The sequence below is a fragment of the Dermacentor andersoni genome, chromosome 4 (assembly GCF_023375885.2).
Source record: "Dermacentor andersoni chromosome 4, qqDerAnde1_hic_scaffold, whole genome shotgun sequence".
Lineage (NCBI taxonomy): Eukaryota > Metazoa > Arthropoda > Arachnida > Ixodida > Ixodidae > Dermacentor > Dermacentor andersoni.
In genome coordinates, this window is record NC_092817.1 from 57,832,601 (window position 1) to 57,904,689 (window position 72,089).

The window sequence follows — 72,089 nt, forward strand, 5'->3', positions numbered from 1 at the left end:
CCTCCCATATAGTTGCACACTTTGATCTATCTGCACCGACCGAAGTCCACACTGCAGACGCAAGCGGCCATGGCATCGGCGCTGTTCTCGTCCAACAATTAACAGAATGGTACCGAGTGCGTGATAGCTTACGCCAACAACCTGCTGTCACCTGCCGAGAGAAATTACTCCATCACCGAGCGGGAGTGCTTGGCTTTAGTTTGGGCTGTCGTCAAGTTCCGGCCATACTTGTACGGCTGCACGTTTTCGGTCGTTACAGATCACCACGCACTCTGCTGGCCGTGTTACGTTTCGCCTCCGACGTGCGGTATAGCCGGCGCGGATGCAACGGCTGCCGGGGCTTCGTTCACAGCGGCGGACATTTTGGCCAGTTCAGCGCTGTCCCAACGCCTCCTGCTAAGCTCGTCCAGGCATGTTTCAATGCCGCGTGTCTTCGTGTGTGTGTGTGTGTGTGTGTGTGTGTGTGTGTGTGTGTGTGTGTGTGTGTGTGTGCGTGCGTGCGTGCGTGCGTGCGTGCGCGCGCGTGTGTGTGTGTGTGTGTGTGTGTGTGTGTGTGTGTGTGTGTGTGTGTGTGTGTGTGTGTGTGTGTGTGTGTGCATGTTGGTGCCCACGCTTGTCAAAGCGCGACAGCCGGGGAGAGGAGCTCCCCAACTGTGAAGCGAGGAGGTCTGACCGGCGCCGGCCCGGCGGATACTTGTCACAACGTGTCCGTGCGCCGCCGTCACGTGCGCCTCTTCCGAGCCGTTCCTTCTTGCCCTCGACTCCGAGAGTATAAAAGCAACTGCCCCCGGACGCCAAAAGGAGAAGCTTCGATTTATTCAGTCGAGTAACGTGGTCTCCCGTTTCTCCACTTCGGTCGGCCTGACCGGCCGCTCTTTTGCGATGCTAGAATAAACAAGTTGTTCTGCTAGCAGTCGACTCGTCCTTTGTCAGAACCTTCGGATGCTTCCAGCAGTGCCCCAGGCCGCCAGGCCAACGCTACCCTTAGGGCTTGCGACCCATTTGCAACAGCCGTATTCCCTTCGGGACCCGACTGGACGGCTTGGTCAGGGCTTTGCGACTCCAGGAATTTTCGTTTATTGTCATTTACAAGACTGCCTCCACAAGGACGCTGACTGCCCCTCTCGTCACCCCGTGGATCCCCCTGATCTTGCTGCGCATGGTCCGGTGAACTGCGTGATGGCTTTTACTGATATGACCGACATGCGCGCTGAACAACAATGCGACGAATGCTTACAGTCCATCATCGCCGGAGTGCAATTTGGCAGTACTGACGGCACGTGTTGCATGTTCGTGCTGCCCGATGGCATCCTCTACCGGCGCAATATCAACCCTGACGGCCCTAAGTCGCTCCTTGTCCTTCCTTGTCATCTGTGATCCGTCGCTCTCGAACAACTTCACGAAGCACCGACGGCGGGACACCTTGGCGTTTTGCGTACATACGACCGCGTACGACGCCGGTTCTTTTGGCAGGGTCTCTACCGCTCTGTACGTCGTTATGTCAACTTGCAAATTGTGTCAGCGCCGGAACAAACCTCCCCTGCCACCTGTCGGACGACTCCATCCAGTTGAAGTTCCCTCTGAACCGTTCTTTCGCGTAGGCCTAGACCTACTTGGCCCGTTTCCGACAACTAGAGGGAATAAGTGGATCGCCGTCGCTACTGATTACGCGACACGCTACGCGATAACAAAGGCGTTGCCGATTAGTTGCGCAACAGACGTCGCCGATTTTCTCCTCCACGAAGTCATTCTCCAGCACGGTGCACCTCGACAGTTACAGTCTGCGGCCGCTCGTTCTTATCTCGAGTTGTCGACGACCTCCTCCACTCTTGTGCCACTGAGCACAAGCTGTCCACCGCCTACCACCCACAAACAAACGGTCTTACGGAACGTCTCAACCGAACAATCACAGAGATGCTGTCGATATACGTCTCCAACGATCACCGCGACTGGGACGCCACGCTGGCCTACGTGACGTTCGCGTATAACTCGTCCCGACATGACACCGCAGGATATTCACCCTTTTATATCTTGTATGGTCGCGACCCCACATTGCCGTTTGACACCATCCTCCCTTCTGTGCCACGTGTTGCAACTGAGTACGCTCGCGAGGCGGAAGCCTAAAAACAGTGAAGAAGAAACTAGGAATTGGCAAGAATCAGATGTATGCGTTAAGAGACAAAGCCGGCAATATCATTACTAATATGGATGAGATAGTTCAAGTGGCTGAGGAGTTCTATAGAGATTTATACAGTACCAGTGGCACCCACGACGATAATGGAAGAGAAAATAGTCTAGAGGAATTGGAAGTCCCAAAGGTAACGCCGGAAGAAGTAAAGAAAGCCTTGGGAGAAATGCAAAGGGGGAAGGCAGCTGGGGAGGATCAGGTAACAGCAGATTTGTTGAAGGATGGTGGGCAGATTGTTCTAGAGAAACTGGCCACCCTGTATACGCAATGCCTCATGACGTCGAGCGTACCGGAATCTTGGAAGAACGCTAACATAATCCTAATCCATAAGAAAGGGGACGCCAAAGACTTGAAAAATTATAGACCGATCAGCTTACTGTCCGTTGCCTACAAAATATTTACTAAGGTAATCGCAAATAGAATCAGGAACACCTTAGACTTCTGTCAAGCAAAGGACCAGGCAGGATTCCGTAAAGGCTACTCAACAATAGATCATATTCACACTATCAATCAGGTGATAGAGAAATGTGCGGAATATAACCAACCCTTATATATAGCTTTCATTGATTATGAGAAAGCGTTTGATTCTGTCGAAACCTCAGCAGTCATGGAGGCATTAAGGAATCAGGGTGTAGACGAGCCGTATGTAAAAATACTGAAAAATATCTATAGCGGCTCCACAGCCACCGTAGTCCTCCATAAAGAAAGCAACAAAATCCCAATAAAGAAAGGCGTCAGACAGGGAGATACGATCTCTCCAATGCTATTCACAGCGTGTTTACAGGAGGTATTCAGAGACCTGGATTGGGAAGAATTGGGGATAAAAATTAATGGAGAATACCTTAGTAACCTGCGATTCGCTGATGATATTGCCTTGCTTAGTAACTCAGGGGACCAATTGCAATGCATGCTCACTGACCTGGACAGGCAAAGCAGAAGAGTGGGTCTAAAAATTAATCTGCAGAAAACTAAAGTAATGTTTAACAGTCTCGGAAGAGAACAGCAATTTACAATAGGCAGCGATGCACTGGAAGTCGTAAGGGAATACATCTACTTAGGGCAGGTAGTGACGGCGGATCCGGATCATGAGACGGAAATAATCAGAAGAATAAGAATGGGCTGGGGTGCGTTTGGCAGGCATTCTCAGATCATGAACAGCAGGTTGCCATTATCCCTCAAGAGAAAAGTGTATAATAGCTGTGTCTTACCAGTACTGACCTACGGGGCAGAAACCTGGAGGCTTACGAAAAGGGTTCTACTCAAATTGAGGACGACGCAACGAGCTATGGAAAGAAGAATGATAGGAGTAACGTTAAGGGATAAGAAAAGAGCAGATTGGGTGAGGGAACAAACGCGAGTTAATGACATCTTAGTTGAAATCAAGAAAAAGAAATGGGCATGGGCAGGACATGTAATGAGGAGGGAAGATAACCGATGGTCATTAAGGGTTACGGACTGGATCCCAAGGGAAGGGAAGCGTAGCAGGGGGCGGCAGAAAGTTAGGTGGGCGGATGAGATTAAGAAGTTTGCAGGGACGGCATGGCCGCAATTAGTACATGACCGGGGTTGTTGGAGAAGTATGGGAGAGGCCTTTGCCCTGCAGTGGGCGTAACCAGGCTGATGATGATGATGATGACGCTCGTGAAGTCATCGATCGCGCTCACATGGCACGTCAAATCGCCCGATCTCGTTTATTAGCCTCGCAGGATACACAAAAAGAGCGTTATGAGCGGTGCCATCGCGATGTTAAGTTCGCGCCTGGTGCTTAGGTGCTCCTTTGGTCACCATGTCGTCGGGTTGGCCTCTCCCAGAAGCTACACAGGGCCTTATATGAAGTCCTACGTCAAGTTAACGACGTAAATTACGAGATTTCGCCGCTATACAGTTTGATGCATCCGCAAGTCAGGTGCCTGTTGACGTCGTGCATGTTTCGCGACTGAAGCCACACTTCGCTCTCAATTCTTCGCATACCATGCGCCGAGATGGCGCCTCACCACCGGGGGTCCTGTTACGGAAGGATGAAAGAGAGGAAGAAGAAGATCGCGGGACGCTGGCTGCTGCGTGTTGTTGGTGGTCAGCCATCTTTACTCTGAGTCATTTTGTATATATTTATTGTAAATACAATCTTCTATACTCCCAACATCCCCGTAACAATATCTTGTCTTACCTTCTGATTGCAGGTGCCAAATCTGAGGTCAAGCAACATTAGGAACAAGCTACATTGTTTGCGGGTGCATCAGGCTGCCGAACTGTCTAAGCCCGCTCCCTGAATCATGAAGTGATCAATGTGTGATAAAAGTCAGAAAGCAAATCTCTCTCTAGAAGTTGCATTAGAAACATTTTGCTTATGTAGTGGTGTTCAGTGGCGTAGCCAGATATTTCTTTCGGGGGGGGGGGGGGGGGGGTGCTCACGTTGGAACTTGGCCTCCTCACAGAATTTGTCGAGGGATCAAATACATGAATAATAACTGCGTTGCAATTGCCAAAGATGCTGCAAAGAAATTCTTGAACGCTACGCACTGTCAAGACAAGTAAAATAAGTATTTTTTCATAAAAGAATATATTCTTATGTCCTAAAAGTTGTGCCAAAAATAACTGATATCAATGCTTCCATGTTGTTTGTCTATATATTAAGAAAGAAAATATCACACGAACTTTGGAACTATATCAGCGCGAAACCAGCAAAACAGTGCATGCCGCTGATATGATAATTGTAAAGGCCGTGAAATGAACAAGTTGAGGACAAATATGTTAACGATACTTTGTCAATCGAAAGCCTAGTTTACATTTTTCTACATATGCAACGGCCAGGGAAAAATCTCAGTGACGCTGTCCTTCATTCCAATGTACTGCGCAGGAGCAACTGTCACCAGTTGCGTATTTTAATTGCACCGAAATCGTAGTCGCAACAGAGATCACATATAAAAAGCAGCAGTTCTGCAAAATATGCATTAGAAATTCGAAGTACAATGGAATACATAAACGCCAAGATAAAGATTGTTAAAAAGCAAAAAAAAATGTCTGTGGAAACAAAGTTCACTGCATGTATCCACAAAACCTTGCAACAAGATATTTAAATATACGTATAAGTAACCAATAAATCTACGTATCTAAGCAAAAGTCACTTTATACAGGGTGTTTCAGCTAATTTTAGCCAGAGTTTAAAAATATGCCGATACACTCTAAGACGACGCGACCAAGTGCATGTTGCTCACTTTTGTACGTAGTTTGTCACGCTACAGGCACGTACCCAGGGGGGGGGGGGGGGGGCGGGGGGGGGCCCGCCCCCCCCCCCCCCCCGATATCAAGTGGCATACCCCCCCCCCCCTCCCCACCCACGCCACCACTCCTCACACATTCCTAAAGCGCCGCCAGATCAATGTTGAGGCTTGGCAGCTGTTCATCGGTCAGCATTATGCTGCCTTTTTCACTCCTTTTAGATGGCGGTAGTTATCGGCATCTCTTGTAATGTGAAGGACAGTTTTCTCATAGATTCCGCACCCGCGTGATTACCTCGAGATGCGTTCAGTTGTCACCATCTATTCAACCGTCACGCGCATAGCTGTTGCTTTTGTTAGTTCAACCTTCTTTGTTTAGGCTGATCCTGGGACCAGGAGAGGGATGCGGCTGTTACTCAGCTGGTCTGTACTCTCGTGGAACGAGTTGCGGCCGGAGAAAACGCCAATTGCGTTTAACTTTTCCCTTTGCTTCATTATTTCCTTGAGTTACGGCTCGCCGCGACGCTGGCAGATGCCCGGAACCATATACACGTGATATGGGTTAGATAAGGTGGGAAATAATATAATGTGAAAGAGTGTCCATCACGAAACCCTGCAATAACCCTTAAACCCATACGCAAGATGACTGTCGGCCGTTACCTCGTCTGTTTTTCCCTAATTGTATAGCACTTTTCGTTCAAAATTGGCACTGGAAACAAAAATCGCAAGGAGTTCAGAAACTAAGCGATCTACTAAGGGAGAGAGCCAAGGAAACAACCAAACTGCAAGCAAAAGTGAATAATAAAATAGTTAACCGTTGTTTATGAGAATATTTATGGATCAACATCTTTTTATTTAAAAAGGAAGTAGAGAAAACGCCGCCGGAAGTGGAGAACAATTACTTGTTTTGAATGATGCTTCTAGAGTTATCTGTCGAACCGCCTCACGTAGCCACTTCTCTGCTGTGCTTATGTGGGTGTTTTTCTAACCTTTCGCGGTGAGCGCAGTACGTCTAGAATCGCAGAGTCCTGCGCTCTACGCGGTTGTATGGGACTGGCGGCCGCACAGCGTTACGCAATTCGCGGAACTGTCAAAACTGATCAACAAGGCGAAAATAACTGATATTCGGAACTATAACATGAGAAAGACTGAAGAAGCCGTAAAAAATAAACGCAGCCTGAAATCAGTACAAACGAAACCTGGCATAGGACAAACCATGATGTATGCACTAAAAGATAAGAAGGATGATATCATCAGCAATCTCGAAGATGTAGTAAACGTAGCGGAAAAATTCTAAGCTGACCTGTATACAGTACCCAGAGGAGTCACGATACCTCACTTAGAAACAGTAATGAAAAGGATACAGAAACTCTCCTATAACTAGTGATGAGGCTAGAAGGGCCCTGCAAGACATGAAACGATGAAGAGCGGGAGGAGAAGGTGGAATAACAGTCGATTTAATCAAAGATGGAGGCGACACAATGCTTGGAAAACTGGCGGCTCTTTATACAAAGTGTCTATGGACTGCAAGGGTCCCAGAAAACTGTAAGAATGCAAACATTATACTAATCCACAAAAAAGGAGACGTTAAAGAATTGAAAAATTATAGGACCATTAGCTTGCTCCCAGTATTATATAAAATATTTACCAAAATAATCTCCAATAGAATAAGGGCAACACTCGATTTTGTCAACCAAGGGAAGAGGCTGGAAGAGATACCTTACAGAGATCAGGAAGAGATACTTTACAATGGATCACATCCATGGATCACATCCAATGGATCACACCCAATGGATCACATCCAGGTTATCGCGAAATCTGCAGAGTACAATCAGCCTCTCTATATGGCTTATATAGATTAAGAAAATGCATTTGATTCAGTAGAGATACCAGCAGTCATAGAGGCACTACGTAATCAAGGAGTACAGAATGCTTAGGTAAAAAACTTGGAAAACATTGCTACATGCGTGTGGTATTTGTTTGTTTGAACGAGGCGCGTGGGTGCCATCACTCCAGAAAAGAGGAGGAAGAACGAACTGGGCTCGCGCTGTGAATCTGACCGGTCAGCGCTGCAACCGTTGTAAATATAATCTATAAATAGTTTGTCGTCTTACTGACTCGTCCTTCGCGTAAGAATATCTCCAGAGGTTCTACAGCTACCTTAATTCTACACAAGAAAAGCAGGGAGATACCTATAGAGAAAGGGGTCAAACAGGGAGACACAATTTCTCCAAAGCTATTCACTGCGTGCTTAGAAGAATTCAAGCTATTAAACTTGGAAGGCTTAGGAGTAAAGATCGACGGCAAATATCTCAGGAACCTTCGGTTTGCCGATGATATTGTTCTATTCAACAACAATGCAGACGAGTTAGAACAAATGATTGGAGACCTTAACAGAGAGAGTGTAAGAGTGGAGTTGAATATTAATAAGCAGAAGATGAAGATAATGATAAATAGCCGGGCAAAGGAACAAGAGATCAGGATCGCCAGTCGGGAAATAGAGACCGTGAAGGAGTACGTTTACCTAGGTCAATTAATCACAGCGAACCCTGATCATGAGAAGGAAATTGACAGAAGAATAAAAATAGGTTAGATCGCATACGGCAGACATTGCCAGCTCCTGACTGGAAGCTTACCATTATTATTGAAAAGTAAGGTGTGCAATCAGTGCATTTTGCCAGTGCTGACATATGGGGCAGAGACTTGAGAGCAAGTTAAGGACCGCGCAAAGAGCGATCGAACGAAGATTGCTAGGCATAACGTTAAGAGAGAGAAAGAGAGCGGTTTGGATCAGAGAGCGAACGGGTATAGACGATATTCTAATTGACATCAAGCGGAAAAAATGTAGCTGGGCAGGTCATGTAATGCGCCGGTTAGATGACCGTTGGACCATTAGGGTTACAGAATGAGTACCAAGAGAAGGAAAACGCAATCGAGGACGACAAAACACTAGGTGGAGCGATGAAATTAGGAAATTCGCGGGCGCTAGTTGGAATCGGTTGGGGCAGGACAGGGGTAATTGGAGATCGCAGGGAGAGGCCTTCGTCCTGCAGTGGACATAAAACACGACGATGATGATGATGATGATGATGATGATGATGATGATGATGATGGAGGTGGTGGGCCCCCCCCCCCCGAAAAAAAATCCTGGGTACGTGCCTGTCACGCTATGTTTTGTATTTTGCTTAATTAGATTTTTAGCCAAGATTAATAAACCAACTTCTGAAGTAACGAAGTTAGGAAAAAAAATTCCATTTAGAAAATTGCAGAGCGGTTTGAGAAGCGTCCGAATAAACAGTTTCTGTCTTTACAGATATTAGGTATTAGTGTATTTAAACTTACTGATGATGCCCGCGAACTACAAAACTAGTGACCTGCCCGTTTGCTCGTCGTGATTGCACTGCTCCCCAACGTTCATCGCACAAACAGCGTGAAAAGTGTGAAAAAGTGCTTGAGAAAGCACGGAAGGCTAGAATTAATTCCTGTGACCTAGGATTTGACAAGCGGCAAGCAATATATGTAAACGAGCATCTTTGTCCGCAACTAAAGAAGCTTCTGGGCATGGCCACCGCTAAGAAACGGGAACTGAACTGGCGATTTGTTTGGGTGAAGGGCGGTAAAATTTTAGCTCGGAAAACGGAAACATCTAATGTTATTCGAATTGGTAGCGAGGCAGATGTGCAAAAGGTGTGCGAGTAGACGCGCCTACATAGATTTCATTGATCTGTTTCATATCTTATTTGCACCATGGGAACAGTTTTACCAAGAGACGTCATAAAGCCGAATTCGCGCGATTGCCTTTCATTTCTTCACTGTAACGCACAATCAGCTAGGCACAAGCATGACGAGTTGATCGCGCTTCTCGGTGACTTCCCGTTTCAATTTGACAATGTAATGATAACGGAAACATGGTATAGATCAGAGGAAGAAGTGTTTCGAATGCCTGGTTTCCAAACCTTTTATTTGAACCGTTCTGATAGGTGTGGCGGGGGTGTATTACAGCTAGTATCTGATCAAATTTCATGTAGCGTGCTTCCAGCTTACTCTGCATCGACAACAGATTACGAAGTGTTAAGTCTAGAATCACACAAGTGTGTTTTCACTGTTGTGTATCGTCCCCCTAGCGGCGACATTGACAATTTTTTTGTGTTTCTTGAAAGGTTGTTGTTCTACATCAGCACAAATCACCTGCAACTTGTCATTGGCGGGGATTTTAATATTAATCTTCTAGTAAATACGCCGAAGTCTCGAAGATTGCAGATTATTCTTGATTCTTTCTGCTGCAGAAACGTAATTACGGCACCCACACGAATTTGTACCAATTAATTCCGAAAGCTTGCTTGATTTGTTCATCACAAATAGCTTGGAAGGATATGTACAGTCTGGTGTAATTGAAGGAAACATAGGAGATCACTCGCCCGTGTACATGATATATAAGGTTAATCGCGCATTTTGGAAGTATCATCGTTCTGAGCCACTTCAGATTCAAGCAATTAATAAGAAAACTCTAGAAACTTTTAGAACGGAAATAAAAAAAATTAATTTCAGCTCTGTACTTGACTGCACAGACGCAAATGAAGCGTATATTTATCCATACACTTTTAAACGTTTACGAAGTTTCTTTCCCGTACAAAAAACTAAAAAAATCGAGAAAGATTAGGAAACCGTGGCTTACTGATGAATGCCTCAGAATGATCCGAGAAAAAAATTCTTTGTATGCAAAGTTTTTTAAGACTCGGGATCCTGCGGACTTCACTTCCTTTAAAAAATACAGAAACAGTTTAAATAAATTCTTGAGAAATGCCAAGAACAGGCATTTTGAAAACGTTTTTAATAGAGCGGGAACTAGAAGTGATGTCGTTTGGCGTGAAGTAAATAAACTTCTACTGTCGGAATCGCATAATAAGCTGGAATTTAGCTGACAATTGACAACAAAGCAATTAGTGTTGAAGAATTAGCTAACAAATTTAACGAACACTTTACGTCTTTAACCCCAAGCACGCATAACATAAATGCAACTTCCTTTCTGGGTAGTCCCAATGCTTACACAGCTTTTTTTGAACCTGCTACACCAGAAGAAGTATACGCGACCTTTATGTCCTTAAAAAACAGCACATCGCGCGATATAGATGGATCGCAGATTAAACCCATTAAATTTGTGCTCGATCTTTTGTTACATGTGTTTACTTACATTTTTAACATTTCCTTATTAAACGGCGTCTTCCCTGAGAAAATGCAACATGCCAAAGTGATTGTTATATTTAAGTCCGGAAACAAAAACGAGCTAACAAATTATAGACCAATATCTATACTTCCTGTAATTTCGAAGGGTCTCGAAAAGATCATTTGCGCAAGAATTAGATTATTTTGTGATAAACATAGTATTCTAACAGATATGCAGTTCGGTTTCCGGCAGGGAATGTCTACAGAGCTTGCCTTGCTGACGCAAGAAGAAATAATTTTAAACAACTTTGAGAACAAAATGTTAACTCTAGGTGTATTCGTTGACTTTTCCAAGGCTTTCGATTCGGTTAACTATAATACTCTATCTTCAAAATTAAACCATTATGGCTTTCGCGGGACTCCCCTTCAACTTTTGAAATCATATCTTGAGCACAGAAGGCAGTGCGTCGCAATAGGATCAAAACTTTCTTCAGCAAGAAAATTAACACAAGGCGTTCCACAAGGAAGTGTACTTGGACCGAGTTTATTTAACATTTATATTAATGACATAACGAATATTAGTCAACATGCACAGTTCTTAGTCTATGCGGATGATACTAGCCTTTTTTTCAGGTCACTCGATATTGTGCAACTTACAAATATGGCAAATAAAACTTTAAACTTATTGCAAAAGTGGAGCAATCTAAACTCATTAGCAATTAATGCAAATAAAACTAAGGCTGTGTTGTTTACGCCACCACAAAAACAAGTAAACTGCAATACTGTTCTTTACCTCGGCACAGAAAGGATAGAAATAGTTGATACTGTCAAAACTTTAGGTGTAATTTTTCACAAACATTTAGTTTGGGATGCACACGTTGAGCGTATTATGTCCACTTTGGCGAGAGCATGTGGAATAATCTGTCGATTACGGCACATACTGCCCTCTAAGGTAAAACTAATGTTATATAACAGTCTCTTCCTTTCACATGTTAGCTATTGCAATTTAGTGTGGGGTACGACATCGCAAGCAAACATACGAAGCTTAAAAACATTACAAAAGAAAACTGTCCGACATGTTGTTAACGCACCGTTTGATGCACATACATTCGAGATATTTCGTGCTCTTAATGTGGTGGTGGTGGTGGTGGTGGTGGTGATGTTAAAGCAGGCGGGGTTAGCCTGGCATACATAGCCGGCAATTACCGGCTCTTAATGTGCTCCCTATTGAATATTTCTATGATTATAACCTAGTCTTAAAAATTAAAAAATATTTTCGCTGTAACAAGAACGTTTTCACAAACTTGTGCAACTTAGTCAAATCAAGGGAAGCGTTATATGATTTCCGAAAACAGAGCCAGCGGGCGTTACCTTTCACAAGAACAAATTATGGTTTCAGGCGATTGCAGTACCAGGTGCCGAGAATACTAAATGTGATGCAGGCTTCCCATACCGAACTAAATGCTATTATGAGAAAGGCACTGAAATTTAATTTAATTAATAATGGTCAAATTTTGTAAATACCATTTGCCATTTTTATGTTTATTTTTTTATTCATTTTATTTTTTAGCATGTTCCACACGTCGCTTTTCCATCGTTCCGCATTTTTTTTTTGTTCCGCTGAACATTGCCGTTACATTGAGTTGAATTTTTGGTATATTAAAGCGTTTTTGTTCAGGTGTTCCTTGTCATTTGTGCATGATCTTTTTTTTTCCTCCACTTTTTTCTGTATACAGATGTATGCCTACATGTACAGATGCAAATATGTACAGATGCTGGGTTGGTGTAGATGCGCATGCGAATATATGTATACAGATGTCATAAATGTTCTGCTGTGAATATCAGTATCTGTATAATATGAAATTGTTTTTGCACATATGTAACTGATTTTCTTTGTGAATATTCTGCAACTGTTTTTCAAAGACAGGGGACAGGAACCTCGTCAAGCTGCGATTGTGCAGCTTTTTGTTCCTGCCCTTGCATTTTCTTTTTCTGTGCAAAGGAAAATGCGAAATAAAGTTTGAAGTTTGAAAGTTTAGGCGCGCTACCACTTAAAAGGCGTCAGGGCAACCACGTAGGCGTCGGCTGTGCCGTTTACGCCAGTGATGTGCTCCCTTCGCAAAAGTTCGTTATAGCGATAAACAGACGCAGCGGTTATCGCTTGTGCAACAGGTCCGTCATTTCGCGATAGCTGTAAGCAAATTGAACATCCCTAAATAAAAAAAAAAGCTCAGTTTTCAGAAGGCTGAAAATGGTGGAATAAGAGTATCATTAATGACCAGACGAAGTCTTTGACTGAATTTACGTTTATTTTTCATGCGCTTTCACAGCAAGCGCTCTAAGAGGTCACCTTCTGCAGCGATACAACACTGGGACCTTCTGAGAACGCTTGTTGTCGCTGCTTTAAGCACCGTCGGTGAAATGCTGTGGCAGACTTCAATTATCTTCTCCTGGCTTCTGGAGTCGTCGTTTCCGTCGTGTATACGTGATCCTTAATATAGCATTAGAAGAAAAAGTCAAGAGTGTTGAGGTCGGATGACATTGCCGGCCATCCATTGCCCGGGGAGAGTAACATCAAGGCTTGCTCGTGCTTGACTGTCGTGCTTGACTGGCCCCGTCGTGCCCAGCGTCAAGTTGGGCTAGTGGCATGTTGCAGCAGAAGTCTTCAACCTGATCTTTGAGGAACTGACACCTCTTGCCGGTCAGAGTGTTGTTAAAAACATTGGGCCAATGATTGTGCTGTCATATATTCCGCACCAAATGTTAAAAGACCACTGATATTGGTGTCGGGATATTCCTATTCCTAGCCAGTGGTGATTTTCCAATTTCAGGAAAAGTTCATCTCGTCAGTCCGGATACCTTGGTGAGTAAGTCAGAATCCTGCTCCTCCTGAATCAAAATCCAATTCGCAAAGTTGAGTCTCTTTTGAAGATCCCTTGACTCCAGGCATTGATGCAACTGCAGGTGATAAGGGTGCAGTCCAGCTGTTCTCAACATCATCCAGGCACTTGTGTTGGACACACCGAGCGGTGCGCTCACGCTGCGCGTGCTAGCGTGTGGATTAGCTGCCATGAAAGACAAAACGTTAGAGCGAACCTCATTATTTATGACTCAAGCTCTTTGCCTCTTTCTTGTGAAGCTGCCGGTTCGCTTCAGCGACTCGTAGGTGTTGAATATTGTCATCGGGCTCAGTCGCGTACCCGGGTGCCAGCTTCGAAATATTCTTGCAGCCTGCCGTCTCTGTCTGCTTGCAGCTACTAGGGCAAGGATCATGTTTGCTTTTTCCTCGTTGGAAAAAGGCTTGACGAAATTGCTCGCGCTTTAGCGGCCGATGCACGATAGTCTGTTTATCGCTGTCTGGAATTACCACCTACCACTACAACCACGTCCATCAGTCGCTTTACACAGCACAGGGGATAACGATTGCTAGCTTAAACCGAACAGCCAACGCTTGCGTCGCTGCTCTGTCGCTTTTTAAGTGGCAGCTAATGCAGCTATGGCTGTTTGTGCGCGCAAAGCTTGGGAGCAGTGCAATCACGACACGCAAGCCGGCATGTCAAGTTGTGTTTTTGTATTTCGCGGGAATCCGCAGTGAGCTGAAAAACACTAATACCAGAGTCCTTCCATGTTAAACTAAAGCGACGGTTGAGGAAGTTGAGAAAGCTAGAATACCGAGGCTGCCCCACACACAACCACAGCGGTAGCGGCGTTCGCATGCCCTCTCATGGACGGTTGCGCCTCTAGCGGCGGGCGCTGGCTCTATATGAAACTGAGGCGGCAGTTTCGTGACCAGAAAAAAAATGGAAGGACTCTGCTAATACTTAATAGATAGAAAGACAGAAACTGTTTATTCGAACGCTTTGCAAAGCGCTCTGAAAGTTAGTAATCGGAATTTTTTTCCTAGCTTCGTTGCTTCAGAAGTTGCTTCATCGCCCTTGGACTTCATACGGAACATGACGGCGACGACAGGCATGCGCCTTGAGTGTTCCCCTAATTGGTATTGCAATGATATAGTAAGAGTATCCGGCAAGTGAAGAGTCCCATGGCCCATTACTTTTCGCAAAAGTAGTAACAAAATGGAACTTTCAGCATGCGACAATTCGCTGCGCGGCAACAATGTCTTTTTGTGTCTTGGGGGGGGGGGGGGGGGGACCGAAATAAAGAAACGCGAAGGAAAGCATCTTGGCCACAATCGAATGCCTACTTGAGGCACCTAATGTAGCTACCTAAAGAATATCGAAGAAAAGGTGAGACGCTTGGTCCACAGATAACCATATGCATGCTGCTCGTTATCCTACACTGGCGAGATAAGACTTTCCGTAGTCGTTGCGATAACATCGAAACGATGGTAATGCCCTCAAGCGAACGCGTTGCAATCTCTCCAGTCCCTACAATGGTGACGGCGAGCGACCATTGTTTCTTTTTCTCGTCTGCTAGCCAGAAAGCGTCCAAAACTTTCCGAGTCCAAAACCCGCTCGATCAGAGAAAAACGAACGCGCACCGCAGTGCGCCGCGCGGTTGTCAGGGCAACACATGAAAAACGCATGACCTTTGGCTGGCTCTGGTAGCCCGCGGGCAGCGAGAACAAAAAATTGGAGAGGCTCAATGTGTCCTCGCAAATAAAATTCAAAGTAAAAAATAAATACATAAGAACGCAGTTACCTTTGCTGGCTTTAGTGTCTTGACATGCATGGATGCATTGGCGCAGGTGAAAAAGATGTTGTTATTGTTTTCTGTGACATGATGGCAAATATGAACCATCACAACGCTTCGTCTCATCGGACCTTGCCAACTTGTCTGATAGTGTATTGATTTGGCTTGTTTCGTTGTATGGTCCGATGTACGACTATAGAAAATAAATGCAGCTTTGGCATCAAATGTTAATAAGAACAATAAACCCACAAAGATCCGGAAATGAAAACGTAAAGCATGACTTTGGAAAGGTCAATGCACCTTTCGCATCAGAACATTATGTGATCTTTATACCTCTAAAGTTTCTTAATGGAAACCCATGCGCTCCGTAGATTCTGCGGCCTCTGCGAGATGCCGCGGCGGGCCCGCTCGCCATCAAAACGCCCTTGAAACTTTGTGCTCGGATGGGGATCTTTGCGTTATGTGACTCCAGGTGCATGGGCGTCACCACGAAATCCAGCCCGAGTTCACAATCTTCGCGCCGAAATGTTTTTTTTTGGGGCGCAAAAGATACATTCTAGAGAAAATCCAGAATGATTTCCGGCGCCGTGGGTTGTTTTGGTTGGCGGTGCATCACAGCACGAAAAAATTTCGGGGGGGAGGGGGCTGAAGCCCCATAAGCCCCCCCCCCCCCCTGGCTACGCCCCTGGTGGTGTTGATTTATCAAAAATGTTTTGAAAACTTTGGCCACTTTAGCGCTTCATTTGCGTGATCAATCATGCTTTATGTTAAACATGGCTTTAACATGTGTTATCACTTTTGTGGCCTTGCCAATATTTCAGTGGTGCTATGGTGGGTTGTAAGAAATGGGCCATAGGCATTGGTGCTGTGGGTACAGCCAAACTTTTTTTTCAATGTTGCGAGAATTAGGAACATTCCCATCAATTTGTCCATCTAGCAAGTATCAGGAGACATTCAATTCTTTTATAATTAATGCTACTGTGGAAGGGTGTATCGTGTTCCTAAATTCATGTGTGCCAGACATCCATGTAAGAAAAGCTTCCGTGGTAGTTTTTCTGAAGTCCTTGATATTCCATCCGCAAATCTCGAACAATGTTAACTAGGTAAGGAAAATGATCTTGGGTCTTCCCAGACTATCCCATGTGTGTAGTGTATGCCGTTTCTAGCCAGATCACTGAAGCTCAGCAACATTTCATTGGACAGTTGATCTGGAAGGAGACACTCTGGATTGCAATGTTATGACTGAATTTTAGCATCTAGACTCTACTTCAATGTTATCTTTGTGCTAATGCTTCTTCTGGCACTAGTGTTCCCGCTGTAATTCGGCAGGTTTGGACATCTTGCTGTAATTTTTGCAACTAATCCCTAGCCCAATGAACAAGTGCATTTCGATAGTTTTAAGATGACGCTTACAATGAGTGTTCCTGCCTAGGAGTGCCGTCACTTTTTAAAGAGCTTTGGATGGTTTGTACGCACGTCACCTTGGGCCATAAATGACCTGTTACTGAACAAATTGCTTTACTAAATTATAGGGCTACATTACACAAATATTGACTAGGAGGTGTCGCACCTTTCTAATAAAAAATCTGTTTATTCAGGAAAGCATTTTTTAAATGGCCACACAATGACTCAAAAAATTTCTTACAGCCGTTTTTAAAACGGCTATATGACGTTTTGAAAGACATAACCGTTTCTAAAACGGCTACAAAATGTCTCGCAAAACGTTTTACAGTCGTTTTTAAAACGGCTACAAGATGTCCTGCAAAACTTCTATCCCTTATTTGGCGGTGCATTACACGGTCTTCACGACGGCTACAAGACGTTCTAAGACATTCTACAAAGTTTGGTAAGACATCTTCAAGATGTCTTTAATATCTTGTCAAGACGTCTTGAAGATGTCTTATAAACGTTTATAATGATTTTCAGGACTTGTCTTGGTGATCTTGCCAAGACATATTGTAGACGGCTAACAGACCAATGTGTGTTCGGTGGGGTGGTTTCCTCGCTTGCCTAATCATGTTATCACAAATATTCGGCCGAGTGACCTAGCTGTAGCCATGAACCCTTGACCACATGCCTTAAATGATTTTGGGCCGAGAAAGAGAGAGAGAATAAACATTTTTATTGGGCCGAACCATTCATATGGTGGCGGATTAGCCAGCGAAGCTGTCGATCGCAGGTCGAGCAATTATGGCCAAACTCCACGTCCAGAAACATTCTCTTGAATTTGGAATTCGCCCCGGTGAAACTCGAAGGAGGTGGCAACTCGCACTTTTGCCGCTTGGGCGCAGACTCGAACGACCTAGCTTGACGGTTACGAACGGCCTCCAGTGCGCGATCTTCATCGGTAGCTAATGGCGCTCGACGCCGACGATTAGACTCTCGCATCTGCTCTCGCCGACGTTATTCGCAGGCAAATTCACTGGCCGCATTATCCGCTTTCGCACGGGTACGTTGTTGGTTGTAGTCGCGTCTCTGCTGTCGACGCCTCTCCTCGAATTCGGCTTGTTCGGCCGTGCACACAATATGTGGTCTTCCCACATTTCCCATTTTAGTTGGGAGTTGTGTAACTGTTGCTGTGGTCAACTTCTGCAATGCACAATCCGGTTCTTACACAGCGCGGCGGCTACCGTGGCGCACATCCCCGTGTTTTCCCGCCACAACTACCGCGCCGTTGTATTGAGGGAAGACAACAGACGCAGCGGGGAGGCAACGGCGGCCAGCGAGGGTGCACGCCCGCCCACTCCGCAGGTGCGGCACGTGGTGAAATTGTGTCCTTTCTTCTCGGCTGCACTATCGTTCGTTCCCTATTCGGCACTCGCGCCGCTTTCTGGTTCACTTCCCGGACGTTAGCCAGCTCAGATACACCCCCTACAAGACCATGCTGTGCTGCCATCTTTTTTGTTCACTTTACGTATGTTTAGCCAGCCCAGACAGCCCCCGCTACGGGACCGCGCATACGACTCATTCATACAGGTCCGTCAACTAAACAGTTTTTCTGTAAAAACAAGATGGCGTTTACGAAAGATTAATTGCACTGGATGAAACATGGGCTCAACATTATGACCCAGAAACTAAATCTGAGTCTAGACAATGATATCACTACAACTCACCACCCTAAAAGACACATGCAAACCTCAGCTAGCATTGTGATGCTGACCGTTTTTGGGACCAGTAATGAGTGGCAATGACAGATTTCCTATTGCAAGGTGCCACCGTAATGGAGACCTATTACGCCAACTTGCTGACAAAATTAGGAAATTCCAACAAAATCAGCAGATGCACTGGCATGCTGTCAAAGGCAACCTGCTTCTATTTCAATACAATGCTCCTGCTCACAACTCGCATGTTGCACAAAAGGAAGCAAGCTTCTGTAAATACTAAATTCTTCGCCGTACCCCATGCTTATACCCCGACTTTGTGACTTAAGATTTCCACTTCTTTCCATCTATGAAGTTATTTCTTTTAAAGCTGGTAGTTTTCTGATGATGACACGTTCATCGCCGAAATCAAGTCATGGCTCCAAGGCTAATCCACAAGGTTGATATCTGCAGCTGCGTGAAATAATGACAGAAGTGTGAGGCTCTCAGTGGTGCAGCTACATAGCAAATAATAAATATGCCCCAACTTTCGTGCTCCTCAGCCCAGCGGAAGTGGTTCAGGGGAAATCTTCATTGAACACCATTCACAAGTGGAATAGCTCAGCGCCAACTTCGATTTGCCTAATCAAATGAATGTAAAGCGCAGAAATGCTCAACACAATCGTTGGACCGACTTGAATTTGTTGCATTTGAGAGAGACAGTTCAATTCTAGAAACGGTAGGAAACAGAATTTTTATTTAGGACCACATACTTCTTACAATTGGCAAAATAGGTAAGCTTTGAAAAATTCACTGGCAATTTACATAGCACCACTTTCAGCTCCCGTTGCAAAGTGTTGTTTAGGAGCTCACAGGACACACGTCCTCTTCCAGGAGCGAAGCACCCAGTTGCACCAGACACACACACACACATACGCACACACATTTCTGCTTTGACACCCCCAACACTAATGCATTAAAAAATGAAGCACAATGTTTACAAATTTGTAACTCTACACCAAAGGCAGATATGGCAGTTCTGTACACTGCATCTGTTGGAGCATCTAAAGTGGACCAATTCAATATACAACTTTACAGAAATTGTTACGATGCTTATGAGGGTTTTATGAAAGCTGTACTCACAATTAAGAGGTACATTTGAGAGCAGAGTACATATATATATCTATTACATTACATCAGTTTTGTAAAAAAAAAACAGCATAAATAAAAATTTGCTTCCTAAAATCACAAGACTTTTTCTTTTCAAGTGCAACAAACCTCTCCAAATTCAGTGCCGTGGATGCCGAGCAAAATGGTTTCCCCATTCCCACGTATGTATATATATGTATAGGAGTTCCTGAGGTAAAGCTTCATTCTACTACTCAGCACAGAGCTGGCTGACCTCTCGCTCCGGCAAAAGCTGGTGGTATAAACTATGGCAGTGCCAGCGATGATCTGAATTCACGCAGGGATGATACCACGGAAGCATAGAAGAGGTCCTCCACAATGCATTTGCAGGCCAATGTTGCAATTACAACACTGCCCAGGATCTGCATGAACAAGTGGTCCTCATAAATGATGTCAGCAGACCATGTCCCAAATACTCTGGTGCATTATTGCACAAGGGCACTGGACATTGTTACAGTCAATATTTTATACTTAGTTGCATCTAGGCATTGCACTTTTCTGTGATGACATCTGTAACTCTTTCATGCACAGTTTATTTTGTGAGTAAAACTGAACTTTATTTAGAAAATGGTAAACATCTGGTAAGAAAATGCTGTTTTCACAACAGATTTTTCTTTTTTTTTTACTTTTCAGTCAGAGAGTGGAGTGCCCACCATGCACTAAGGGTCTAACAGTCACTTTTGATGGAGGCCAGCAAAACAGACCCAGTTTTTTAGCATAGCGCAAGGGTACATAGCATGTCTTGCATGTTCATGTCATCCTTGAAGGTTGGGGTTCTGTACTGTAAACAGCACACCTCCACAGAATCCACCTTTTGGCTGGTTCTTGCAGTAAAGTGTGTGTATTATAGTGCGTACATAAGGATCTGATTTTATCTGGGGCTACCTTGATGATGAAGCATCAGAAAAGAACACACTGCACAAACGTAGTTGGCATGTGCAATTTGCACCTTTGCCGAATGTAGGCATTTGTTAAGGACAGCTTTAAGAAAAAGTTGAATTAGATGTCACTTGGACTTGTCTCTTTGTTCTGATTGGTAAATGACACTACTGTACAATAAATGGTTCGACAGTGGTGAATATTGTAGAATGGACTCCATATATAAGGCACCTTCGCAATCATGAGAGGAACATAATCTCCATCAGCCCCTGCAGGACGCTCGCACAAAGTGTGAAGGGCTGTAGTAACTATATAGTAACCACATAAAAAAAATTCATGTTACAATCACGCAAATACAATTTTTTGTTGTGCATTTGTACTGGAATCAACCTTTTAAGCTTGCACGAGTAAAAATAATGACATAAATTCCGGTAGAAGCCACTGATAATGATTTTTAGACAGCGCTGGCTTCTTCAAAATAACCTGGAATTCTGGCGTGTTGCGACTACAGCATGCAACTTCTCAATCTCGGCAGACCAGAAGCGTCCTAGGTGGTGGCGTGTGTATGCGTGTGTGTATATATATATATAGTGTTTAAGTGAGTGCACAGGTTTGGCACTCAGCCTCTTTAGATCAGTATGTACAGTCCTTCGCCAAGAAGCTGCTTAGCAAGTTCCACAGGCCACTTACGCAGCCTTTTATATAAACTATCTAAAGGACAAAACAAAGACAAGTGGGTAACACATACAGGAAGATAGTCGCATGATACACAGTGACTTGCATGTCAAAGCAAGAGGAATTGAGTTAGTGCCGTAGGTCCCCGCTGACTGTGCAAAAGAGTTTGGCACGATATGAAGTGACGCGCACCAACTGATGCACTGCCCTGTCAAGTGCGCATCTCTTCCTTATGTTATGTAGTCGACGTCCATTAATTTGACCCCAACAGGACCGACGAAATTGATTGAATTATCCGGCAGGTTTGAAATAAAACAAGATTCAGAAAAATATGCCAACACACATTGCAGATTCATTTGGCAGTATGTGTACTATTCTAATACACCTTTAAATGAAACGCATGCCCACTTACTACGGGTACAAATGAGAAAACAAACATAGAAATTACATTAATACTCTTAAACAAAGTAAATAATGTAATGCACATCCGATGTTTCAGCAACAAAATGGGCAAAGATCTAATATGTGTTGAACATTGGCGGCCAGTTTAATAAAGTCAGCTTCACCGCACAGTTTTGCCATGTTATGTCAACATCCGTGTTATGTGGTAAAGCATAAGAACGCCGCGAAGATGGTTTTGTGTCAGATTGCGCCGTGCAGGCAATTTCCGGCCCATCTTCCAGAAAAAATGCAGGCGCACCTTAAAACCTGGTACACATCCTGATCAGACGTTGTGAACTGTGTGTATTCTTCGAAAAGCTTCCTAGGGCGTGCCTAAAATAGGAGTTTTCTTTTTTTGGGACATAATACATGGCAAACGCATGCATTCGGGTGTCTACCAAGTTGACATTTCCAAATTCCCAGAGTTTTCCAGATTTTCCCAGAGTGCCTCTGCAAAATGCCCTGGGTGTCGCAGGACTATGTTTTATGTCAAGACGGGCTGAAACCATGTCGCCCGATGCTGTCACTCTCTAGTAAGCATGTGAAAAAGAAAGACTTAATCCAGTCTGATTACAGTTTGAATACTAAGGAGTTGTGTTTATGTTATTCAAAAAGAGAACAGAAGGGAGGGGTTAGTAAAATGCAGAGCAAATAAAATGTCTTCGAAAAAAAGTCGGACATTCTCAAATACGAATAAAAAGGAGATACATACAGAAGCAAATACTTTCGAATATGAGCTATTTCTATCAACTTATAGCAAGCTCAGTGGTATGAGGCCCGAACTTTGTCACAATTGACATTCTCTCTCAACAGCTCGCAAGTCAACCTGAACTATCCCAACTTACTCCCAGCCCATGCACAACGCCTCACTGTGTTTCACTGCTTTAAAGAGTTTATTTTGGTTTGGATGAGGTACACCTGCATCTCAGCATCAGCCAACACATTGTTTTTTGAGTGCAAGCTCCTTCAAAACAGCGGCAGCATGCTTCCTTCCTTATTCATTCCTCAACGTGTAGGTCCTTTCTGTTCTTGTCCTTCTTCCGTCGCTCGTTCGCCCCATGGACCATTTGAAGCATCTTCTTGGTCAGTTGCACAGTCAACGTCCCAATTTTTCAAACTCCCTAGGGGCCGCGAAAATGTCCGAAAAATCAGCCAGTCGGGAAAAATGAATGAGTCTTTTACTGCCCTTGAGGGCTCAAACTGCCACAGGCACATTAGAAAACGCTCTGAAGGCCTGTCGGTACACATATTAGGCATATCGGTGCTCGTACTGCGACAGCAGATACCGGGTACACGAGTGTATAATTAAGGAATACATACCGTGTCCCGTGGCAATAGTCCCTTCCCATGCTCATTATGCTTCACCGCAATACTTTTATACTCTTATTCTTGGCGAGTGAACGTTTTTTGGCACCAATATGTTTTCTCACCAGACGAGTTTTTGTCAAACACTTGACTATTTTGCATATGCTTCACTAAGTAACATTTCTGCACAGAAGCAAAGCTGACTTTCAGGAACTGGAATTATGCAACGCACCGAGCTTCGAAGCCAATAGCGAGGACCACAAAGGTGGGATCAGTGCCATTGCTGACAGCGACAAATTCTTTCAATGAAAAACCCACCACCCAATGGCAAGAAGCTTAATAATGAATGTAGAAGGAGCTAGGCCGAGGGTTGTCGCAGTGGTGGCTACGGCTGCCAGTGGATCTGCGTGCGAGAGCGCTGGTTCGAGACGGTGCGGTAATCAAAACAGCGGTGGTGGATGGCTTTGACTAATGCCGTTTTGGACCTGCAGTCGCGGCAAAAGGTCTGGAAAATCGGACGGCGAAGGGTTCTTGCGTCCGAAATTTCAGACATTCCGATACATTGACTATGGGGTACGTGATGGTGCCGCGAAGCCACCCGAATTATCGGGCATCCGGAAAGCCGGTCGTTGACTGTACACTGGCAACTCCTCCAGCCGACAACAGGGCGTCAAAGACTATTCGTTACGATTCCTGTCCATTACTCGAGCCAGCATTACAGAGACTTCAGTTCCCTTTCAATAAAATTACAGGTAATTTTCCTTGATAGGAGCACAATTTCCCCGAGTTTTCCCAGACTACTCAAGATCCCCGAGAATTCCCGGTTGGTAGACACCCTGGCATTGTCCCCCAAGCTACACCGAGGCACACACTGCCACTAAAGGGGTCACCATAGGGGTCAGGCGTGTGCGTGCCGACTGGTCAAGTTTCAATTATCCGGCAAAAGCTAATTTTAGGATTGATACAAAAAATGTTTGGTCCTATAGAAATGCACGAGCAAGAGCCGCGATCTAATTAACCAGTCAAATTAACGAAAGCCTACTGTTACGGCTCCACTAGTGGCAAGCGCAACTGGAGGCGCTAAATTTTCCCCTCTCGCTTCTCTCCGACATGCATGCTGCTGTTCCACCCTTGCACTGCTACAGACCTGACCATGTGCTGAACAATTGGATAGCCGATACAAAGCTAATGCTTAAACCTTTTCTCCGACTTGCCTCGTTTGCTATGGGACTGGTACCTACAATTTAGCTCCAGATGTTATGTGCACCAAAAAGTATTCAAACTATTTTTTGTGTGACGCAAAGCAAATGCCGAATGCTAGAAATGCAGCGGAAAAAAATTTATCTAGCCATTATGAAGACAAAAAGATTTGGGAAACGGATTTCCATTTTATTAATGTATCAAATAAATGCAAACAAAGCACAATCTTCGTGCTTAACAAAGAATTGCTTTGTAAAAATAAGTTGTGGTAACTGGACCACACAAAAATGCATAAAAAGGCAACCACAAAGGTTGCAGAGAGCAAAATGCACAAGGAAAATAAAACAGGGACATGAACACCTTCATGAAAGAAGAGACAACGCAAAAGACTTGCATTTACCACAACTTCAAAAAAAAAAAGAAAGAAATGCACGTGGAGAACAGGCTTGATGCCTCAACAGTGGCTTCACAATTCAACAAGTGCCACTGGAAAAGCATGGTGTAACATTTCATAGGCTGTTGTATGTTGCAATACAAGTACGCTGTAACTGCTGTAAGCTGGACATTGCAAGGCACATCGCTTATGTAAATGGCGCTCCCATTATATTCAGGAGCTTACAAAATTCTTGAATGATGCCAAAGAAGTAGAAGAAATCCAAGAACTCTCATGAAAGACTAGAAAATCGCAGAAATACAAGCGCAAAAAAGTGCTGAGGCAGAGTAGGCGTAAGTACACTTGATGTTTCAAGCAATGAGAAGTGTGACTTGCAAGTTGTCGCCTGCTGCACTCAAACGTAATATGATACCAAATAAGCGCATTAAATTTAAATTATGTACAATCTACGTGCAAATATAGCACAAGTTATGAAAAAATATATCATGAGAAGCCCCTTTCTTCTCGTTCTTAAATTATGAGAAAAAGTATGTTTTGAAATGTCAGATTCCATGTCACGTCACAAATTTCAAGAGCTGTAGCAGATTATAGTTACATGATGATATGCATAAAGTGGAGATTCAAATTTCAGGCAATGCAAAATTGCCTGATGTAATATGACACCAAATAAGCACTTTAAATTCAAATTATTTAGAATCTACATGTAAATATAGCACAAATTAAGACAAAAAGGATGTTTTGAAATGTAAGATTGAAGGTCCTGTCACAAATGTCAAGAGCTGTTGCAAAGATAGTTGCATGATAATAAGCATAAAGCGGAGATTCAAATTCGAGTCAATGCAACACTGCCTAAACAATTTCCCAAATAAAAAAAAAAGGCTAAAACAAGTAACAAAGTGATCCCCTCAACCCAAGAGGCTAAAATAAAAGGAAAACCAAAACACTGTCAGGGGCCAAACCTGAACTTGTACTCTGTGCAGTGGGAAATATATGCTCTGCTATACAGTGCAGCAACAAATTTGAATGGACCCAGTTTACGATTCTCTGGAATGCGCAAGTTTGGTTCAACCTGTTTGCAAATTGCACATTCTTATTTTTTTCACCGAGTGAGCGGCAGAACGAGTACCATACACTTCTTTCTTACGCTGAGAAAAGAGTTTTCAAATATAGTTACATTATTGCAGCTTTCACTGGAATTCGTGAAGAAAGTCGTTGGCTACCCAAAATTTTCCTGCATCCACCGCTCGAACAACTTCAACAGCTTCCAAACCAGACTAGAAGTGAATGAAGACGCACCGGATATACACCGAGTGAGGTCAAAACAAAGAAAAAAATAATAACCAATGGCAACAAAAACTGCCTTTGGAAAGTGCAGCAGGTACAACTTCAGCACTGCAGAAAAAATGTCTGCAAGCAGTCACATGGCCACACAGCAGCTAGCTGTGCAGGCTTGCAGCTGGCACTACAACAACCAGTAAATCACTGCCACTGTTTGAAGTTGCCCTTTTACACCATGCCCATCTTGCCATCAGGTGCAGATGGTTGGTACTGTGGCTGGTACTGTGGCTGGTACTGTGGTGGGGCGTCAGGGTATCCTGGCTGTGCCACATAACCACTGGGAACCAAAACAGCACCTGGGGTCATCATACCCCCCTGTCCTGGGTTCTGGCTGAGAAAGGCCAACTGCTTGTAGAACGACAGCACCACCATGAAAAAGTAGATCTGTAAAAATAAGGACGCAAATGTATAGGTAAATGATTTGGCATGGAAAAGATTGCCGTCCTTAGGGGGGCCCCTCCACTTTAAAACAATATATTTTATTTATGGGCTCATTTTGATCAAATGCACCACCTGTATATTTTGACATGATTTCACTTAAGCAACTGATTTTTCTGTCTAAAACATCGCTTTTAAACTATTTACGTAAATTCTGTGGGCTAGCTTACAGGTGAGCTCAGTATCAAATTCTCGTTGTTATGAAGAAGGCTGGCATTTCAAAAGGATATTAAATGATCAGACTTTGAAGTACTGCAAGAATAAATGTTCTAGATGATTTGGGCCAAAGTTATATTAAGTCAAACCTTTTAAAAGTAAGAACCCATAGTAACACCCAGGACAAATTATTACTTCTTCAAAATTTCTGTGATACAGTCTACGCTCGTTACAACGGACCTGCGTACAACATACTTTCGGATCTAACGGACCATATTTCAGCACTAGATTGTTCTACCTATTAATGCAACAATGTTCACTTTTAATGGACCACCCTACAACGGACTATCGGCTACAGCATTCGAAATTAGTGGCAATTTGTTTCAAGATCTGGTGCATAAAATGTACTTTTGCTGTGTTGACACAAGCCGACAACTGACTTGCGAGGGTCAGCTGACGATCGCAGCTCAGTATCACGCGTGAGGGAGGACTGCGGGGCAAAATGCACTGCCTTTAAGGATCGATACAATGGGGGGGGGAGGCAAGAGAGAGGAGGTTATACTCTGGCGGCTGCTGCTTACAGAGCAGCTACTGTATCTCGAAAGCGATCTGTGATGTGGACAAAGTGCGCCCAGTGCCGCATCGCTTCGTATGCACTGTGCTTTCGACGTTCGCATTGGAGCGAGAGACAGCACGAAGGTTAATTTGTTCTTTGCTGCCATGGCGCTTATTTTGCTTAATTAGCTATTGTAATCGATGCTTCGCCTTTCGGGCGAAACTGTGTGGGGATGCGAGACTTTCACACGTCCCCTGATATGTTGTTTTCCCGCATAGCTCCCGTCTCCTGTAATCTGGCTTCGCCGCGTGGCCTGGGGCCCGCGGTGGTCGGTGTGGTTGAAGCACAGTACAAGAGATGGCGCGAGTGTTGCGCTGCTAATGCCGCCTCACGGCGAGGTTACTTGGGCGCGGAAAGAAAAAGGCGCTTCCTCTTTGGCTTGGAGTCGGCAAGTGGCGCGGACGTTCTGCGCGTGCGCCGATCCATGCTTCTGCGAGACCGTCTTGCGAGGCCTCGTTCGAACGCGCCACCGTTCGCGTGACCGTATGCAGGAACGACCAGGCGCTGGTGTCCAGCATGGGGCGAACATATTCGCTCGTTATCTGGTCACAGTGAGTCAGACTTTCAGATTTGGCGCGCCCATCGGCATGTTTTGTGGATAGCAACTCGGCTAGCACGCATTGATCTATGAAAGGTGCAATAAATGCCCTTGTGATTGTTTGCACTACTGTGTTGTCGTTCCTTTGTCCCAAGAGCACGGGTGAGAATCCCAAAACTGCGACTTTCTTTTGTTCTTGTTTTTTACTTTGGACGTTCGCCACTTTTCGCCACGTTTGCAATAAAGTTGTTAGACATCGTGACGAAAGTTTGGGAAGCAAGGGGTTTCGGATATTACGGACTTCGGATAAAACGGACTTTTGTCGGATTATCCGGGTCCGTTGTAACGAGAGTTGGCTTTCTATTTTAGGCCTACTTTGTAACTTTATCTACCTTTCTAACAAAAATGAATTGTTGCGATAGTGTAATCAGAACGAGAGAAATCGCCACTCCAAAACAGCAACATCAGCAATGATCTTTTGAGAAAATTAGGAAAAGTATTCAACATGTCATGGTGACTATGGCAAGGGCTAAATTGGGCAATGCATACAAGGCTCTTCACTGTGTTACGCTTATTACTTAAGCAGAATAGTGTTAAAAATGCAACTAATAGGACAAAAACATGCTCCAGCATGTGTAAATATAGAACTTTATGGCCCCTTTCCCTTTTAAACTAGGAACACAAAGTAAATGCGTGCCGACTGCAGTATGCTAGTATCAATGTATCCTGTTGTCCCCTTTAAGCTACCGCAACATGGCACTTGGTTGTCTTAACACTGCTGTCTTGTAAGGCAAGAATGAAACATTAAGGGAGAAAGAATTAGGTTCCTAATTTATTTTTCATTGCTTCCAGACACCATGCAAAATGTTTTGCTCCAATGGGTGAGCAGGCCTCGAGCAACTACACTTTGCACAATTTGTTCAGCAAGCTGAATGCTTGCTGAACAAAAGCATGACTCTTTCTCCCTGCATAACTGTGACTGAAAAAGCCCCCAAACATGTACTTGAATGGCACTGTGCTTAGTGTTAAAAAACATGGAAGGAAAGGGAGACAGATATGCACACTTTGCATATGCTGCAAACCAGCCTTACCTGCAAGGCCAGGGAAAGCATGAGTGCGCAGAGGAGTACAAGGAACTGAGTGGCACCCTGAAAAAGAAGCCAAGGACAAAAGGAAGGTCACCCCAATATCATGAGCATCTGTACCAAAAATACAGTGTTAGGCGCAAGGTGCCAAGAAAGCATACAGTGCTTGTGTATCATCAAATTTCATAGCAATCAATCAATCATCAAAGCAGATGTCAGCAAACAGCGAGTTACACTATGACATAAGTGTTGGCTCTTTAGAGTGCCAGAACTATACAAGGGCCGTTACAAGCTTCTGTATATGCATTCCTGAAAGTTGGTAATGCAATAATGGGTGCCTGGTTTCTAGCAACAGTAACTACTCATTAGTTATTAGATAATGCTTGTGAAGTCTACATTGGGCTCTGATTAGCAGTGACACTTGTACCATTTCAAGGCTACTAGAAAAAATGTAATTTTAAGTACTGGATACTTCAGTGACAACTAGTCTAATTAACAAAAATACTTTATTCAAGACAAGGCAACTGTTGCTGACCAAGCACTACCGACAAGCCGTTGCATAGTGCCAGGTATTATTTAAAAAAATTTAGTCATCTTATTGGCAAAAGTAACACAAATTCTGATACCCATTAGTGGTGAAATCTTGGCCAGAAAACATTATCTTTTTGCCTCAAATGGCATTTTCAATGATGGGAATCAGTCACTGCTGAAACGCAGTGACTGACCCTGACACACCCCTATGCAAGAAAAATGGCAGTACTTTGTGCAAGAGACTTGGCGAGCCAGAAACAATCCATAAACAAGACACGGCAAGCAAAGGCGCCTCGCACTAGCATCTCATGATGTCCTATATTTGACAGTATCTGCTCAGGACTAGCTAACAGTTTATAGACAAACAACAATTACATTGCATTCTTAATAAGGCGAAGGACTGAACCAACAGTTTTTTCAGAGATTTCTTCATAAAAAAATAACTAAAACACTTGAAAATACAGCCGAACTCCCTTTCCGAACGATTGTGATGGTTTCGTGGAAGGTGGTCATATAAATAATTTGATATATGTGGACTTGCCCTTTGGAACGTGAAAAAATGAACACCAAAATTGATGTCAGCAGCTACAGTAAGATATATCGTATTTACTTGCATAATGATCACACTTGCGTAATGATCGCACAACTGAATTTGTCGTCAAAATTAGATTTTTGTTCTTTCCCGTGTAATGATCGCCCCTCGAGCTTGCCGCAGCGATATGTTGTGTGCCAAGTCTAGCTAATGGTGATCGTGCTTACCATATGTAGAATGCTGTCAAATGCTACGTGAACGACTCTTCCATGACATACCAAGCAGTCTGTACGCACCAAACATTCTAAGCAGATGCCCCATTTCATTCCTTTCATCACTTTCCGCACTTCCATGAAAAAAAAAAAGAAAGCTACACCCAAACTTGCCTTGGCTTTGTTATTTGTAGGCTTTATAATGCTTGTGCTCAACGACAACAACAACAAAAAAGGCACCTTTAGATTCTTCTCGTCTGCACTCATGGGCACGCAACAAATTGAGAGCGGCAACGATAGTAGTCACATTTACACTGACATGTTAGAAGTGTACCCTATTCACACGCCGACGCTTGTTACACAGCTAAGATATTTGCCCACCCTTAGCGGAAACATGCCATATCAGGATAGTAATGAAGACAAATGCCACAGTTTTCGCAGCATGCCCGCAATGTGCTTATGTCACTGGCAGCCGAGCGCGCCCATCTCCGTTTCTTTCCCCTCAAAGTGGACATGGCTATGCCATTGCCGCAAACTTCCCGATATTATTTATTACTGATACGGAAGAAACTGTTTCAATGCACATAATGTACTCACGAGAAGAAAAAAAATCGCGTTCAGCACGTTCGGCTTGCTCCACTGGCCGCCATTTTTATTTTGGTGCCCCACACTGTTACAGCGGCAGCTGCCTGTTTGTTGACTTGTTGTCATCCCGCAGCAAATGCAGGATGAAAAATTTTTTTTCTTTACGCGGAATATTTATCCCGCATAATGATAGCACCCCTGAATTCGCATCAGTTCTGACAAAGAAAGTGCAATCATCATGCAAGTAAATACGGTATGTAGTGCAATAACATAAGTTCCACAATTTTGTGGAATTTCTGTCACTGTGCTACATACTGTACATGGGGGATTTTTCCCATGTCCTCTAATGGCGGCTTGTGGGGGCACCTCAGTGTCATCTATACCTCATGGGGCAGACTGCTCAACTGTGGCTTTTTTGGAATGGCGCAATGTTATGCACATTAATTTTTGGTGGAAAACATAGTTACCGTATATATTGCAAGAACATTTATGCCCATACATAACAAACTTCTGGCAACATTACAGTGTCAAATACAGTAATACCATTTCAGCATGAAATAATACCATTTCAGCATGAAAGGCAAAATGAACTGAAGATCGACACAGTTTCACACCCATTATTGTTCACAGATAGAAGCAAACAGAGCGTGACCAAAATTTTCCATGTTCTAGATTCATTGTGTGTACATACAACAATATTGCCGTGAGTGGTACAATGGATGTACAATTTTCATGAACTTGTGTTTTGCCCGCGAGATGTAGCTGCACTGCATTCGCACGTAAGAACTCTATGGCAATAGCAATCAGTTCCAGCACGTATTTTGGCCTCACCTTCATGACCAGTGTGAATAGTCCTTTGGTTACAATTTGACACCACTTCAGTTTGAAAATTGGATTTTCAGTGTCTTCATTTTTGTTTAAGGCACCTTCCTGCACCTGGTTCCAAACAACTTAAAAAGTTTTTTTTAATGCCCAATTTATACGCAATGCCAATCTAAAGAACGTAATCCGGCATTGTAGCTGTTTAAAATTGGCACCCGGTTCCAATCACCTGTCATGTCGAACCTGTGGGGGCAGCTGCTGCCATTTCTTTTCTTCAAGAGCTTGTACAAAGCCTGTCCCAAAAGTATGTGCGTTATGTTAAATAAAAAGTTCATTTCAAAATCTTTCAGATGTATATCAATGCGGTCACGATCAAAATACTCCCCCTTAATCAATACACTGGTTCCACCTCTTATTCCATTGCTTGAAGCACCCTCTGAAGTGCTCTCCTGTTAAGCACTTTAGCAGTGATGTTTCCTTTTGAATTATCTTCACGTCTTGAAATGTTTCCAAGTTTATATGGCCAATAAAACTACTATTCTTGCTTCGTATAGCTGTCTACTAATTTGCTATCACAAGCAATGCTTCGCCTTTCGCGTAAAACTGCCAACTTTTTCCAATCAATCCAACTTTCACAACTTTTGCTCAGGAGTCAGCGCTTCCAGCACCATCTTGGCATTAACTTTTTTCATTTCCAAACTAATAAAGTTTATTCCTCCTCCTCCTCCTCCAAATTTTCAGTGAAAATTCAGTGAGTGAACAAGTTTCTCAAACCAAGTGCTTAAAACATCATTTTGACAGTCCTTTAGCGGTAACTGAGCATCAGAGTGCATACGATTAATATTTTCATCTTTACACTAGGTGGAGGGGCTTGCCGACCTTGGGGCCTTCACAGCCTTCCCGAAAACGCAGTATCCACTTTAATGCAGTTTCTTTTCTTTAGGGCGTCCCTTTGATAGGCATTTTGAATTAATTTCTGCCCCATTCTTGCCCAATTTCACGAGAAATTTGATATTTATCCTTTGGTTCATCTGTTTCTTGATCTCCATTTAAACAAATAAAAATGGGTTGCACAAAATATGCACAAACAAAATTCTGCCTGGTCACATAGCAGCCCGGCTCGTAGAGAGGTAAAACGGGTCCTTCTGAGTGGAGCAAGCAAAAAAGCGGTGCCGCTGTACTCTCTTCCACATTTCTGCTGACTCACTGCACGAACTTTCCGGACAGACCTTACATGTTCTACCATATATTACAATCAGTGGGACTTGAGTGGATTCTGAATACGAGTGAAGCATTCTAGTCAGTAGGAAGTGCAAAGTACTACTGTACTGCAGCATATCACCACTTCGCAAAGGTCTGCCTGTTATGGCTGCGCACATCAGCCACGTGACACAGAGCACGCTGACAGTTGAGAAGCTACGTTTTCTGTGTCACTTGGCCGAAAAAGTTTGAAAGGTAGAATACCGTCGTGACTAATATTAGCAACACTGTACATTAAAAGTGACGACGAACCGTGATTTCCCAATAACAGCGTAGTTAACTCTCAACATTTTGCACATTTGTGTAGTAGTGAAGCAGGGCGAACCAAGCTAGAGAAGCTTCCATGTAGTGCCGGATGGGGAGCTGCACAAAAGTAAGCCACCTTCTTCTATGCCTTCCTCATGGTCTCCAAAATTGGGCAGACCATAAGCAACCCAATTTCAGAGGGTATGACTACTTAATGGCTTCTCAAATCCGAGCGCAAGACTCGCTCACTCATCCTGGAGGTCATATCTTCATTGCGGTTGGACTGGAGCTGGGTGCATGCCTCTATACACCCAGTTCAGTCGCGTTCTTGTGCTTTGTCAAGTCTATTACAATACCTTTCTCACTTTGTGGGCACCCTCTCTTTACTGAGACTAACTTTGAAGCATTCATTGTAACAGTACAGTGCTTTAAAACAGTGTACCTTATATACATGGATGCTGTCTCAATAGCCAGGGTAAGAAAACAAAAACATTAAATGTGCTGAAATGTGGTAGTTATAATGAATAAATTGTTATATCTAGGATCGTTATAAGTAGGTTCGACTGTACATAATGTCGATGCAGTTTGCATGAAAAATTTAATTAGAAAGCTTGGTCTTAATTTTTTCTGTGGCTAAACAATTTTTTTTCTGCCAAATGAATGCATGAGTATCAAAAGGATAGATTACCAGACGAACCTGATACATTGTTACTCTTATTGTCTCAGTCAGCCTAATGCGAGCAAAAGAATAGTCTGCAGTCGAACCTTGTTATATATTATTTGTTACATGAAGATATTGGCTAAAAACATTTTAGTTTTATTTTGTTATATCCTGTAATTTGTTATACCAGTGCCCATTATATCGAGGTTTGACTGTTGTCACATAAATGATTTACTTTTGCTGTTACAGTTAGGAAACAAAGAAAAAGATAATAGAGAGGACAATAAATAACTGTATGCAACATAAACCAAACCATGTTCTTCTCTGACAAGGGAATGTGCACTCACACTGGCGACAATTGCAATAATGACAATGATGATTGTCACGCCCTGGACGAGCATCAACAGTCCTTCAAACACCAAGTATGGGAGCAGCAGGTGTCGTTGGTCCTGCAAAGATAATCAAATAGCTCACAAGACATTCAAAGCACAAGACATCACTAAAAAATCACTGCAGCAGCGGACTTGAGAGCATTGAACTGATTAAAGGGACAGTAAAGGCAAATACTAAGTTGACGTGGACAGTCCAAATACCATTCCAGAAACCTCATGATGCTTGTTTCGTGCCAACATTTATTTAACAAGAAAATAGCATCTGAAGGGTCCAAATACCTTTGGTGCAATTCAAATCTCTCTCCACCCAACCGGGGAGTGGTGACATTGTATACACCATCACCGCCCTTTACTGCTGTCTGAGTAACAAGGTGCCCGACAGACAGTGGTACGGTTTTTTGCGCAAAACACAAACTAGCGGCCATGGAGAAACCTAGCCTAGACAGAGCAGTGGGTTTGCCACTGCAGCTGCTTGTGGTTAAGTGGTGTGGACCGTTCGGGCATCCCGTGACATCACATGGAAGTCATCACATCCAGCTTGCTGGATGGCGCTAATTACTTCTGCTGCCTACTGAAACCAAAGCACCAGAGTTGCCGTAGCTGGACTGGGCCTCTGCTGCTGCTTGCCTCTGCTAGAGTACGCTAGACAATGGTCGAGTGTGCCTAACGGCGCTTTCCCACTGAGGTGCCGCGTCTGGAAAAATTGTGCGACGGCGCTGCGAGCGTGCTGGATTGGGCGGAGACACGCTTCACGGCATATTCAATGCAATTTCGCTGTGGCGGCCGAGACCGACTGTCTGCACATGCTCTTATAATGGTGCTTTATTTCAACTGCAATTCTTTTATTGACACCTTCTTGCTACGTATACATAGTACTTGAGGCATGGGTTATACAACATGACGTTTTCAATTTTGCTGTCGTTGTCAAGTGCGTCGTTTGCTAGGGAGCACGCATTCATTGCGTGGACGCTGGCGGAGGCCCAGTTTTTCTCTCTGAAAGTCTGCAGCACAACTTTCTATGGTTTACTTGCTTTGGTGTGCCCGCGACTCTAGTCAGCCAGTACCAAATGTATTTTTAGCCAGGTAAACTGCTGTTTTTAACACTGTTTTCTAAAAGTAACACGTTATTTCTCCCACAGTAGCCGCGTATGTGCAACATACAAAGCTATGCAAGATAATTTTATTGATATCGTGTCATTTTACGTGCGCTTCTTGTTGGTGGAGTACTGATGAGGGACAATGATCAAAGAAAACAATATTATAGTGAAATAAACCAGGTTTATTAACTGCGTGGTGTGAAGAGATGGAGATGAACAATGCACTGCTCGGTAAATCTAAGGGTACAGATTTACATATCTACGACATATATCCACGACATACATATCCCCGACATATATGTAAGAGGAAAATGATCAAATATTCTTTATGCACTGACTGAGAAAGTGAGAACTCCCAACCGGAACAAACATGTTTCTTTTAATAACTGCAGCAGCCCCAGGTGAAACAATCAAATTTCCGAGAAAAGGAATCAAGGCAATTATCAGATGTTAATATGAACAACAGTGTTAGGGAAAAAATACTGCAGATATACTCAGACCGAATCAGGGAAACTGGGAAGTCTTTACCAATGTAATCTCCGTGGCTTGTCTCGCGATCTCCTCTAACATGCCAACAGGAGAAATGAAGTAGAAAAATACAGTCTAATCCAATGGTATTTGCTATTCAGATCGTATCCAGCTTCAGAATTCACTATTAAAAATTACCAAATAGCTGTTGTCATTCGAATGTAACACATAACAGCACTTTTGAAATCTCGAAGGTGAGGGGCCGATGCAAGTGAGCTCTCCTATTCTGAATGATTGTGCTGCTGGAGAGTTGTGGCTGTTGCACATAGGCGCACCAGTTTCCGAGATAATTAATGCATGGGTGCTAATCTGTTCTACTGAACAAGTTCCTAGCTGTCATTTAATATAAACACCCCGTTACAGGGCAGCCGGTGAATCTACTAACTTGATTCAGGCAACAAACATTTTTTTTGACAGTCTCATGATGTCTGCAACCCCTTAAACTGGGTGCTCAATGTGGTACCACACTTATCTTGAACAAACACAACAGCAGATCTACAAATATCTCTACGTGAACACGAGGCATGCCGTTCCTTTAACTGCTTCATTATTGTCCTTATGATAGTGCACCGGATAACTTAAAGCCGCCATTTATAATACAGAAGCTGCTTAGTTGAGTGGACATACAGTTGGGAGCGGTATTACGTTTAGGTATGAAATATAAGATAAGCATAATGTGGTTTACTGAGAAATTGAACTCGAGAATAATTTATTTCGTTTGCAACCTTAAAAAAATGCTGAAGAACGCAGCTACCTTCTACATAAAAAAAAAAAAAAATTCTGACGTTTTATGACTGGTGACACGATTATGAGGCACCCTGTTCAGTTCTCACCATGTGGGGTTCTTTAACATGCACCTAAACAGAAGTAAGTACACGAGTGTTTTTCCATTTTGTTCCCATCGAATTTCGTGACCTGGTTTGAACCCGTGAGCTCGAGTTTAGTAGTGCAACACCATATCCACTATGTAGCCACTAATTAGGCTACCACACCGCTTTTTACAGCGAAGCTGTTAACTCTGCAGTTGCTGCAAAAAAATTTTAGTTTTTTATAGGTTGAGGAAAAAAATTATTTACCACTACAAATAATATTCCTGCACACATTGCAGCATAGCGTATTGTGCATAATGAAATGCTCTTTCCAAAAACATATGTTGCCAAACAAAAAGTCTTACTAAGTAAAACAAAAATTCTAGAAAGTGCCATTTTTGCTGCCAGCTGATAAAAACAACAATAAAAAAACATGATATCCACAAAAACATTGATATCAAAGAAAATTCAGAATATACATTTCAAAGATAAATAACCCAGAAATAGCATCTGAAAAAAAAAAAAAATGCTCAGTACACTACCGCTCTTAGGATACAAAAAAGACACTAAGACCAGTTCATCACTCATGCCATGCGGTGAAGCAATTCCTGGATTTTGTGAAGCATAGGTGCACTCCGCACTTTTCCCACAAGACGTCTAATTTTTGTTCAACTTTGTAGTCCTCGTAGCACATTTTGCAGTTCTGCCTTTTTGCCATCTTCTGAAAATGGTCCGATGAGAAGTCCAAGGAACTTACTTCACCAGTTCGTCTAGAGTCATACATCTTTTCCAGGACCGATCAGCATAGCTGGGCAACTACAAGATTATGCAACCAAGCATATCTGTTTGCATTCTTGCAGATTGTCTTTAACACCTCTGCAGAGAAGAGTAGGAAAAAATCCCACGCTGTTGTAAACTGCCTTGCGCTGATCTGTAGTGTTGGGCCGAGATGTATTACGGGTGGCCTTCTTGGCATGAACAGAAGTTTCGCTGCTGCCAATAGCAGCATGTCATAACCAAACGAAGTATGCACCCTAAAGATAATCAGTACAGCTCTCAGGTCGTGCAAAAAGATTGGCAGATAAGCGCACACAAGAAAGGAGACCGCTCAAGGCCGCAAAAACTCGCTGGTGAACAGCTGTGGATGTCCCATGCTGACTCAAAACACCGTTGCCGTCAGAGCTTGAATCTGCTTTCCCGTCATTTTCGGAATCATAACTCGAGTCCTCATCACTAAATTGAAGTGCGGGTGCAGCAGAGTTTCTAGCACAATGCTTTTCTCGCGACACAGCCGTGCGGGACGACGCCATGGGAGCTACTTTCGATAACTGTGCAGCGACACCGGCAGTGCCCCTTGCCTGAATGAATTAATATGTGGTGTTCATTGGCGCAAGGGCCAGATATTGCCAAAAAGTGCCATTGCCGTGGCAATGAGTTTGCCGTCTAGTTATGAGTTCTATGAAGTTGACGTCACGTGGCTGTAAAGGGGCCTTAAATATAGTCGCTATAAGTGCATAAAATCTATCTGTAATAAGATTATGGTGATGACATATGACGTGTACTATGAACATTAAGATGCATCACAAAAGAATGATACGATGCATAAATTATGTCAGATTCTAAAATTGGCTAGAGCCCTACTGCCTTGTTAGAGCCCTTGAAACACAAGGGCCTGGAGGCATGTGCTATGCAAAGCAATTATCGCAGTGGCATCCTCTGGAACGAGGATGCTCTACGAATTTAATGGACTTATAACATGTAAGATAACATCATTCAAGAAACCGAGGACGGCTTAGGTGTTAAACAGCGATTCTTAAGTGTCCCTTTCCTGGAATTTACAAGAGAAGCAAAACCAAAACTCTTTGAAATTGGTTGAAAATGCCAGATCCAGATGTTGGACATGCGCCGGACCTTTAGAAATATAATTTGGCCGAATAACACGACTCGGACTCCAAATCAAAGCTCACTAGTGAACAGTTGGCGTAATTTTCTGTTAATTATCACCACTCACCACTGTTGGATATATGGCAAAGCCGGTGATATAATTTAATTCTTGACTTGCTGGGAGTCATTTGATTGCAAAATTTTGATGCTAGTGCAGCGTAATCATGAGTGGCATGCTTTTTTCTCGAGCGCAGCAGAAGGTGACAGCCACGCTTCTTTTCGCTACAACATGTGCACATTAGTTCACAAAAAGGTCTGTCAAAAATCACATCGCCAGAGCAAAAAAATTTACACTGATTCTGAAAGTTCAGTGCCTGTAATAACTAGTGGATGGCCTTAAGTGGATAAGAAACGACTCCAACTTGTCAAAATTGGTGATCTAAAGCATCTATCACCGGTGATCATTTGAATAGGCATGGTAATGAAAGAGTTAAGGGCTACTTGCCCCAGGATCGTGTCAGTGTGTTAATACAAAACTATCATAATCACAATTGGCTTCAGCGTCGTCTTCTTCCAAAGCTGGTTCGATGGCACCCCTTGACGCTACCGCGCGCACATGCCATTAAGGAACACGCCAATTTGTCATTCGTTGTCATTAAGGAACACGCCAATTTTACAGCAAAGCTGTTAAGGGCCAGTTCCCTCGTGATGGTGTGTAGACACAAGAACTCCCCATACCTGGGCCGATCCTGAATATAGTAAAATGCCGAGCTGACCCGCGGCGGAGGCAAAGAAGGCGTGAAACACTCCCCATTTGTGGGCCAATCCCGAAGCTGGTGCAATAACAGGCCGACTCGCGACAGAGGTAAAGCAGGCATTGAACACTTCCCATACGTGGGCTGATCCCGAAGATAGTGCAATATCGGGCCGACCCACGGCAGAGGTTAAGCAGGCGTTAAGCACTCCATATACATTATTTACTAAATTTTAACGCGCCCTCAATTGTAATGTGCACCCGTTTGCCGTGACCTAAAAAAAGTCCTTTACAGTACTGATCACCTCATTATTTCATACAGAAATAAAACTCATTTAGAAAAACTATGATTTACTCCCAATGCACTAAAGTTGCGACAAATAAACAATCTCGTAGTTTTGCCCGAAAGGCGAAGCATCGATTGCGATAGCAAATTAGTAGACAGCTATACGAAAAGTAAGGATAGTAGTTTTATCGGCCGTGTAAGCTTTTAAACATTTGCTTACTAACTAAACTAACAAGCATGTTGTCACGTGCGCACAAGCAAACATGAACACGTCTCACTCAATCACTGCAGAAACCTTTTCTCAGAATGCTGGAGTGAGGAAGTGCGATGGCAGAAGTGAGCGAATTGACCTTTGTGTGGCCTCTTGCTTAAACGTGAACTAAGCAACGGGAACACAGCATGGTGCGTCTAGATGCGTAGACTGTCTCCATCGCAGATCCACTTTCAAGATAGGGGCCCCACAGCTGTGCCTACGTAGCAGCCGCCGGAGAAGAACGCCTCTCCTGTTTGCGCCAGTCCCACATGCAAGTTTCGGGAACTCCGAACGCCCATGATGCGGCCCGATTTCCGCCCGTCTCCGCACACGTGATCACTTTCAGTTTAATTGCGGCATTGTGATGAACACTCGGCATATCTTCGCAGTTGACACTTCCATGCTAAGAGCAAACGCAGAAAATGGGAAGACTGACGGTGGATTAACCTAAGCATATGCACTACAGCGCATGGAGGAAGCTTCGGCAGCTAGACTCGAAGCGCGCACAACGCAGCCATATTGAAATGCCAACGCCGATATGGTAAAACAGAGTTAGGGGTGTACTATTTTAACGTGCAGGCAATTTTTTAACCAGTTTTATGGGGAAAAAAAGTGAGCAATAGATTCGAGTAAATACAGCATGTGGGGAGATTCTGAAGATAGTGCAATGCCGGGCCGAGCCGTGGCAGAGGTGAAGCAGGCATTAACCCTTTGATGGTCAATGACTTAAATATACGGCACCGCGAACCAGTCCGAAAATGGTTGATGCCGTATATTTACGGTGCCGTCTGTACGTTTAAAAAGCGTACCAATTTCCTAACTTTTCCTTTTCTGTCATGTGCTGCCACTATGTGGGGATACAGGGAATTTTTTTCGCGCGCCTCCCTCTCTCGGTTTTCGTTGCATGGTTTGTTTTAGCGCTAGTTTGCTCCCGCGCGTCTATATACTACCGCTCGCACATTGGCGTGCACACGGGCGGGCGGCCGATTAGATTTTTTTTCGAGGGCGGTTTCGGCTTTTTTCGCTCGCAAAACTGATGGCTATTTCGTTCCTAATCGCTCAAAGGGTGACCGCTTGTTTCTCGCTCGTTTAGTGCTCACAGGGGTGCGCATAGGAAGAATGCCGCCGTGCATGCGTTTCCGTAGCTTTTTTTTTCTTTTTTGACACTCACAAAAAACTAATTGCTTCTGGTTGGTGATAAGATGAAGATTAGCAGAAGTTTGTCACACGCGTTGCTTTTTTTGATGGGCACACAACCAAACAGTTTTCTAAAGTGCGTGCACCTACGCGGTTCAATTACGCTATGGACGTACGTATTAGTGAAAGAAGAGGAACATTTGAGGCTTGCGAAATATTCTCGTGTGCGGATTTTCAAAGCGTTTAACTATGCGCATAAAAATGCATAAAATTTTTCATTCTGATAAGTTTATTTCCTTTTTTATTGTAGTTATTCATGAATGAAGAGTGCACATATACCAACGCAAAATCTTTTTTTCTCACTTTACGGTCCCCCTAGAAAAATTACGGTAATTTTTTTTCGAAATACATCCCTAAGAAGAATCGGAATCAGCAATAATAAAAATCGACCCTGGACGGTCGCATATGGCGAAAAATATAGACCCTCAAAGGGTTAAGCACGCCATACGTGGGCCAATCCTGGAGATAGTGCAATACCAAGCCGACCCGCGGGGGAGGCACAGTTCATCATTAAGGGGCCCACATACACAGCTTCGCTGGTCATCTTTCTCTACAGAGCAGAAGGGCACTGGGCGTTTTTTTCTTTTCTTTGTTTGTTTGTTTTCGTTAAGCATGGACTGGACAAAAAGTTCCCACGTCTTACGGGCCAAAGATTAGCCTATATAATGGCTACTTAAAGCTGTTTTCGGTGCCCAAGGTCTGACCGCAATAAAAGAGCCCGTACCATTTACTCCGCATTCTGCTATGCAAGAAAGACAGAAACGTGAATGGAAAGCTACACTGCAGTTTTTTTTCTTTTTCTAGAAGAATACTTCCCGTAAAATTGAGTACAGGGCGCCGGATCGGGTACTGGACTGGAAAACTTTATGTTATTGCAGGACGCGCTTAGCGTGTAGCAGGCGTCTCTCACGTAGGGACCGACCGGATGTGGCAGATATGTTTTATTTGTTTGAAGCAGCAAGCAGGAAGATTACACATGTTTTTCCGTCTGTATTTCGAAAGTGATGGAAAACTATATACGTAAAAATAGACATGAGAGATACATGCTGCTTGAAGAACAAGCAAAATGTTTGTTCTCCAAAGAGAACCATACAGTAACACAGCAGAATGAAAGCTGACGCTGCGGCCGCAATGCACGCGCTAGCACCGAGAGGCACTTTAAAAAAATCAAATGAAATAAAGAAGAGAAAGGAAGGCGTCTATTCTTAAGGCATATATACATGTCATTCATAAAGGAAAAATCAGACATCCACCCGTTCGTAGCAATTGCTACAAAGGAAACCCATACGGGTTCCTTGAAAGAAAAGTCTCAGAGTTGAAGAAAAATCCACCTTACGGGTTTCCGCAAATCTCCGCTTTGCGGGTTTCCGCAGAACTACTATGTCAAATACATGTCATATGCAATTATAAACACAGTTTGAGCGGTCTGAATGCATATACCAGCGCACGAAGTAGTACAAATGACCCGAGAAGTTTCGCCAGCAGTTTGCAACGGCGTGACCTTGATGTGGCCCAATTCACTTCGATTGCAGCGCCGCCACAATATTTTTCATCGTCGCGCACCTCACTGCAAAGTATGCACTGCCCCAGCCGCTTGTCCCACTCAACCGTATTCTAATGCACTCCACCTCTGCATGCTCGCATGTTTTTTCCTTCGTCTGCTGACAGATCAGTGCTGTGTTTACCTTCTTAATCCTGCGTTCTAATGCCAGTCATGCCTTATCAAGATGACAAAGTCGTTGCCACTGATCATAATCATGTTAGTGTGCTCTCTTCTGTTGCGGTGTTGCCACGTTCAAAAGACAAGGAGAATGAGGTACTGGGTGTCGCCTTCGCGTCCCTGTATTCAGGGTTTGTATTTTCATACAGAATCGGATATGGCGCACTGTCTCCAACAACTTTCCAGTGGGACATCTCGGTTTAGACGCATGATTGTAAAAAAAAAAAATTATAATAAAGAAAATTTTAAAAATCTGCGAGCGAGAGCTGATGCAAGCAGACGATAGTGTGAAACAAGTGGTCCAGCAGACACAAGTATGAATAGAGCGGTCGGGCAGGTCCGCATGAGGCTAGTTTCCCGTGCATACGTCAATGTAGGGGCCACTCTTACAGGTCTCCTCCATTCGCAGCAAGCCACGCAAAACTGGTCCAGGACTGATCCCTCCCGCAGTGCGCGTTTAGCCACTGCTAGTGTGGCTGGGGCATTACGGTGCAACGCAGAAACGGTGACCTTGCCATTTGAGAGGATGAAATTTCCGCCACATTTTCCTTTTTTCTTTTTTTTCTCACGCGGCATTGAGGGGTCTCTCCTAAGCCTTTCCTCTATGGCAGGATCACAGCGATGCTAGTTGGAGGCGCCGCCGCATGATTTGGCGTGCTGCTGAGAACATTGTCGGAGCATGGTATGTTCGAATTAACCATCGCAAATGGTTGCCCATTCGAATTACCGGTCATTTTCACCCATTAGAATACACATATCTTTGACGGGACCATGGCGCCGGATGTTCGAATTAAGCGTCTTCGAATTAAAAGATCTAACTGTACATAACTTGCATGCTAATGCTAGTGTACTTAGAGTGTTGCTTTGCATTACTGGAAGCTACTGTAATATTTGTGTGTCTTATTTGACCAAAGGAAGTTAAGTACAAGATTACAGTATGTTGACAGTATTTATGGGTATTAATGTGACAAAAGAAAGTTCCACAAAATTACAAAGTACCAAATTACACCATGCTGACAATTTCTGCAAAACAGTCAACAATAGAACTCACAGTGTAAGCTCCCCTGATGCAAAGGCAGGCTGCTACTAAGCCAATGGCACTGATGACTGCATAGGCCACGAGAAGCCCATAGGTCGCTGAAAAGACATAGCAAGGCAAAAGCATACAACAATCTCAACCACGGAATGCAAAAGACTTCATACGCTATTCATGGGAACAGGTTGCCTGCTAGCAAGCAATCACGCCCCTCACATTCCCTGTAGCAAGCAGCAAAAGCACTCAAGACAAGGAGCTCGCTGCTTGTACCAGTGCAAGGGGGCAGCCACAAATATACATTCTGACATATATACAAACCATTATCATATTGGATATAATACATATATAAGGAAACAGCAGTCTTGTGGCAACATCCTATGATTGTCAACTAGAAATGTCTCAGAAAAGTTGTGTTGCACAGATAAACAAAATCGGGACCTCCGGCTGAAACGTCAGTAAAAACAAATCATAATGTTCAGTCTTTTTTTTTTTTTTTTTTTGAATCATATGTATATACATATATAACCTCTAATAACAGTTGCACTTGAAGAAACTTTGTGTGACCTCGAAGAATTGTTCACTGAAGTGACGGCCTTATATGTGTATAAGACCTCATAGTAGGACACAGTTCAATTTCACAGCCCGAGTCCACTCAGGTGTCTTACGGTGGCGTAATCTTCCTTCACGTAAGTGTCTTGTACTTTGCTATCATTATTACTCCTTCGCCTTTCTGAAGAAACTGCAGCTTCTTTTGCTGTGCTTTTTCTGTGTGTGCGAGTTCGAGTATAAGCGCTGCTGCACACGACTGCTGTTGATTCTGATTTCAAGTGAATCCGGTTTGGCCTCATTTTGGTTGCTGAGTGAATTATACAGGGTGTCCCAACTATCATGCACCAAGATTTAAAAAAAAATAAAGCAATTGTGTTACTCAAAGAAAACCTAGTGCATATGTTTCCTGTACAATATGGATTACCTGCCATTTACTTTTTCGTTACTGAGATTTAATAATATAACTGTAATTAATTAAGCTGAGAAGTACTGTCCTAATTATCGAGATGTCAATGAGACATTTGTAGACACCCCCAAATGACAATTAAATGCAGTAATTTCCCCGACATAATTACTGCATATTATTTTCTTCTGACTGGTAAAGAAACCCCGCGAAATATGAAAAATACCATATGACTGCGTTCCCACCCGCATTGTTAAGCAGCACCTTCAAAGAAGCCGATTGAAAGCAACTGCTTCGTCTGACACAAACCTGAAGAGACATAGAACTGAGGTGAAACAGCGCGAAAAAGACGAGGACACAAGCAAACAAATACCACAGACAGCACTTGTCTATGGTATTTGTTTCCTTGTGTCCTCGTCTTTTTCGTGCTGTTTCACCTCAGTTCCAAGTATGAACCAACTAGCCCTCATCAACAAGTTACTAACTGAAGAGACAACATATCGCTTTGATAATGGTACGGAAGGAGCACCAACAGCAGGTTTCCCGGCTTCGCAGCTATTCCTTCCTCTCATTTCTACGTCACACTTATTATCCGTCTCTCAGGACTGATCACATTGATACCAAAAGCCCCTTGATAACGCGGCCGAAGGGCTGCTCTGACCCTGCACGAAGTGCAAAAAGCAACGCAATAAGATAGAATGTTTCAAAATTCCAGCTCTGCTTGCACCACATCGAAAGAGTGCGCGCAGCGATATTTCGTGCCAGAAACTTGCTTTGGACTAAAGGCAAATTAAAATGATGGTTTTATTTTTCATGAGAGTATATGCACGCTGCAAAAAAGATTCATGGAAAAAAAATAAAAGTGAAATAAACAGACCAGGAAGCAACCCACGTGTAGATAAAAGGCAAAACTGATGCGTTCAAGAAAGTAAATGTATCGCTTCTAACACCTAAGCCATACGGGCACAGAAAATGGCATAAGCTTCCTAATGCCTTATTATTTAATGTCATTTGCATGGTGCCACATGAGCAAATCAAATGGCATTTGCCTTAATGCCATTCGTCACCGAAGACCAGAACTCATTCAAATGAGAAATGCGTGCTCTTAAGTGTTTAAGTGTCTCTTAGGTGTTTAAGCTATGCAGCACACACAAACAAGCACATGAAGTTTTGTATAATGTAAAAAAAGACAAAAAACATGAGAAGAGATGCTGGTGCAAGTGGAGCTGTGTTAAACGTTGGCAACATGCACACAGCAAGACAGCAACAAACTAAAGCTAGCGGCACTATAGTATGCTTAATTCTACATTTCACTAGCCTTGAAGGCAGGTTAAACTTGCAAATGCACATTTATATTTTTATTATTACCTTAAAAATGCACGCTTCAGAAGACGCTGTTATCGGCATCATTGGGTCAAATGTCATTAAAATTGGACGTGTGGCAGCTATGCCGAAAAAAACGTCATTCAGGAATTCAAGGCCCTAACTACTGAATGCCACTTTCTGCGCCCATGCGGCATGGGTATAAATGTGCCAAATTGGCAATTGGGATGTCAGAAAAGAAACATTAACTTCCAGTGTGCCCTTACTATCTGTATTCGTAAGCACTGTTGAACGCCAGCTGCCGCCTAGAGGACGTGTTCGAATAGGCTTTCTGCAGATATGCAGTACTCAGTCCGCTTTATCACATCATTAGTGGCTTTCTTGATGACCGATGATGGAATTCTACGGCAGACATCCATTATCCTTTCCTTGAGCTCATCTGAAGTCGTCGTCTCGATCATGTAAACACAATGTTTCACATAACCCCAAAGAAATAAACCGAGTGGGGAGAGGTCAGGTGACCTAGCCGGTCAATTTACAGGCCCATGCCTTCCAATCCATTGCACATGAAAAGTTGCATCCAGCCAGTTTTGTGCTCGGCTGCTACTGTGTGCTGGCACCCCACATCTTGCTGATACCACAGAAGTGGACGACGTGACAGCAGGACTTCGCTAAGGAACTCATCCACCACTCCAAGGATTTCGTCCACGTAACACTGTCCAGTCAGTGTGTGATAGAAGAAGATGGGACAGATTATAACGCCGGCATAAATTCCGCACCACACACTGGACGACCACTGGAACTGGTGCAGAGTGCGCTTTACCCAGTGTGGATTGGAGTCACTCCAAGTGTGCATTATGCAAATATTGCTTCATCACTCCACATGACGTTGCTAAAAAAGTCCGGTGACTCATTGGCTTTTATGAGGACCCAATCCCAGAAATCTAGACGATTCTACAGCTCCCCATCTTTCAAGCATTAATGCTGGTTAAGGTGGTATGGATGAAAGGCTGAGTGATTTAGAATCCTCCAACCTGATGGCTTGGAAATAAGTACCTGGCCGCACGCTAGCATGAGGTTTCAAGGCCATAAATGCTAGAACATCCGTGCATAGGCTAGGACTCAAAATGGAGTCTTCCGCCACTGTTTTTGGAAGTTGCCGGTTTGTCTAATTATAATTTCTGATGATCGCCGATATGTTTGGTGTACTGCGAGGCTTCCATATATATATATATATATATATGTGGCCTTCCTCTTGCTGCCATTCGCAGCTCCCAAGGCAAGGATGATCTTTGCCTTCTGCTCATGGGGACTGGGACAAAACAAAATGCACCCTTAAGCCTTTGCATTGACATTGTCAATTCGCTTTTGTAGCGACAGGTTCTGTGGCAAAAAAAAAAAAAGGGACCACCCATGCACTTTATCTACGCTAAGACAATAGATATCACAGCTTGTTTCCAACACAATATGTGATGTGTTACTTCAGCTGGGGCACGGCACATAAGGCACTGGCTAGATCACATTGTTTTTCTTTATTTCCTTTATTTCATTCTGGCTGGAGGGAGCATGTTCAAGGGCGCTAGTTTATGATGTGAGTGGGAGCGCAGTCACGTGGTATTTTTCATATTTCGTGGGGTTTATCAGGCGTAAAAAATTGTACCCAATTAGTGCGTCGCTGAAAATACTGCAGTTGGATGTCATTTGGGGGTGCCTACAAATTTCGTTGTGACATTTTGATAATTAGGACAGTACTTCACGAATTAAATAATCAATCACAGTTAACTAATTAAATCTCTAACGAAAAAATTACTGGCGGCTACTCCACTCTACTGGAAACAATACGCACTAGGCTTTCTTCAAGTAATGCAATTGCAATTTTTTTTAATCTTAGTGCACAATAGTTGGGACACCCTGTATGTATTTGTGACCTTTGCATGCGAGTAGCAATGTTTCCATCTGATAGATGTAATAAATTATTAGAAGAGGTTTTTTTTAATGAATCGTTAGTACTGCTTACTGGAAAGAGAAGTAATACTGAAACACATATAATTCACATGCATTTCTCACGCCATTGATGAAAAAGTCTGCCGAAAGGGTCACTGAAATCGGCAGGTTTATTTCAGGGCCAAGAAAGCACGCAAAGCAATTTGAAGCCAGGTGAACATACAGCAACATATTCATTCTCAAAGCATAGGCTTTCTTTAGAAATTATTGTTAATTGGCTACCTCCTCTTTCAAAAATATATTGAACTTTTTCCTGTGTACATATTTAAGTATATTCTGGATGCACATGATGTTTACTGTGGAAATTTAAAACAATGTTGAAGTGAGAAAATATGGATGAGGCAGCCGCCGCTGGTGCTTCTAATGCGCTTTCCCTCCTATTTTCAGGATTTTCAGAAATAAAATGAAAGTATGAATTAAAAGCTGTGCACGTCCGCACCAACATTGATGCAGTAAGCTATTAGCCACAATAAAATTTTCAGTCAAAACACAGAGGCAACTCAAAACAAACCTCAAATGATGTGGGTGAAAAAACTCTGGTAATGACACTTCAGGGCTGGGGGGGGGGGGGGAGGGGGGGGGTAGCCTTCCGCATCCCCGGGGCGCTCGGGCCCCGGAACACCTTTAGCTTGGGTGCTTCTATCTAAATGCATGTAAAAGGAGAATTAGTTTTTCTCGGCAACCACTGCACTAAATTTGAGGAGGTTTGTTCCATTTAAACGAAAAACTTAAAATCTAGTGACTGTTGGTTTCAAATTTTTGATGTAGATGGTCAATTTCTTATTAAAAGTTGACAAAAATCGAACATTTTCAGAAAACGAAACTATCAAGTTTACAACTCTCTAACTCGGCAAGAAAAAGTGATATCACAATTCTGTGAATTGCATCTCATAGTACGTCTAAAGCGGACAAAATTGATATGTTACACACGAACCTAAAAAAAAATTCAGTAATATGGAAATACAGCTTTTGCAGAACCCTCATACACAACGTAACAAATTCACGTAAGATATAAATTGGCATATCAAATATGTCCGCTTTGAATGATCTAATGGATGCCATTTATAGAACAGTGATATCTGTTCTTGATGCAGAGCTATTAATTTATAAACTTCGTGCGTCTATATTTTTCGAACTTCGAATTTTTGAAAATTCTTTTCACATAATTCAGGCCATAAATGGAAATTTTGCTTCCAACAGACACTAGAATTTAACTTTCTCCCTCAAATGGAACAAATTTCATTAAAATCGGTCCAGGGAATGTATCAGAAAAGCGTTTTTGCATTTTACATGTATTTAAATAGGCCGTACTCACGTACGGGGCAGAAACCTGGAGGCTTACGAAAAGGGTTCTAGTTAAATTGAGGACGACGCAACGAGCTATAGAAAGAAGAATGATAGGTGTAACGTTAAGGGATAAGAAAAGAGCAGATTGGGTGAGGGAACAAATGCGGGTAAATGACATCTTAGTTGAAATCAAGAAAAAGAAATGGGCATGGGCCGAACATGTAATGAGGAGGGAAGATAACCGATGGTCATTAAGGGTTACGGACTGGATTCCAAGGGAAGGAAAACGTAGTAGGGGGCGGCAGAAAGTTAGGTGGGCGGATGACATTAAGACGTTTGCAGGGACAACATGGCCACAATTAGTACATGACCGGGGTAGTTGGAGAAGTATGAGAGAGGCCTTCGTCCTGCAGTGGGCGCAACCAGGCTGATGATGATGATGAAATAGGCCGCGCCGGAGTTGGGGCCGGGCTAAAGGTTCCTCTCAAAGGCCCCGAGTCGTAGAAAATGCGGCGTCGGCATTTTCGAACCACGCATACTCAACCACGTAGGCCTTCCACGCGGCGCAAGGCAATTACTGAACTAGCTGAATTTCACAAGGTAAAAGACGTAGAAAAATCGTAAAGTACGACTTGCATACAACCCACAGACATGATAGCGTGTGATTGTATTTTATTATACGAGAAAACAATTCTGTTACGCGAACACTAAAAAACACACACACACACAGACACAAACCCCTCTTTCAGCATTTGTACTTTCCACAGAACGGCCATGGCCTCCCAGATTTGCGAATGCAAATCTCAAAGGCCATAAAACGGCGCACCCGGTTCCTTGTAACACCTCCAGATGGTGCTAGCCTCCGCCGCATCGTGGCTCTTTCTACCAGAAAGCCCGCTGTCGTGCATAGCGTTCGCCGCCAGCGTTTCTCGGTAAACATTACGGTTACATAAGCTGCATTTGCCGGAAACCATGAGAAACAGTCAGGGATCTTTGAACACTTAAAGGTGAAGTTAAGCGTCCTCCAAATTTCCCAGGTATTTTCGAAGGCGAGATTTAGGTATCTGGAGTCCTGCGCATGAACTTTTGAGATAACAGCTGAAAAACATGGGTTAGAACCATGGCCAGAAAAAAAGAATTTAAATTTGGCCAATATTTCGAAATAATAGAGTTCCTGGTAATGAGGGCTTCAATAAATTTGTAGTGCTACCCATAGAACAAATACTATGGCATAGAGACAAAGGAACTGCCAGCAATGCTGAAATGCCCACGATCTGCATATCTACTTCAAATTCGCAAAAGCTAAACTTCAATATATTTCATATTTATACTCACACTTCACGGCATCATGCAGCTCTGGGAACTCCTCGTAGCTCTCCAAGACTTTGTCAAAGTTTGCGCAGACTGCTGAGTAGGTCACCAAACCAATTGTAAAACCAATCTGCAATAAAAAATTCCCAGACAAGAATGGAATTGAGTCGTTTCAGTACACATTCCCGCTACTAATTATACTAATCATAGGCGCATTCAGATTTATGAGCAAGAGGTTGGAATTCGGAAGCATTCTCTGTAGATATTTCAGCAACAATATTACCGTGGGGGGGGATGCGTGAATATTTGAAACTTTCGAATAACGAATTGAATAGTGTTCTATTCAATTTGAAGACCTAATCAAAGTCACTATTTGCAAATGCAATTATGTTCATAGTACTTTCAGAATATTTCAAAACATCAACTGCACTAAAATTAAACATAATATTGGAGCAAATGTATGGTAAATTTTCACCCCCATGGGCACAGTATAGACAAAACATAAAAACTGGCGTAGTGGAGCAGGCTACATTGCTTAAGTCCAGGGGTGTAGCCAGGGGGGGGGGGGTTATGGGGCTTCAGCCCCCACCCCAAAATTTTTTCGTGCTGTCATGCATCGCCGGCCAAAACAACCCCCGCTGACAGAAATCATTCTGGATTTGGTCTAGAATGTTTTTCACGCTTGAAAAGACATCTCAGCGCGAACATTGCGAACTAGGGCTGGATCTCGCGGGAACGCCCATGCACCGGGAGTCACATAACGCAAGGTGCCCCATCCAAGCACAAAGTTTCACGGGCATTTCGATGGCAAGCGGGCTCGTCGCGGCATCTTGCGGAGGCCACGGAATCTACGGAGCGCATGGATTCCAATTCCGAAACTTTATGGGCATAAGGTTCTATAAACTTTTAATACGAAAGGTGCACTGACATTTCTAAAGTCATTCTTTAGATTTTCAATTCTGGAACTGTGTGGGTTTAATGTTGTTATAAACATTTGACACCAAATGCGCATTACGTTTTCTAAAGTCGTACATCGGACCATACAACGAGACAAGCCAAATCAGCACACTATCAGACAAGTTGACAATGCACCCAGCAAGGTTGGATGAGACAAAGCGTTGTGGTGGTTTATCTGTGCCATCATGTCACCATGACCACACCACATATTTTTCACCTGTGCCAAAGCATCCATGTGAAGACACTAAAGCCAGCAAAGGTAACTACGTTCTTATTTATTTTTTCTCCTTTGACTTTTATTCACAAGGACACATTGAGCCACTTCAATTTTCTTGTTCTCACTACCCGCGGGCTGCCAGAGCCAGCAAGAGTGCATGCGTTTTTCTCGTGTTGCGCCGACCACTGCACGGCGCACTTCTCTGGCCGAGTAAATTTTCGCCTGGCAGTTTTGGAAGCTTTCTGGCTAGCAGACATGAAAATGAAACAATGGTCGCTTGCCGCCATCACTGTGGCGACTCCACGGATTGCACCGCGTTCGTTATGAGCGCAACCTCTCCAGAAAGTCTGGTCTTGTCAGTGTAGGATGCCGAGCAATATGAGTATGTTTCTCTGTGGACCAAGTGTCTCATGTTTTGTTTGATATTCCTTCGGTAGGTGCCCAAAGTAGGCATTTGATCGTTGCCAACATGCTTTCCTTCGCGTTTTTTCAATTCAGTGCCCCTGCCCCACAAAAGAAAAAAAGACATTGTTGCGGCGCAGCGAATTGTCGCATCGTGAAAGCTCGATTTTGTTACTTTTTTTGCGGAATGTAAAGGGCCACGGGATGCTTCAGTTGCCGGATAATCTTATATTATTGCGATAGCAATTATGTGGACACTTCAGGCGCGTTCCTGCCATCACCCTCATATTCTGTATAAAGTCCAAGGGCAATAACATTATGACCGCGCGCCGCATGCTGTATGTGCGAGTGAAAGCGTAAGGAGGGGGGGGTCATGGGTGAGCCGACGATGGTGGCTCAGTCTCGTGTGCGCAAGGGAGAAAAGCGGGGATGAAGCGTGCCAGCTTCCATCGCGCGCGATTATCAGGGGGAGTGGAGGGAGGGGTGGGGTGGGCCTTAGCGTTCTGTGATCTGCGATTTCGCAACATGTTTATTTGTCTTGTTTGAAGCATTATATACAGCGACTTTTTCGTAGATACCTAGGTTTATTGGAGACTTATAAGTATATGCAATTTTCATGCTGCGAGGTTTTGTGTATACGTACAGTGAACTTTGTTTCCAGTGACACTCTTTTGCCCTTTATCAAGCTGTATCTTCGCATTTCTAATGTACGAGGGCGAGTCAAATGAAAGTGAGCCAACCCACGCCGCACAATAATGGTCTGGTTCATTATCTGCGAGGCATGCGCTTAGCACACAGGCATCTCTCATATATAAAAGTGACACGCAGGTGTCAGGATAAATGTTCTTTAATGCTCTCATACACTGGGTTGAACATAGTTGCAGGACATAATGGAAGCTTCAAAAGTTGAACAGCGTGGTATTGTGAGGTTTTTGACAGCTGAATGTGTTTCCCAAAATGAAATTATTTGCCGTATGGCTGCCTTTTACGTTGAACATAGCATTTCATTGGCCACTGTGGAGCAGTGGAGCAGGCGGTTCAAAGAAGGACGTGAAAGTTGCAAAGACAATCCAAGACTGGGCCAAAGCACCTGTGCAATCACCCCCATCACAATTCCAAAGGTTGATGAGCTGATGAGGAACAGAGGATGAGCACCGCCGAACTGGCAGAGCGTTTGAGCATCAGTCGTGGTTTGGAACATCTTGGTTACTGGCTCTTGTGTGTGCAATGGATGCCCAAGATTTTGAACCACCACCAGAAAATGGAGAAGTTTGGTGCTGCCTTGACTCATCTGATCTGGTAACACAATGCGGGTAACGAGTTCTTGTCTGCAACTGTGGCCGGGGACGAATCATGGTGCCACTACTACGAGCTTGAAACACAACGGCAAAGCTTACATTGGAAACATTAGAATTCACCACCCCAAAGAAAGCAAAGGCCGTCACTTCCGCTGGAAAGGTTTTGTTGAGTGTTTTTTTTTTCTATCGTCAGGGGCCATTACTGATTGAATTTGCTAAACCTAGATAATATCAATCGTTTCTGGTATTCTGAAATGCCAGATTGGCTGCGTGTTGCAATCAAGATCAAACGACATGGAAAAGTGACTAATGGAGTCATCTTGCTCCACGACAATGCCCGTCACAACGTAGCTGATGTGGTTAACACAACACTGGCAAAGTTCAAGTGGGAAACGATGCAACATCCGCCATACAGCCCTGGCCTGTCGCCTTGGGACTTCCACATTTTGGGGCAATTGAAAAAACAGCTCAAGGGAACCTGATTCTTGTCAGACGACGACATGAAAGAGTCAGACTTCTTGGAGCAGCAACCCAAGGAGCTTTACGAGACGGGAATCACACGGCTCGTTAGTCGGTGGGACAAATGTCTAAATGCTCTTGGAGGCTACTTTAAATAAAGTGCCCCGTTTGTCATATTCGCACTGGCTCACTTTCATTTGCCTCGCCTTCATATATTTTGCAGAACTGCTGCTTTTTATGTGTGCTCTCTCTTGAGACTATAATTTCGGCGCAATTACTCACAATACACACCGGTGATAGCTGATCCTGCGCAATACGCCGGAACAAAGGGCAGCGCCATTGAAATTTTCCCATGGCCGTTGCATATGTACAAAAATGTAAACAAGGTTCTTGAATGACAGTTTCATTAAAATATTCATCCTCAACTTGTTCATTTAATGGGCTTTACATTTTTCATAACAGCGGTGTGCACTACTTTGCTGGTTTCGAACTGATATAGTTCTAAAGTTCGTGTGATATTTTCTTTACTTATTAAATAGACAAAACACATAGAAGCATTGATATCAGTTATTTCAAGCACAATTTTTGGGACATACGAGCATATTCTCTTATAAAAGATTACATATTTTACTTGTCTTTACAGTGCGTAGTGTTCAAGAATTTGTTTGCAGCATCTTTGGTGATGGCAATGCAGTTATTGCATGTATCTGGTCGCTCGACAAATTCCATAAGGAGCAGACCGAGCTGCAACGAGAGCCACACCCCTCCCAAAAGAAATTTCTGGCTACGCCATTGCTTAGGTCGCCATGCTTTACAGGCTATACAGCGATCACTTGCACTCTCTGAAGAGTCCTGTGCATGTAAAGAAACTACTTGTTTGCTCCTAATGCTCCATTTGTGCTTTTAATAAACAATGCTTCATAACGTACTATGTAATGATAGAAACTTGCTAACTTTAATACCAGGATGCTAACATTGTTTTATAGTAATTGTGATAACGGCTGTTCATTATTCAAAAGCTATATGATATTCAATTCACTTCTGTGACTATTAGATTTGTATTAGATTCGGCCTCAAAAGTCCCTATTCCCACACCTCTATTACAGAGCTTACAGCCAGCAGTAGCTTCTGTGCTTTCTGGTTAATAGCTACTGATGTATCAGTGAGATTAAGTGCTGCAAGCAGTGCATGCTCCATCTATGCTCTGAAGAAATTTACTGCACAAGTTGTACAGTGCTGCAGCATGCCTCTCATGCAGGTTGGCACATTCGATTGCATGCTCTAGGTACAGCGACACCTCCCCTTTTTTTTCCTTCACAAGTAACCCCACTTTGCATAAACTGATATCCATACGGGCTAGAATATTTGTTTATCCACAATTTAAATATTCATTTACCTGAAACATAGTCTGCTAAGCCAACTGGAAGCAGCATGCTAATAAAAAGGTTATTCAGCAACAATAGTCACATGCTGCGACATTAGTGCCTTGCAATAAAAAGCTGAAAACAATATTACTTACTATTTGTTGCATTCGCTTACAGTGCGGGAGGTGCACAGAGTCAATAACCAATTCAATTTCATGTCGCAAAGCTGAAGCGGAACGCTCTGGACTAACCATGACCCCTTTGGGGCCTTTAATCCATGTGCAAGGCTAAGTTCACAGGAGTTTATGCATTCTAAGGCTATTGAAATTTAGCTACCTAGGCTGGAAATCAAATGTGCAGCCCTGTGTTTAACACGAGGAAGCTACAAGGACCGTTTCCAAAGTGGGCAAAATGAGAACAGGAGAGAATGCACAGACACAGAAAGTGATGGTGCGACAAGCTAAGAATAAGCCAACTAATCTGCAGTCATAAGAGCTGCACCACAATTTGCCTTTCGTAACAACCTGACACAACTAAGTCACTTCGCCACTGTAAAAGAAGTACTCCTCATGTAATTTTGGAGTATGCTAAAGCTAGCTCACATGCAAATAAAAAATACTGGTTCGATGAAGTACCTGCATTCACCTTTTTGGTACCTTTGTTTTCTGTGAAGCACTTCAATACAAACGTTCAATCCAGGTTCTTCTATGACACTCTTTGCAAACATAAGGGGGAGGGGGAATAAAATGAGAGCCCCTTAACTCACAGGCTGCTGCAGATAATTGGAACTCTTTCATGGAAGCAGCTCCAAAGAGGCCTGATAAAAAATACAGAGCTGTTTCTACTTTGGAACCCATAACGTGAGACCTGTTGAATACTACCACCATGGTCATTCTATGTCTACTGCATGATGAACTTTCCCAGAGATCTCTGCCAGGGTCTTTGATTAGCCAACTACAGATTATGCCCTACAAATTTTCTAATCTTATCAGCTGTTAATCCGCTGCCACTGCCAACTGCTTCCTTTCCCTTAGCACCAATTCTGTTGCTCTCATAGGGCACCAGCTATCTGTTCTATGCATTATATTAACTCGCCAACTCCACTTGTTCATCTTAATATCACCTATAGCATCTGTCTGTGCTGATTCTCTAATTCATACTGCAGCTTTATAATTACACCACTGATTATCAATGCCACTTTCTTGTGCAGTCCTTAGCTTCACAAGTTTCTTTTTATATCATACATGTTTCTACTCCATGAGTTAGTTCTGGCAGGATGCATCAATTACATGCTATTCGAGAACAGTGGCCATACAGTGCTGCTCACAACTTGAGAAGTCCTGCCATGTGTGTGGTCTACTGCGATTACATGGCACAGATAAACAAACGAGCTCCTTGACAGGGTCAAGATGATGACTGCCAAGCGTTACTGATTGATACACAGGTGGGTGAAATACAACATGCTGGTGGAATGTATCACACAACCACCACTGCACACACAAACAAATACTAAGGAAATCTACAGAAGACCTTACATGAAGTTTTTGTAGCCACATAAGGCCCTTGTTTTCATGTTGTTATTTTCTGTGCATCACACGCAAAGCAGTAAAACATTAAATAAGTTGGTGCTATAAAAAAAAAGTCAAATATTGCTCTGAGAAACAAGCTTTTTCTCATACGCTAAGTGCGTGATGTTTCTCGGAAGTGAAGCATAGCATAGCACAGTACAACGCTTGTGAGTAGAAAATCGCGTATCAGCCAAGTGAACGAGCTGAAGACCAGCCTGCACGCAACCGTGCGCAATACTTCGCAGGGTAAGAGTCACGTCGCATGGGGTTGAATTAACGCCCTCCACAAATAGGTTGATCGCTTTAACTGGACAGCACATACGCTTTAAAACTGTGCAGTTCGTCTATCTCAGGGCACTAGTGACAGCTTGGAGCAGATTGGACGACGAAGCAACAACGTCGTTTCTCGGCCAGCGCCCATAGCGCGCACGCGCCGCGCCCCCCGAAGCTCGGTTTACCAGACAAGTACAAGAAAGGCAAGGCGAAGGGCGCGACGAGCCAGATGAAGCAGCGTGTTCCGCCTCGTGAAAATCGTTGCACGCCGTTGCGCAACCACTTGTGGCGGCCTTCAACTGCAGACTGGCGAGCAGAGAGAGCGGTACAGTCGGAGCGCTTGCAATACACTGCAAAGTTCGAAATGCTCAGAACGTGCATAGCTGTTAGGAGACGCCGGGATGAACGCCGCAAAGAACTAGGAATGCGAACGACGCTAACTGCGGTGTGTTCCTTGTGGATACAAGGCAAGCGAGTGCATTAAGGCGCGATTATCTAAAGAAAACAATGAGGCTGAACGTAGCGCGTGCCGAGACAGACTGAGAAAGGAGGAAACACCAAAACATCAACCGTGACAACGCAGAGCACTCCGCGCGCTGCTGCGGTTCACCCGGCAGCGTGGTAAATACATGTTTACACTGAGGAGCGAGAGGCGTCAGGTTGCGTCCAAGGCAACGCCTACAATGTTTACGCTCAAATACACTACAATGCCAGATTACTGGGGGCATTTAAGAACGAGGAGGCGTTTCGCGCCACGGCGTAAAAAGCCCACCTAGTGTTGATGCAAAACCTATCTAAATAAATGTTTTTCAGACAGACAGACAGTAATCACGTCGGATGCTAACATGTTTATCAGTGATATAAACTTTGACAAAATGGCGGGAGAAATAAAGCTTTTTTCAAGGCAGTACAGCTCCAACAGCCGACATACAAGATGGAGGCTGCTGCACCTCCGCATACTGCTGCGACGCTCCCAAAGCGCACTTAACGCAGAATGCACGACAGCCACTCACCACACTCAGAATTGCCAGCACTTTGGTGCCAGTCTTGACAGTCATACAGCCGCAGCAGCAATGGGTAAAGTAAGCCATGATGAATATTTGATCCGGTTGATAGTTTCTCGACAATTTCAACTGGCGAACTCAAACCAAAACACTGGTTCATACACGTGCGGCAACAGCTACGCCCCGGCCTCTCTGCGACAGACAACACGGTCAAGGAGAGCGCGAGGAACGGGGAGAGGAAAACAAACATTTCTCATAGCGTGATGTAAACGTACAAGATTGAGTTTAAGTATTGCTGCGCGCCCTCTAGAGAAAGGAGACGCAAGAAACAACTTACAACGCGGTCTGGAACCTCCGTGATTGCCGTCGCAGCCATAAAGGCTTGGTGGAAGGAAACTCTTTTCTCCATGCATAAAGGATCAACCAAAGCGCATTATTTTCCTTCAATAATCAACATTTGCCTTCTCAAACGTGCCGATACCGACAGAATCTCGTAATGATCGCAAAGATAAATTTGTGCTTTTTCTTAATGCGAATAATTCTTCGCCGTGCCAACACAGTTTTTGGCGAGGATCTAATGCGGGTATCATACGGCGTACATTTGATCCGGATGGAATTCCTCGGTCGTGATTGGCTCCTTCGCGCAGCTTGACGCGAAGATCTCGAAGATAGTGCAGTAACAAAGAAAAAAATGAAGAAAAGAAGCGAAAAGGGAAAATAAGTCAGTAAAAAGAAAGAAACCGTTGTTTCGGTAGTCATAGTACATTACTTCTGCCCGATTTAAATTAGAATCTTTATGCCCCAAAAGAAAGTGCGTAGAATTGAATTACACGTCATCTCACCATTGCTGTCTTTGCATCAAAGGCTGGGCATCCCTTGCTTTAGATTTGCGTTCGCACTTGCCAAGGTCCGCACGACTGTGGGAAGCCTGCCTGTGGCCTCCGAAATGCATGGCGCGCCGGTGCGTGCCAACGCTGAGAAACGCGTCATGCGGCAACCGGGCTCCTCTCTCTCACTTCTTTCTACGTTAAGAATTCAATTTCCTGTAGAAGTAATGGGCACTTCATTGAGTAACTTATATCAAGGGTTAGAATTGTGCTGTCACAGGCAATATTTTAAAATTTTGTGAAGCTAAAAAAAAAAAGACATCGTGTAAGTACAAACTCGTCTGAATGTTATATTCATACAAGCGCCTCGAGCTTACTTACACGGCGGCACCAGTGGCGTAACAAGAAATTTCGTTCGGGGGGGGGGGGGGGGGGGGGGGTCACAATGCTGCTCGGCCTCCTCCTAAGAGGAAACATTAGGTCGGATGCTCCTGTCTAAATACATGTAGAAGGAGAATTTGTTTTTCTCAGCAACCACTTCACCAAATTTGATGAGGCTTGTTGCATTTCAAAGAAAAACTTAAATTCTAGTGATTGTTTGTTTCGAATTTTCGATTTAGGTCGTCAATATTTTATTGAAAAGTGGCAAAAATCGAAAATTTCCAGAAAACGAAACAATGAAGTTTATAACTCTGTAAATCAGCAATGAAAATTGATATCACGATTCTGTGAATTGCACATAATAGTACATCTACAGCGGACAAAATTGATGTTACACATGACTCACAATGAATTAAGTATTATGGAAATACGGCTTTTGCAGAACCCTTGTACATAACATAACCAATTCACATAAGATACAAAAAGACATATCGAATTTGTCCTCTTTGAATGGTGTAATGGATGCCGTTTACAGAACCGCGATATCTGTTCTTGATGCAGAGCTATTAAATTGTAAACTTCGTGCCTCTATTTTTTTCGAAGTTTCGAATTTTTCAAAATATTTTAAGCAAAGTTCAGGCCCTAAACAGAAATTCCGCTTCCAACAGGCACTAGAATTTAACTTACTCTCTCAAATGCAACAAATTTAATTAAAAGCAATTCAGGAGTTATCTCAGAAAAGCGCTTCTGCGTTTTACATGTATCTGAATAGGCCGCGTCGGAGTTGGGCCCGAGTTAAAGCTTCCTCTTAAACAATTTGCCTAGGGATCAAATACATGAATAATAACTGCATTACCATTGCCACAGATGATGCAAACGAATTCTTGAACGCTACGCACTGTCAATACAAGTAAAATATGTATTTTTTCATAAAATATTATACTCGTATGTGACAAACATTGTGCCCAACGTAACTGATGACAATGCTTCCATGTTTTTTGTCTATTTAGTAAGTAAAGAAAATATCACACGAACTTTAGAACTACATCAGTTCGAAACCAGCAAAGCAGTGCATGCCGCTGATATGAACAATGTAAAGCCCATTAAATGAACAAGTTGAGGATTAATATTTTAATGAAACTGTCATTCAGGAACCTTGTTTACATTATTGAACATATGCAACGGCCAGGGGAAAATCTCAATGGCGCTGCCCTTTGTTCCGACGTATTGCGCAGGATCAGCTATCACCGGTCGTGTATCGTGAGTAATTGCACCGAAATTATAGTCGCAACAGAGAGCACGTATAAAAAGCAGGGGTTCTGCAGAATATACGAGGGCGAGTCAAATGAAAGTGAGCCAATGCGAATATATGACAAACGGGGTACTTTATTTAAAAGTAGCCTCCGTGAGCATTTAGACATTTGTCCCATTGACTAACGAGTCGCGTAATTCCTGTCTCATCAAGCTCCTTGGATTGTTCCTTCAAAATGTCTGCAACTGACTTTCACGTCATCGTCCGAGACGAATCTGGTTCCCTTGAGCTGTTTTTTTCGGTTGCCCCAAAATGTGGAAGTCGCAAGGCGACAGGTCTGAGCTGTGTAGCGGATGTTGCAGCGTTTCCCGCTTGAACTTTGCCAGTTTTGTATTAACCACATCAGCGACGTGAGGACGGGCATTTTCGTGGAACAAGATGACCCCATTCGTCACTTTTTCACGTAGTTTGTTCTTGATTGCGACACGCAGCCGATCCGGCGTTTCAATTGATAGTCTCTCAAGATTTAGCAAATTCTATCAGTAATGGCCCCCGACGATCGAAAAAGTCAACAAAAACTTTCCGGCGGAAATGACGGCCTTTGCTTTCTTCGGGGGTGGTGAATTCGAATGTTTTCATGGTAAGCTTTGCCGCCCTGTTTCAGGCTCGTAGTAGTGGCATGATGGTTCTTCTCCGATCCTATGGTGCTAGGTTGCTGAGCACGAGGTCGCGGGATCGAATCCCGGCCACGGCGGCTGCATTTCGATGGGGGCGAAATGCGAAACCACCCGTGTACTTAGATTTAGGTGCACGTTAAAGAACCCCAGGTGTTCCAAATTTCCGGAGTCCTCCACTACGGCGTGCCTCATAATCAGGAAGTGGTTTTGGCGCGTAAAACCCCATATTTTTTTTTCTTCTCCGATCACAATTGCAGACAAGAAATCGTCACCCTTATTGTGATACCGGATCAAATGAGTAAAGGCAGCGCCGAACTTCTCCGTATTCTGGCGGTGGTTCAAAATCTTGGGCATCCATTGCGAACACAAGAGCCGATAACCGAGATGTTCATGAATGATGGCGTGAACGGCTACGGTGAACTGAACCGTGACTGGTGTTCACACGCTCTGCCAGTTCATCGATGCTTATCCTCTGTTCTTGTGTCATCATGCAGCTCATCAACCTTTGCAATTTTGTTAGGGGTGATTGCACGATGGCTTTGGTCCTGTTTGGGATCGTTTTTGCAACTTTCACGTCCTTCTTTGAACCGTTTGTTCTAACGCTTCACAGTGGCCAATGAAATGAAATGTTCATTGTACACGGCAGCCATACGGTGACTAATTTCTTTTTGGGAAACACCTTCAGCTGTCAAAAACCTCACGGCACCACGCTGCTCAACTTCTGAACCGCCCATTATGTCACGCGACCATGTTCAACCCAGTGTATGAGCGCATTAAAGAACATTTATCCTCACACCTGCGTGTCACTTTTGTAAATGAGAGATGCCTGTGTGCTACGCGCAGGCCTTGCAGATAATGAACAGAACCATAATTGCGCGGGATGGGTAGGCTCACTTTCATTTCACTCGCCCTCGTACATCAGAAATGCCAAGATACAATGGAATATACAAATGCGAAGATGCAGCTTGATAAAGGGCAAAAAAGTGCCACTGGAAACAAAATTCACTGCACGTATGCACAAAACCCCGCAACAAGATATCTAAACATACTTATGTCTCCAATAAATCTACGTATCTAAGAAAGAGTCATGGTATATAATGGGTCAAACAAGGCAAATAAACATCTTGCGCAATCACAGATTCCCAGAATCCTAGATCCCTCCCCCATTCCATCCACTCCCCCCCCCCCCCCCGATGTATCGCGCGCGACGGAAAGCGGCGCGCTTGCTCCTCACTTTTCTCCCTTGCGCACACAAGACTGAGCCACCATCGTCGGCTCACCCATTCCCCTCCACCCCCTCACACGCTTTCACTCGCACATACAGCATGCGGCGCGCGGTCACGGTGTTATCGCCCTTGGACTTTACATGAGGGCGACGGCGACGGCAGGAATGCGCCTAGAGTGTCCATATAATTGCTATCGCAATAATATAATAAGAGCATCCGGCAGCTGAAGCGCCCCATTGCCCATTACTTTCCGCAAAAGAAGTAACAAAATAGAACTTTCACCATGCGACAATTCGCTGCGCCGCAACAACGTTTATTTTTTTCCTTTTGTGGAGCGGGGGCACCGCAGTGAAAGAAAAAAAAACGCAAAGGAAGGTATGTTGGTCACAATCGAATGCCTGCTTTGGGCAACTAATGTGGCTATTAAAGGAATATCGAAGAAAACACGAGACGCTTGGTCCACCAAGAACCATGCGCATACTGCTCGGTATCCTACACCGGCGAGACAAGCCTTTCTGGAGAGGTTGCGCTCAAGCGAACGCGGTGCAATCCGTCGAGTCCCCACAGTGATGGCGGCGAGCGATCAGCCGACCAAATACGGCTGGTGGACTGGGCTCTGAGGGTCGCCGAGGGCCACAAACTCCCGGACACCCTACGCGCTTCTGAGCCCCCTCACAAGTAATGTTGTAAAAAGGCTCAGGTAATAAATGTTTACCACCACCACCAGCGACCATCGTTTCTTTTTCTCGTCTGCTAGCTAGAAAGCGTCCAAAACTCTGCCAGGCGAAAATGCACTCGGCCAGGGAAAACCGAACGCGCACCGAAGTGCGCCGCGCGGTGGTCGGGGCAACACGATAAAAACGCATGCGCTCTGGCTGGCTCTGGCAGCCCGCGGGTAGCGAGAACAAGAAGATTGAAGAGACTCAATGTGTCCTCGCGATTGAAAGTCAAAGCAGAAAAAATAAATAAGAACGTAGTTGCCTTGGCTGGCTTTAGCGGTTTCACTGGATGCTTTGGCGCAGGTGAAAAAAAGATGATATTTTTTTATGTGACATGACGGCACGAATGAACCACCACAACGCTTCGTCACATCGGGCCTCGCTGCGGGCTTTGTCAACTTGTCTGATAGTGTGTTGATTTGGCTTGTCTCGTTGTATGGGCCGGTGTACGACTTTGGAAATGTTAATGAACCTTTGGCGTCAAATATTTATGGGAACATTAAACTTACAAAGTTCCGCAATTGAAAATCTAAAGCATACGTTTGGAAATGTCAATGCACCTTTCACATCAAAAGTTTATGAGAACTTTATACCCATAAAGTTTCGGATTTGACATCCACGCGTTCCGTAGATTCCATGATAGAGTGTAGATTCCGCGGCCGCCGCGAATGCCGCGGCGAGCCCGTTCGCCATCAAAACGTCCTTGAAACTTTGTGCTCGTATGGTGCTGCTTGCGTTATGTGACTCCCGGTGCATGGGCGTTGCCGCAAAATCCAGCCCGAGTTCGCAATTTTTGCAGTGAAATGGCTTTTCGAGCGTGAAAAAGACGTTCTAGACAAAATGACAAAATCCAGAATTATTTCCGGCGCCGGGGGTTGCTTTGGTCGGCGGTGCATGGACAGCACGAAAAAATTCCGGGGGGGGGCCGGGGGGCTGAAGCCCCATAAGCCCCCCGTGGCTACGCCCCTGGGCGGCACCGCTGAATCATTTGTATAGAGTGCCCAGATGGAAGCTCCAGAGAGGAGCCCGGCTGCATACAAGCCCCACACATGACGCTTATATGCGATGACAATACGGTGTGTCGTTACATTGCTTCATTATTGTTAATTGCAACGCCTACATTCACAGTGAGATGAGTTCTGCCACAACTTTTCTTTTTTAACACTGAAATTCCAACTGTTACCCAGGCTTGGGGGTCGGCAAAATACGACCTAGGAACGTGCCCTAAGTGCTCGGCTCTTTTGGTAACGTCAAATGCTTGACACCTTCTCTGGATGCTGGACAATCAGATTGCAGAGAAATTGCTGCAGTTCCTGCATGATGCAGAGTTATCTTATTACTCCTGAATGAAAAAAAAGATGGCTGCGGCTTAGCTCAGCTAACCCTGGATACGCAAAGCGAAAGCTTGGTTTAGCCTGGTTAAGTCTTGGTTCCACTTGGTTAACCTTTGATTTAGCTGTGATTATTCTACTTCGTTATACAATAATCGTTAAGCCAGGTATGACGGCTGTGGTTAAGTCGGTGGCTAGACATGACTGTGATTAGGCTTTGGTAGACACGCATCGTTCGACGGTGCGACGCCTGTTGTGCCACAGGGAGGCGTTGCACAGGGAAAGCGCAAGTGCTAGACATGCAAAGAGACGCCGCGATCATGCGCAGCGTCCGAGCAGAAACGGACAGGGCGCGAACGCGGTCGCTACATTGATCTCGACGGTGCGACGCCGAATTTGCATTCCGGACCCTCTCCAGTGAAGCAGTTCGCCGGGCGATATCCGCGGGGTGGTCAGACGCCGCTTGGCGACGACGGCGCAAAGCCTCCTGCTCCCGCTCAACGCTCAGAGAAGACGGCCCGGCCTCGCTCTTATCCATGGCCAAGCTCGCAGTCACTAGGCGAGCGCGGCGCTGCTCTTAAATTAGCCAGGCACGCGGTGAGTCACGTGGTCATGTGGCGGTTAGCGCACGCGGCGGAGCCGGATCTCATCAGCCACGGTCATGGACGTACTGGCTCACTCCATCACTCCATGCAACTAACATTCTCATGCCGCTGCTTATCCGGCACGCCAAAGAGGTGTTGGGTGAGGACTGGTAGCTGACCGACCAGGGGTGAGCGCTGGACGCTGGCGTAAAAATAAAAGTTTTTCTCTGTCCCGGCGCGGCGAGCCCCGTGATGCGTTGCCAAGGCTACGGCGCAGCTGCGGTCAAATGAAGGTTAAATTTGCAGCGACGGTGAAACTCGGTTCGACGAGGTTAGTAAAGCTTTCGCTTTAAAAAATTCGGCAATGACACTTAAGACTGCTTACGTGTGGAACTTTGGTGAAATGTTTCTTTCCGCGTGTTCCTTGTACGCGCAAGCTCTCGCCTGCGTTTTAACTGCGTCTCGGTAAGGCCAAATGAAAACGCGCCAAACGTCTCAACGCGCTCGCCTGCCCACAAGAAATTCATAACTCGAAGGACCGCGGTATTCAATTGGATAATAATGCTTTTTATTTTATACGCTCATGAGGTGTCGCCGCCTCCCACCCATTGCCTGCGCGTGCGATGATGCCCAATGACGCACGCGTTTAGCCAGTCAGATGGCTGCCACGTGACGCACGCAATGACCCACGCACTAAGCACACATTAGTCATCCAGGGACACCCGCCGTGGCGTCGGGGAAGCACGCTCGTCTCGCACCCAGATCGAAATTTGCCTAATAGTATTTTCAAAGGCATTAATTTGCTTTGTTTACAGGAACCTCCCTGATAAATTTGACGTCAATTTGAGTTCTTTTTACGTGGTTTTACTCTTTGCCGTCGGCCATTTTTGGTACCATTGTCCGGTCACGCCACCGACTACAACGCCGGATTTTCTCGTAATGGAGCATATAATGATTTCGCATTTAAAGGACCCCTCACCAGGTCTGGCCATTTTGAGCTGACAAGCGCAGAGCATACATTGCGTGATAATGATCGTGTCTGCAAAGTATTACATCGCTACGCGCCGCGGAAAGATATGAAATTTCAAACCGAACGCCGTTTTTCCTTCTCGTGACCGCCGCGCTCCAAGCAGGAAGATGACGCACTCGTCTCCCTGCGGCTACGTACTCGAGTCCGTAGTGTGGCGTCGCTCGTGGTGACACGTGACTTCGAGAAATATTCAAGGCACCATCTGTTATTTGTGTGATCTGTTGCTTGAATTGACGAATTGAACTTTAGAGAAATAATAAAACACAAACGGAATGTCCGCGTGTTTTTTTTTTTTTTCTTTTTGCTTTGCTTCGCACCGAAGCAAGAGAGATGTACTTCCACTTCGTCTGCTTGTTCCCACGGTCGTGCGGTCCCGTGCGGAGGTACCGAAACTATGCCATTTTCTACCGGGTTCCAGCGCGGGATCATGCTCTGCGATCCGCTTGTTCTACCTCAGTATTCGTGTAGCACTGAATTACACCGCTAGTCATGTGTCCTTGTGCAGGGCGCAAAATCGCGCGCTACGCGGAACGATAACAGCTCGCGCGCAACGCCGCTAGCGGAAGTCTGCATCGCCAGAAAGAAAAAAAAAAGCGAGGAGAAAAAGAAAAGTGAAGGCGGGGTTCGTGACGTATGTGTCACACGATCCTCGAGGTCCGGCATGGGAAAACGCAGAGAAGGAATTTCGCTTGCGGAGGCTAGACGGGGCGAGTGGAGATGGAGTCTCGCTATGCTGTGGAGCCCGCCTGCTGAAATCATGCGTTCGCGGCACTGAAATATTTCTATCTCGGCTATTAATAGCCGAATTGAAAAATTTTTGCGGCAGAACGCTCCCTAGACGACACGTAACAACTTCCAGCGTATAACCAAAATTTGCTATGGGGCCTGGTGAGGGGCCCTTTAAAAGTGCATTACATGCAGTAGACCATTGCAGTAATAGTTGTGCACGTTTTTGTTAAACATAGCGTCACAAAGTACCGCCGCATTAGCCTCTATAGCTACATTATTGATATACGGACTCTACCATAGTTGTTACACATCGATTTGCAGAGCCTAGACATAGGAGCTAACGTCCGTATTGGATTACGTAGGTTCGCATGCATGAATGACTTTATGGGCCTTGTGCGTGTGTCACAGGTGGAGGAAGGGAAAGTCTCTCCGGAGACTTCGAGCTGTAGGGCGGCTTTTACACTAGCCATCAGTTTTACTTGGGGTCGACCGTGAAGAGAATGTCCAGTGTCCTAAGTGATCCGCTCTTTCGTCTGCAGCGGATGCCCGCTATCTACTTTGGATGTGCCCTGGGCCAAAGACAGTTTGCGAAAGTTTACTTAGGGGTGCGAAGTTGAGAAGTGACCAACCTAAATACTATGCACGACGGCTCATGTACAATAAATTTTATAACTCGCTTTTGGAGTATCTGCATGGAACGGGCCTATAATATGCTTATACTTATTTTCATTGTGACGTACGTTATGCCGCGTAGCAACCCAAGTGTTAAAAGAAAAATAATGCACGGCTAAAAAAAAGTAGCGTGTTTAGAAAGTGCCAAAGATAGACGCCGAAAACGAGGAAGCATATAAACTGATTAAGCACAAAACGTACGTGTTAATTTTATCGATTATTTGTAATTTCAATTAATGCTCACTCTTTGTGATATGTTTATTGATCGCCCTTGTCGTACTGTGTGTATGTGTTCTTTTCTACAGCAGACAAAAATAATTGCCCGAAACTCGTGGTCGCGTGATGCCCGTGCTCACGTCGCCACATGTGCGCAACGGGACTAGTTGCACAACGTTGCCACGGCTCATGGCCATACTGGAACTCGCGCACGTCCGGTCCGGCCGTATATAGTGATACAGAAAAGACGACGGTGTAGAGGAGAGCACAGGGCGCGATCAACGTGTGTTGGCGTCATCTTAGAACTTACATAGTTCTTAAGTGACGTCGTATAATTCGGGCAGTAATAAAGTCGCTGCCCACACAACTGTTTGAAGGTTTATGAGAACAAGAAGGTGCGAACGAGATACTGAATGCTGCGATCTGTGCGAGGCGATCCATGCACCTGTGCATCACTGCATGTTAAAATTAAATTATGGGGTTTTACGTGCCAAAACCACTATCTGATTATGAGGCACGCCGTAGTGGGGGACTCCGGAAATTTGGACCACCTGGAGTTCTTTAACGTGCACCTAAATCTAAGTACACGGGTGTTTTCGCATTGCGCCCCCATCGAAATGCTGCCGCCGTGACCGGGATTCGATCCCGCGACCTCGTGCTTAGCAACTCCTCACTAAGCAACCACGGCGGGTTGCTTCACTGCACGTGCCTGCAAGGATGGAACCGTGTTATGTCGGAAGGGTATTTCCAAGGTTCAAAAATGCGTGCAGAGAAATGAAGACGATGTGTAAAAATGAACTCGTGTCTAAAAGTATAAGGTGAAGAAGCTTTGTTTTCACTAATGCTGCTAATTAACCACCCTATTCCCCCGCACTCGAGCGGAAAGCACCATATAAAGTTTAAAGCCAAGGAAAGATGCTTATGAAATTAAACTCCATCCTTAGTTCAATAGAGCTTCATCATCATTTGCAAAAAGTTGTTCCTTGCATTCTGTTTGATTTCATTTAGCGCGCGGCCGTCGTCTACCTGCACCTCTGAAATGATCGCTCAGAATGCGGTGTCCCCTAAGCGCGCGTTCATCTCGCGACCACGTAATCATGCAGTCGAGCGGAAAGCGGCATATATAATGCTTGAAGCCCAGGAAAGACGCTTATGAAAATTAACTCCGAAACTGCGGCACAACAATATACGATTGCGTCTAGAGCTCAGCACTTCGGATTTTCGACCGCCTCACATGCCACGGATAAAATCCTCACCATGGGTGGCTCTATTCACTCGCCGTCCTTCTACCTGTCCTCAGGGCTGTGTACACACACGGGAGCCATATGCAGTGACACTATAGGCGTCCTTGACTCATAGCTGTCTAACTGTGCCTTCGATATGCTCGAGACTCTACATAGTGCCCTACTATGCCGTTCTATAGAGTCAGTGGAGCATATTCGAACGACAGGTGAACACATCCAGGTGAAGAATTTTTTGTGACTCTGCATCATCCAGAAGTACGGCCGCATGCGAAAGCTTCACGGTCCCTACTTCACCCCCCCCCCCCCCCCCCCCCAATATAATTATGGGGTTTTACGTGCCAAAACCACGATCTAATTATAAGGCACGGCAAAAATTTTGCTGATACGTTTTATCTTTTGTGTTTTTGTTTGTGTACAATGTCGCTCGGCAATAAAGGAGAAAAAAAATCGAAGTGCAGCGCTCAAGCATCGGACAGCTGTGTTTGAGAAAACCGTTTGATTCCGCCAAGCCCTAGATAAATCTTAAAGGACTTTCTTTTTAAAGAATGTGCTATATCCCAATCTGGAGGATTGACCAAGAATGGTCGCATACCCAGCGATCCAAGAGCTCATACTGAGTGGTCAAAGTTGTGGCGTGAAAGAGGTTATAGATACAAACATAAAGCAATATGTCCAAAGTTCCGAAATATAGTGTTAATTGCATTAAAATGATCGTCATTATAAGTTCTGTTCTTATACGTGTATTGCTCGTTTTTCCTCTTCTTGATATATGATCAATAACTGTTCGACCGGAGTGTTTGCGTGGATACAAATAAATGCGCGAAATTTGAAAAGTCACGTTCTGCCACTCTGTCGTTACTGATTTCTGTTTTGATTGGCAAAAGAGAAAACGTAGCGTTTCGCTCGCTGTAAGCATGCGCAATCTTATGAGTAGCGGACGTGTATCATCATCATCATAAGTGTGCTACGGGATTTTTCACAGGATCCTTCAGCTGCAAGTTTGGCGCTTGTGCTGTCCCGTGTATATTGCGCTGCCTCAATCGTTTCAGTGGTGTTCCATTGCGTTTCTTCGCCAGCGTATACATAAGTGGGAAAGTGGAGATGGGGAGGAAGGGATCGCAACGAAGCGCCCCATAGACAAGACATGAATGACGAAATGCACCGCAGTACTAACTGCCTGACAACATCGTAAGTTGGCGCGCGACGCTGCTGCCAACGATTGCACTAATTATATGACTTTATATGCGATCGCTCTGTTTGTAAAGTTTCAAGAAGATTGCAAAATTCGAAGCGCGAGCAAGTGCTAGGCACTCCGTCTTGCACGTCAGTGCGCACTTCAACGGCTGCAAAGCGATAAGAAAGAACAGAGAGTGTCGGACGTGCAGCGGAAGCTTTCATTTCAATGTGACCTCGTCGGCGTTGCCCTTGCCGGATCTTTCTAGACTGAGTTGTCCCGAGGAGGCATGCCGACGCCACTGGAGGATCACAGAGGAACGGAACGGAGCTCCCTGATCCATGCTTTGCGCGCTATTGCTCTTGCAGAGGCTTCTGATACATAGTATACTGCGGCAGTTAACATCAGTGCTTTCATCACGGCTCGACGCAAAGTGCTCACACGGACTTTAAAGGCATATGCGTATATACTATATATGCCTAACGCGGGGTGATCATTTTTAAATTTTACGGACTTTTTGAACATCGATTGTGGCAGATAACATAAATGTTGTTTTTGAGCTGGACTATACACGAAGAGGCGGACAATACTAGCACGAGAAATCGAAACTTATATTCAACTTATATTCAACTAACAAACGAAAATTCACAAGTACCTCCTTAATTATTACTTTAGGGCTCATATTGCAATTTACGAATTGTAGCCGGTGAGTTTGCAAGACGTAATCCCCTTTAAATGAATTTCCAGGATGACACCAGTTTCGAGATACATTTCCCAAAGTGTGGGACGAAGACATGGGAGTTCCAGTTACTTTTGTGCTTCGATGCGTAAACGGGTGCTTTGTTCAAAAAAAAAAAAAAAAAGTAGAGCAACAGTGCATGCTTATGGCGAGTTTGATTGCGCATATGTCCAAACTCATCACATTCTGAAAATTCATTTCAATTGAACAGGCCTTTCAAACTCGCCCGATACAATTCGTAAATTGCAATTTGTGCTGTAAGTTAATTAATCAATAAGTTAGTTGAATATGTTTTTCAATTTCTCAAGCAAGCAATGTCCGCCTCTCTGAATGCAGTAATTCAGCTCGACTAGAATTACATTATCTGCAACACGCAATTTTAAATATTCCGTAGAACTTAAATATGATCTGAAGAAGAACGGCAGATTGGGCGAGTTGGTGGTTTTCCATAATGTTTAAAAACAACACTAACGACACAGGATACAGAAAAGAACATGGGGACACACACAGCGCTGACTTACAAATGCGTTTATTGGAAAAACACGTTTGATTTTTGAAGCCTTACATCAAGCGTGCGCGCATGCTCAATGTCAATAAAAACACTTGTCATCCCCAAAACATTGCCTCGTGGTCGCGGGTGATATTAACACCATTGTTCATCCCTGTTCGAAGAGCCAATTTCTTTCGAAGATAAGGATATACGGAAGGCTGACTAACACAGCCACTACCTTTTCTCATTAGGTGAAATGCTTCTGCCCTTTCTCTTACACTGCCATCAGTGTGCACAAACATGATTTTTGCGTCATCAAAGAACGGTTTACACTCGCATTCGAAACAGTGCTTTGCAAGATTTGTGGATTTCTTGTCTAAAGAATTCTGGTGCTCCGATTAATGCATCGGCATGTCTGCCCAATGTACGTAAGGCCGCAGGGCAAACGGATTTGGTAGACAACAGCATTCTTACAGGGGACGGGCTTTTTTCCATGATTTATTTCACAGTCTCTGTTCTTTCCCGTTCTTTCTCTCTTTCTTTGGACAGCTGGGGAGGTATTCTGTAAGAGTCCACCTAGTGGACTGTCCATTTCGGCCGCTGCTGATTGGATGCAGCTGTACTAGCGAGGAGGAGACGAGCGGCCCTAGCAAATCAGGAACGGCCTAAATGGACAGTCCACTAGGTGGACTCTTACAGAATACCTCCCTTGCTCCCACCTTACCAACTTTATTAGGAGCTGAAAACAAAAGTTAGACGCCATATCTGGTCCCTACTTTTTTAAATATATGTGAGAGAGAATGAACGTAGGGCATTAACGCTACTTTTTTACTCCTTTCAACCGGACTCCAAGTTTCACTGCTCCAAGTCGCGTTTGGAAGGTTTTAATTTCCTGATGATATTACCCGCACATGAGACAAGGACCGAGTCCCTGAAACCGGCCTCCTTGCATCGATGTACCTGTACCTCGATACTACGGCATTGTGTACGCTCTGGTCCCATTTTGTTCGCTTTCTGTT

At 44.2% G+C, this 72,089-nt stretch overlaps 1 protein-coding gene across 1 annotated transcript; it reads right to left on the reverse strand.

Annotated features, from left to right (window-relative positions):
• Positions 1–19,041: 19,041 nt before the first annotated feature.
• On the reverse strand, positions 19,042–57,991 carry LOC126536140 (uncharacterized). The gene is made up of 6 exons (XM_050183005.3): positions 57,789–57,991; positions 50,262–50,367; positions 43,376–43,461; positions 33,752–33,853; positions 28,562–28,618; positions 19,042–26,106 (listed from the first exon to the last, which is right to left on the reverse strand). Exons 1-6 carry the CDS (start codon positions 57,864–57,866, stop codon positions 25,891–25,893), a joined length of 645 nt encoding a protein of 214 aa, XP_050038962.1. The 5' UTR covers positions 57,867–57,991; the 3' UTR covers positions 19,042–25,890.
• Positions 57,992–72,089: the final 14,098 nt, after the last annotated feature.

Coding starts and splice junctions, on each gene's coding strand:
- LOC126536140 (XM_050183005.3), bottom strand. CDS start 57,866: ATGGCTTACTTTACCCATTGCTGCTGCGGCTGTATGACTGTCAAGACT. Junction 50,368..57,788: donor TGCTGGCAATTCTGAGTGTG/GTGAGTGGCTGT, acceptor TTTTTATTGCAG/ATTGGTTTTACAATTGGTTT. Junction 43,462..50,261: donor GCTGCATGATGCCGTGAAGT/GTGAGTATAAAT, acceptor ATGTCTTTTCAG/CGACCTATGGGCTTCTCGTG.